At 43.5% G+C, this 64,763-nt stretch overlaps 3 protein-coding genes across 3 annotated transcripts; 2 read left to right on the top strand and 1 right to left on the bottom strand.

The window, feature by feature from the left end:
• Positions 1–35,759: 35,759 nt before the first annotated feature.
• On the top strand, positions 35,760–46,592 carry LOC124708143 (ABC transporter D family member 1-like). Its single transcript, XM_047239832.1, has 25 exons — positions 35,760–35,836; positions 35,968–36,253; positions 36,865–37,089; positions 37,819–38,016; positions 38,173–38,627; positions 39,329–39,467; positions 39,543–39,621; positions 40,653–40,891; positions 40,983–41,287; positions 41,370–41,475; positions 41,558–41,719; positions 41,940–42,039; positions 42,117–42,225; positions 42,449–42,539; positions 42,751–42,875; positions 42,975–43,124; positions 43,231–43,303; positions 43,928–44,108; positions 44,201–44,359; positions 44,849–44,995; positions 45,089–45,295; positions 45,424–45,578; positions 45,670–45,722; positions 45,811–45,889; positions 46,033–46,592. The coding sequence occupies exons 1-25, from the start codon at positions 35,775–35,777 to the stop codon at positions 46,117–46,119; spliced, it is 3,972 nt and encodes a 1,323-aa protein (XP_047095788.1). The 5' UTR covers positions 35,760–35,774; the 3' UTR covers positions 46,120–46,592.
• A 578-nt stretch (positions 46,593–47,170) lies between these two features.
• LOC124708142 (chlorophyll a-b binding protein of LHCII type 1-like) lies at positions 47,171–48,172 on the top strand. The gene has a single exon (XM_047239831.1). The coding sequence runs from the start codon at positions 47,240–47,242 to the stop codon at positions 48,041–48,043; it is 804 nt and encodes a 267-aa protein (XP_047095787.1). The 5' UTR covers positions 47,171–47,239; the 3' UTR covers positions 48,044–48,172.
• Positions 48,173–60,456: 12,284 nt separating this feature from the next.
• On the bottom strand, positions 60,457–64,286 carry LOC124647010 (probable L-type lectin-domain containing receptor kinase S.7). Its single transcript, XM_047187020.1, has 3 exons — positions 63,386–64,286; positions 61,391–61,916; positions 60,457–61,072 (listed from the first exon to the last, which is right to left on the bottom strand). Exons 1-3 carry the CDS (start codon positions 64,284–64,286, stop codon positions 60,457–60,459), a joined length of 2,043 nt encoding a protein of 680 aa, XP_047042976.1.
• Positions 64,287–64,763: the final 477 nt, after the last annotated feature.

The raw sequence follows: 64,763 nt of genomic DNA, 5'->3' as shown, positions 1-64,763 counted from the left end.
CCTATCTCTTTCCACCTCAAGAAGCAAACACTTGTGTGAGCTGTGCATTGATTCCTACATACTTGCATATTGCACTTGTTATATTACTTTACATTGACAATATCCATGAGATATACATGTTATAAGTTGAAAGCAACCGCTGAAACTCAATCTTCCTTTGTGTTGCTTCAATACCTTTACTTTGATTTATTGCTTTATGAGTTAACTCTTATGCAAGACTTATTGATGCTTGTGTTGAAAGTACTATTCATGAAAAGTCTTTGCTTTGTGATTCATTTGTTTACTCATGTCATTACCATTGTTTTGATCGCTGCATTCATTACATATGCTTACAATAGTATGATCAAGGTTATGATGGCATGTCACTCCAGAAATTATCTTTGTTATCGTTTACCTGCTCGGGACGAGCAGGAACTAAGCTTGGGGATGCTGACACGTCTCCGATGTATCGATAATTTCTTATGTTCCATGCCACATTATTGATGATATCTACATGTTTTATGCATACTTTATGTCATATTTATGCATTTTCCGGCACTAACCTATTAACGAGATGCCGAAGAGCCGATTCTTTGTTTTCTGCTGTTTTTGGTTTCGAAATCCTAGTAAGGAAATATTCTCGGAATTGGACGAAATCAACGCCCAGGGGCCTATTTTTCCACGAAGCTTCCAGAAGACCGGAGGACTTACGAAGTGGGGCCACGAGGTGGCGCCACACTAGGGCGGCGCGGCCCAAGCCTTGGCCGCACCGGCCTGTTGTGTGGGGCCCTCGTGTGGCCCCCTGACCTGCCCTTCCGCCTACATATAGTCTTCGTCGCGAAACCCCCAGTACCAAGAGCCACGATACGGAAAACCTTACTGAGACGCCGCCGCCGCCAATCCCATCTCGGGGGATTCAGGAGATCGCCTCCGGCACCCTGCCGGAGAGGGGAATCATCTCCCGGAGGACTCTTCACCGCCATGATCGCCTCCCGGAGTGATGAGTGAGTAGTTCACCCCTGGACTATGGGTCCATAGCGGTAGCTAGATGGTCGTATTCTCCTTATGTGCTTCATTGTCGGATCTTGTGAGCTGCCTAACATGATCAAGATCATCTATCTGTAATGCTATATGTTGTGTTTGTCGGGATCCGATGGATAGAGAATACTATGTTATGTTGATTATCAATCTATTACCTATGTGTTGTTTATGATCTTGCATGCTATCCGTTATTAGTAGAGGCTCTGGCCAAGTTTTTACTCTTAACTCCAAGAGGGAGTATTTATGCTCGATAGTGGGTTCATGCCTCCATTAAATGCGGGACGGTGACGAGAAAGTTCTAAGGTTGTGGATGTCTTGTTGCCACTAGGGATAAAACATTGATGCTATGTCCGAGGATGTAGTTATTGATTACATTACGCACCATACTTAATGCAATTGTCCGTTGTTTGCAACTTAATGCTGGAAGGGGTTCGGATGATAACCTGAAGGTGGACTTTTTAGGCATAGATGCATGCTGGATAGCGGTCTATGTACTTTGTCGTAATGCCCAATTAAATCTCACTATACTCATCATATCATGTATGTGCATGGTCATGCCATCTCTATTTGTCAATTGCCCGTCTGTAATTTGTTCACCCAACATGCTATTTATCTTATGGGAGAGACACCTCTAGTGAACTGTGGACCCCGGTCCTATTCTTTTACATCTGAAATACAATCTACTGCAATACTTGTTCTTTACTGTTCTTCACAAACAATCATCTTCCACACAATACGGTTAATCCTTTGTTCACAGCAAGCCGGTGAGATTGACAACCTCATCTGTTACGTTGGGGCAAAGTACTTTGGTTGTGTTGTGCGGGTTCCACGTTGGCGCCGGAATCCCTGGTGTTGCGCCGCACTACATCCCGCCACCAACAACCTTCAACGTGCTTCTTGGCTCCTCCTGGTTCGATAAACCTTGGTTTCTTTCTGAGGGAAAACTTGCTACTGTCTGCATCACACCTTCCTCTTGGGGTTCCCAACGGACGTGTGTTAATTGCACGCATCACCTACCTACCACATGGTATTTCTCCGCCATTCCAAAGTACATTACTTGAGTGCTACCTTTAAAATTCTATTCTTTACCTTTACAATATATAGCTCATGGGACAAAATAGCTTAAAAACTATCGTGGTGAAGAATATGTACTTATGTGTCTTATTTCTTAGTAAGTTGCTTGTTGAGCGGTAACCATGTTTTACGGGGACGCCATCAACTTTTACCTTTGTTGAATATCATGTGAGTTGCTATGCATGTTCGTCTTGTCTGAAGTAAGGGCGGTTTTCACAATCAAATGGGTTGAGTATGCATACTGTTAGAGAAGAACATTGGGCCGCTAACTAAAGCCATGATTCATGGTGGAAGTTTTAGTTTGGACATAAAACCTCAATCTCTTATGATAATATTAACTGTCGTTGAATGCTTAAGCATTAAAACAGGAGTCCATTATCTGTTGTCTATGTTGTCCCGGTATGGATGTCTAAGTTGAGAATAATCAAAAGCGAGAAATCCAATGCGAGCTTTCTCCTTAGACCTTTGTACAGGCGGCATAGAGGTACCCCTTTGTGACACTTGGTTGAAACATATTCTATGCAATGATAATCCGTATTAACCCAAGCTAATTAGGACAAGGTGCGAGCACTATTAGTATACTATGCATGAGGCTTGCAACTTATAAGATGTCTTATACATAACTCATATGCTTTCTTACTACCGTTGACAAAAAAATTTCTTGTTTTCAAAATGAAAAGCTCTAGCACAAAAATAGTAATCCATGCTTCCCTCTGCGAAGGGCCTATCTTTTACTTTATTTTTGAGTCAATTTACATATTCTTTCTATCTTAGAAGCAAACACTTGTATAAACTGTGTGCATTGATTCTTACATGTTTACCTATTGCACTTGTTATATTACTTTGTGTTCACAATTATCCATGAGATATGCATGTTAAAGTTGAAAGCAACCGCTGAAACTTATATCTTCCTTTGTGTTGTTTCAAAGCTTTCTACTAAGAATTTATTGCTTATGAGTTAACTCTTATGCAAGTCTTATTGATGCTTGTCTTGAAAGTATTATTCATGAAAAGTCTTTGCTATATGATTCATTTGTTTACTCATTATCTTCATCATTGCTTCGAATCGCTGCATTCATCTCATGTGCTTTACAATAGTATGATCAAGATTATGATAGCATGTCACTTCGAAATTATCTTTGTTATCGTTTACCTACTCGAGGGCGAGTAGGAACTAAGCTTGGGGATGCTTGATACGTCCCAAACGTATCTATAATTTCTTATGTTCCATGCTACTTTTATGATGATACTCACATGTTTTATACACATTATATGTCATTATTATGCATTTTCCGGCACTAACCTATTGACGAGATGCCGAAGAGCCGATTGCTGTTTTACTGCTATTTTTGGTTTCAGAAATCCTAGTAAGGAAATATTCTCGGAATTGGACGAAATCAACGCCCAGGGGCCTATTTTTGCACGAAGCTTCCAGAAGACCGAAGAGGATAAGAAGTGGGGCCACGAGGCGGCCACACGCTAGGGCGGCGCGGCCTGTTGTGTAGGGCCCTCGTGTGGCCCCCTAACCTGCCCTTCCGCCTACTTAAAGCCTCCGTCGCGAAACCCCCAGTACCGAGAGCCACGATACGGAAAACCTTCCAGAGACGCCGCCGCCGCCAATCCCATCTCGGGGGATTCAGGAGAATCATCTCCCGGAGGTCTCTTCATCGCCATGATCGCCTCCGGATCGATGTGTGAGTAGTTCACCCCTGGACTATGGGTCCATAGCAGTAGCTAGATGGTTGTCTTCTCCTCATTGTGCTATCATGTTCGATCTTGTGAGCTGCCTATCATGATGAAGATCGTTTATTTGTAATCCTACATGTTGTGTTTGTTGGGATCCGATGGATATTGAATACTATGTCAAGTTGATTATCAATCTATCATATATGTTATTTATGTTCTTGCATGCTCTCCGTTGCTAGTAGAGGCTCTGGCCAAGTTGATACTTGTGACTCCAAGAGGGAGTATTTATGCTCGATAGTGGGTTCATGCCTCCATTAAATGCTGGGCGGTGACGAGAAAGTTCTAAGGTTGTGGATGTGCTTGTTGCCTCTAGGGATAAAACATCGATGCTTTGTCTAAGGATATTTGTGTTGATTACATTACGCACCATACTTATTGCAATTGTCTGTTGCTTGCAACTTAATACCGGAAGGGGTTCGGATGATAACACGAAAGTGGACTTTTTAGGCATAGATGCATGCTTGGATGGCGGTCTATGTACTTTGTCGTAATGCCCTGATTAAATCTCATAGTACTCATCATGATATATGTATGTGCATTGTTATGCCTTCTTTATTTGTCAATTGCCCAAGCGTAATCTGTTCACAACATCGCTATCTTATGGGGGAGACACCACTAGTGAGCTGTGGACCCGATCCAACTAACGAACCAGGGGCACGAAAATAGAAATCCCTAGGTTTAAACTACATGATGCAAGAGAAACATGATCTACTTGAGAGCTCAAAACAATTGCCAAGTATCAAATTATCCAAGACAATATGAATCATTTTCTGTTTCCAACCAAATAACAATAAGTGCAGCGGTTTTCAACTCCGCCATGAACATTAAAATAAAGCAAAGAACACCAGTGTTCATATGAAAAAGAGGAGCGTGTCTCTCTCCCACACAAGGATTGCTAGGATCCGAATTTATTCAAACACAAACAAAAATAAAAGCACACAGACGCTCCAAGTAAAGCACATATGATGTGACCGAATAAAAATATAGTTTCAATAGAAGAAACCTGATAAGTTGATGAAGAAGGGGATGCCTTGGGCATCCCCAAGCTTAGACGCTTGAGTCTTCTTGAAATATGCAGGGATGAACCACGGGGGCATCCCCAAGCTTATACTTTTCACTCTTCTTGATCATATATCATCCTCCTCTCTTGACCCTTGAAAACTTCCTTCACACCAAACTTCTCATAAACTTTATTAGAGGGGTTAGTACTCAAAAACTTTAATCCACTTTAGTCCTGTAGTGACATATTGCAAGAACTCAATAAAACATTAGCTACAGCTCTCCACGTCTAGAAAGCCTCACTTAAAGTCCACAAGAGACAATGCAAAAAAACAGAGACAGAATCTGCCAAAACAGAACAGCCAGTAAACACGAATTTTTACGAGGTACTTCCGTTGCTCAAATCAGAAAACTTAAAACTAACGAAAGTTGCGTACATATCTGAGGATCGCGCACGTAAATTTGCAGATTTTTCTGAGTTTCCTACAGAGAAATCTGCCCAGATTCGTGACAGATAGAAATCTGTTTCTGCGCAGAAATCCAAATCTAGTATTAACCTTCTATTAGAGACTTCACTTGGCACAACATTGCAATAAAATAAAGGTAAGGAGAGGTTGCTACAGTAGTAACAACTTCCAAGACACAACAAAACAGTAGCAAAATAAACACATGGGTTATCTCCCAAGAAGTGCTTTCTTTATAACCATTAAGATGGGCTCAGCAATTTTAATGATGCTCACATAAGGGTGAGAATTGAAGCAAAAGAGAATATCAAAAAGCAAGTTCAAAACACATTTAAGTCTAACCCACTTCCTATGCTGTCAACACCCGGATTTTTAAGTCCGGATGCCTATTATGTCATACATCGCAATCCCAGGAATATTGTTGTTGCGAGGCATAATAGTTAAGTATCACAGTCATCATTCATTACAACTCATAAAGTCTTACAAATTGGAATCACATGATCCATATTACACAAATAGTGATCTAATGATCAACGAACTGATCAACGAACAAACACAAGTTCATAGCGGAAGCGTAAGATACAAGGACTCTATAGTCCACAGGCCAACACTTGACGTTAGCAGACTCCTAGTTGTTGTAGACGTCCTGCTGACCGTCCTCCTCGTACGGCTGCTCCTCTTCATAGTCTGGCCATTTGAATAGCCAGGGACACAGCCGTGAGTACTTTATGTACTCGCAAACTAATACTAGTGTAAGTGCTAGCATTTCTAGTAAAAGGGGGTGCTAAGCTCTAGTTTCTTTGCATAAAGCCAATTTTAGTTTGCAAGTATTTGCTAAAGACTTATTCATGTGCTAACTAACTCAGGTGGGAACATTAGTGTCATTCCCACAACTCTGTCGTTTTTTCAAGGTACCCAAGTCACCATTCACCATTCATATCATCAACATGTTCAAAGTCTAATACTGGAAACTGTATGGCCTTTCCAACCGTCCGTAACCGTGGACACGGCTATTCGAATAGGTTTACACTCTGCAGAGGTTGCACACTTGTGCCACAACATTTGATTTCATCCGTCGGGATTTCCCGAATCATCGTAACACAGTACGCGGATCATCAACCATAACCTTTCATTTACTAACCCTAGTATGAGCACCTCTCCCCATGAGCTTGGCCTCCCAGTGAAGACCAACTGTCAACCTGGGAACTGCACAGGGCTTGGCCGTACAATTCACTTTAACTCACATCATTTCTCAACAACGGAGGCAGCCTCGGCATAACCCCTATGATGTGTGTTCAGAGGGAACTCATACTAAGATACATAAACTTCTAGTTAAGCCCTTACCCATAATCAGGTATTGTGGGGGTACTCAATAATTGGAAAGGTATCGCATCCAAACCAATATTAGTTTTTGATTCAAAAATCACTATCTTCTCTTGGTCATATTCACCTTCAAAATTCATTTCATAATCTTTATCATCATCATTATTTCACCACACATGTTCCCATCTAAAGTAGTCATTTTTAATTCAGCACTAGCATCTAAGGATGAGGGGTGCTAAGTATTCTGCATTGCTTCTAGGCTAGTTTTGATACTCTTGTACTACTCCAATATTAACCAAGTGAATCATGAATCAAAAAGTACTTTGATAGAACAAAATGTAAATAAAGCTTTGGAAATAAAACTGGGAAGTAGGCTCATGAACATGAAGTAAATGGGTGATGCATTGCTCATGGGAGCTTTGCACTTTGCAAGAGTATTATCTTGCCTTGGTTGGGAAACTGGTCAAAGTGGTCTTCTTCTCCTTGACAGTATACCTCCTCCTCCTCTGGATACTCCTCGTACTAGCGTCTAAAATACGAATACGGGGTACACAATCATCATACCAAACAATTTACTAAACTAGGCACACTCATGATTTACACACTTTAAACTAGCATCCTACATTACCATTATGTTGGTGGATGTGTTTTTCTTATTAATTAGGAAAAATAATTTCCTCTCATACTAATCTTAAATGTTACTTTGAATTATTCAGAGAAATAATTTCCTCTCATTATCTTATTAAGATTTAATTTCTCTTATGCATAATAGGTGACCTAGGTTGACCCAAGTCAACCTCTTCACACTTATCATTTTGAGAAAATGATTTAAGTGAGGTGAGCACCTCATACCATTTAATTCTAGCATATCTAAGATTTAATATCACCAACAATTCCTATGAGACCTAAATGACCAGAGTCTCTACTTCATTTGGAATTGGTGGTGACAAGATTTAAATGAGAGAAACTCTCTCATAAGATTTCTTAATAGTTTTGGACAATACCTTTGACTAGAAATAGCCCTAAAGTCAATTTAAAGCAACTAAGCCATGATCATTCAAAGTAGGCATGGCATATTTTTGTAGAAACAATTAGTATAAGTGAAATGTGAATTATTGGAGGTGGAATTAACTGAAAAGCATTTAGGGTTGATTTTTAAGAATTATTATAAGGCAGAAAAGTCCCTGTCTTGTTTATTTTGTCATTTTAATTCTACAATAGATCTAGGGTTCTATCCAGTGGCATTGTGTAGATAATTTCCTAAGGTTTCCAAAAATATAAAGTTTGTAAAATTTGGCCCAGTAGAAATGTCCCTATTGAATTTCAAAGTTTGCATCAGATTAGGGTATATTTCTATTTTCAAATTTTGAATTCAAACCGTGGGCTGGCGCGGGAAAATAGCTGGGCTGCAGAGAAAAAGGGAAATTGGGCCGGCCCAGTACTGCGTCCAGCGCAGCGGGCCAGCTGACAAGGTGGGGGCCACCTGTCTGTGGGCTGTAACGCCCGAAGCGGTACGGGGAGAGGGGAGCCGTGCGATTAGAACGCGATCGCACGGTCGAGAAGCGTCGTCGTCGACGGCGAGCGAGGGACTCACTGGCGGTGGCGGTAGGGGGTCGGCGAGCTCGTCGGAGCTCCGGCAGTCATCGGAGATGTGCGCAGGTACGTTGTCGAGGGCGAGGATCTCCCTGGTAGCAGCGGCGCGTCCTGGGGTGGCCTCCTGCTCCGGCGAACTCCGTGTACCGGCGGCGGCTTCGAGCTTGCGATTGGAGGCCTCCGGCGACTAATTGGTGGAATTGAGGTGGCGAGGAGTGCGGTGAGGATGAGAGGAAGAGAATGGTGTGCTCAATTTGGTGGGAGGAGCCCTCCTTTTATAGCAGTGAAGGGTGGCCGTGGGGCGGAGCGGCGGTCGTCGATGGCGCCGGCGTTCCAAGGGCGCCAAGGGGCAAGTGATGGGCGCGGCGTGTTGCTGGTGCTCTGGCGAAGATGACGCGCGTGATGGCGGGGAAAATGAGGCACTACGGCCGGCGGTGCTCTTGACGGAAGCTCGCAGGGGCATGGCGGAAGGGCGTGGACGCGGTCGTCGTCTGCGGCGTTCCCGCGGGCTAGTGGGCGTGTCCAGGCGATCCAGTGACTTGTCTTGCGTCGACTGGCGCTGAGAGGAGGGGTCGAGGTGGCGCAGAGGCTCCGGGCAGCTGGCGCTCTGGCGCGTCCAGGGTTGGCGCCATGCGCGCTCTGGCGCGGCATGGACGCGTTCTGGGCGCCACCGGGCGCGCCGGTTCCCGCGTCTCCGAGGCATGGCTTCGTCGAGTCAAGGACCGGGCGGTGTCAGGTGAGTGTGAGGGAGAGGATTGACACGGTGAGGCAGGCCTGTGGTGACCAGAAACGACGATGGCATGAGAGAGGCATGCCATGCCACGGCATGGCAAGTTCTTGATGATTTGATCAAACAATGGTCAATGTAGATGGTGACACTGATGTTGTGAAGTGAGAGGAGGGTCCAGAGGTTGCTGTGGTGGCTCAGGGTGGACCAAGTCCTCTCCATTTTTCAGCATGGGCACATTTCTATACCCTGCCTATAAGGTGTTTGATGAAATGCCCGAAAGAAATTAATTTTCAAATTTTGAAATTATTTTTGGTGGGTTGTAATCATATATTAAATGGAGCATTTTGGTGGTGGTGGTGGTCAAAATAGAATTGAGATGCAAAATCACATTTTGCATATGATCTTGCATATGTGAGTTTGTTCCCACTTTGCTTGCTTCTCATTTGAATTTGGTAAAGAATTTGGGGTGATGGTTTTGGGCAAAGTTGGAGTGCTTGATGTTGTCTTGGATGAGGTGCAAAGAAATAGTCAAGTGTAGAAGTGAAAACTCAAAAGCCAGGGGCTCAAAGTGAGTACCAGATTAAAAATGTCACATATGACCATATCACATGTGAGCTCATATTTGTCTCCTTTTTTATTTGAATGATGTTTGAGGGTTTCCAAAGTTGTTAATATATGTTTAATATCCATTTACACTTAATGGTGCCAACCAAAAAGGTCTACAACAAAGATTTGTAAAAATGGCTTAATCCTTATGTGAGTGTGAGTTGGAGTTTTATATTTTCTTTTCTATTTGATTTTTATTTGACATTGGATGATCAAATGATCATTGCTAGGGTTTTAGAGTGAGAGAGAGCACATAAGCATGTATCATGGCAATTGCACACTCAAAATAAATAACAAGGTGCTCTACATGCATGATCCTATATGATAAGAAAAAGTTTTTGTTAACTCTGATTTTTGGATTCTTGAATTCCTCTCTTGTTCATTTTCTTGAAATTTGGGATGTTACAAACCCTTCCCCCTTACAAAAGATCTCGTCCCGAGATCGAGAGAAAACTAGGTACTAAAGAGATCGGGGTATTCTTTCTTCATGTCTTCTTCGCGTTCCCAAGTGGCTTCGTCTTCAGTGTGATTGCTCCACTGAATCTTCAGGAACTTGATACTCCTGGTGCGGGTGGTCCTGAATGCTTCTTCAAGGATGCGAATAGGCACTTCTCGGTAGGTCAAGTCTGTGTTGATATCCACCGAACGATGATCTATATTCTTGAATACTTCAGTCTTCTCCGGTACTTCAAGGCACTTCCGGAGCAGTGAGATGTGAAACACATTGTGTACGGCTGCCATTTCTTCAGGTAGTTCCAGTTGATAGGACACTTCGCCTCGGCGACTCAGAACTTTGAAGGGTCCGACATATCGGGGTGCGAGTTTTCCTTTCAGTTGGAACCTCTGCATTCCCTTGAGGGGTGACACCTTGAGGTAGACAAAATCTCCAATCTCGAAGGTCATCTCTCGGCGTCTTTTGTCAGCGTAGCTCTTCTGTCGGGATTGTGCAGTCTTGAGGTACTCGCGGATCTTGTGCACCTTTTCCTCGGCTTCTCGAAGAACATCTGGTCCAAAGACTTGGCTTTCTCCGACTTCGACCAGCTTCGTAGGGGTACGGCATTTCCTTCCGTACGGGGCTTCAAAGGGGGCCATCTCAGTAACCGGCTTGATAACCGTTGTTGTATGAGAATTCTCGCATATGGCAAGCGGTCTTCCCACTTGGATCCATATTCCAAGTACACAGTGCTCTCAACATATCTTCTAGTATCCGATTGACTCTCTCGGTCCGTCCGTCGGTCCGCGGGTGATAAGTCATGCTCGAAGTTCGGACGGGTTCCTAGTCCTTCATGCACTTTCTCGCTGTAATCTTGAGGTGAACCGTGATCCTCTATCTCGACACAATTGACTTCGGGGTTCCGTGCGGGCGACTATCCTTGAGATGTATAACTCAGCCTAACTTTGGGCCTTGGTATGTGGTCTTGACAGGGATGAAGTGTGCAACCTTGGTCAACCTATCAATGACAACCCAAATGGAGTCATTTCCTCTGCTAGATTTGGGCAATCCCGTGATAAAGTCCATACCGACAGAATCCCATTTCCACTCAGGAATCTGTAAAGGTTGCAACAAGTCCCGCGGGTCGTTGATGTTCCGCCTTGACTCGTTGACGATGATATCACACTTGGCGATGTAACTTCCTATCTCTCGCTTCATTCCGTGCCACCGAATTGTTCCTTCGAGTCTTGGTACATCTTGGTTCCTCCGGGATGAATGGAATACGTGGTGTCGTGAGCTTCCTTCAGTATGACTTGCTTCAATTCTGAATCTGACGGTACACATAGGCGACCGTTGTACCAAAGTACTCCTTCTTCATCTATGGTGAATCCTGGTGCCTTTCCTGCAGCTATCTGACTCTTGATTCCGTCAATGCTGGCATTTCTCTTCTGGGCTTCTTTGATCTGTCCAATCAAGGTAGGCTGCAGTTCTATGCTGGCTAGATATCCTTCACTAACTAGCTCCATTCTGAAATGCTCAAACTCTTGGTATAGGCTAGGCTGTTCCTTTGCTATCATGGAGTTTAACTGACAAGGCAGTCGACTCAGGGCATCTGCTACTACATTGGCCTTGCCGGGGTGATAGTGGATTTCCATATCATAATCCTTGATTAGCTCTAACCATCTGCGTTGCCTCATGTTCAGCTCCTTCTGGGTGAATATATACTTTAGGCTCTTGTGATCCGAATAGATCTCGCATCGATTACCCATGAGGTAATGACGCCAAACTTTCAGGGCTAACACTACGGCTGCGAGTTCGAGGTCATGGGTTGGGTAGTTCTGTTCATGCTGCTTCGGCTGTCGGGACAGGTATGATATCACTTTGCCTTCTTGCATCAACACACATCCAAGACCAATCTTGGACGCATCACGATAGACGTCAAATGGCTTGGTGATATCCGGCATGATCAATATTGGGGCTGTGGTCAATCTCGCTCTTGAGCTGTTGGAAACTTTCTTCACATTTGGCAGTCCATTCAAACTTCTTGTCCTTCTTCAGCAGTTGCGTCATGGGTCGGGCTATGCTGGAAAATCCTTCAACGAATCGGCGGTAATATCCTGCCAATCCAAGGAATGCGCGGACCTCGGTCTGAGTGGTTGGGGCTTTCCATTCTGTGACAGTCTTGATCTTGGCAGGATCTACAGCAATTCCTCCTGCGGACAAGATATGTCCCAGGAATCCTACCTCCTTCAACCAAAACTCACACTTACTGAACTTGGCATACAACTTGTGTTGCCTAAGGGTTTCTAGGATTATTTCCAGGTGTTGTTCATGTTCCTCTTCGGTTTTGGAGTAGATAAGAATGTCATCGATGAAAACAACGACAAACTTATCCAAAAAGTTCATGAAGACCTTGTTCATGAGGTTCATGAAATAGGCAGGGGCATTGGTTAATCCAAATGACATGACATTGTACTCATACAGTCCATATCTGGTGGTGAAAGCAGTCTTTGGGATATCTGTGGCACGAATCTTCAGTTGATGGTAACCTCGTCCTCGTGTCAATCTTGGAGAATACGGTGGCACCGGCCAGCTGGTCAAACAGGTCTTCTATTTTTGGCAAGGGGTATTTGTTTTTGATGGTGACATCGTTAAGTTTACGATAATCCGTACATAACCGATTGGCACCATCCTTCTTATCCACAAATAACACTGGTGATCTCCAAGGCGACGCACTTGGTCGAATCAGACCCTTGTGTAGCATATCATCCAGTTGCTTCTTCAGCTCTATTAATTCTGCCGGGTTCATGCTATAGGCTCTCTGGGCTATAGGCCCTGTTCCAGGAATTAACTCGATGATAAACTCGATATCCCGATCCGGGGGCATACCGGGTAGATCATCCGGAAACACATCAGCCGTATCGACGGACGACCCCGATCTGATCCAGAGTTGGTTTGGCTACTCCTTGGTTGCAAGTGAAATTTCGGGGAGTTTCTCGTACACATGTTCTATTGTTATTCCGGTGCTACTAGTCATGGTGATGGCCTTCTTGGCACAGTCTATCAATCCATGATGTTTCGCCATCCAATCCATACCTAGTACTACTTCCAAACCTTTTGTTCCCAGAACGATTAAGTTTGCAAAAAGCATTATTTCTTGAATTCTGATGGGTACTTCTTTGCAAAATTTTCTAGCTTTAGTTGTTGATCCAGGTATTTGAACTATCATGACATGTTTCAAGCTGATTGGTTGAATCTTACTAGTGCTCACAAAATCTTCGGTAACAAATGAATGTGATGCTCCGGAATCAAACAACACTCTTGCTGGTATTGAGTTAACAGAGAACATACCCAGCACCACATCTGGGGCTTCCTGAGCTTCTTCCGCACTCATGTGAAAGAGGCGGCCGCTACGGTTGTTCGGGTTGTTGGGGGCGAACTTCTTGCCGGTGGAGACACGGCGTTGCTGCTGAGCAGGTGCAGCGGTGTTGCCGGCGAGCTTGGCCAGCCTTTTGGGGCACTCATTGGAGAAGTGTCCCACCACTCCACATTCATAGCAGGTGATTGTGGACTTGTCCTTGGTTCCAACCGGAATGGCATTGCTTCCGGTCCTTGGTGCAGTGTTGGTGTTGTTGTTGTTGTTGTTGGGGGCTCGCGGCGGAGCGCGGTTGAAGTTGCTGTTGTGGTGCACATAGGAGTTGGGGTTGTTGCTGTTGTGGTGGGGGCCTCCTGGCCTTGGGTTTCCTCCGCTCCGGTTCTGAAAACCGGGGCGCGACACCTGGTTCTGGGGCTTGTTGTTTCTGGGGGCAAAACCACCGCTTGAGCTAGGGCGATATCTTGGGACATTGCTCGGGCCCACTCGGTTCATCATGCGGCGCTTGCGGTTTTCATTTGCTCGGTGCAACTTGCCTTCCATTTGAATGGAAGAATCCACTAGGGCTTCAAGGTCGCAAAGGGAATGTTGACCGCATCGTCTCGCATCTCGTCATGCGGGCCGTTCGAGAATCTCTCCTTTCTTTTCTCATTGGTGTCGGTTTCATCGGGGCGTACCTTGACAGGGTGAGGAACCCGTCGCGGTATTCTACCACCGACATCCGGCCTTGCTTCGGCTTCCGGAATTCATCCCTCATCTTCTTGATCAAACCCGGTGGTACATGGTACTTGCTAAACTTGAGCTTAAAGTCAGCCCAAGTCATCATCCGTCCGGCATTTAATGCACTGGCGCCGGTCCACCAAGCTCTTGTCGGTCCTGCTAGGTAGTGCGTAGCAAACAAAGACTTTCTCATTCTCATCCACTCCAGCTACTTCCAAGTTATTTTCCATTGTTTGCAGCCAATCATCTGCATCTAAGGGCTCTTCAGTCTTGCTGAAGACAGGTGGGTTGGTATTTTGGAAATTCTTGAGTTTGGACCCTGGATGGTCATGATGTCCATGGCCCTGCTGGTTGTTGGCTAGTTGTTGCAGTGCTGCGAGGCTGGCTTGACGTTCAGCTCGGTCAGTCTCCCTGTCTGCCATCAGGGTCTGCAGCAGTTGCATCATAGCATCCGAGTTCGCGTTGCGATGAGCCATCTGAACAGGTAGATAGATCATGAGATAAGAGGGAATTTTCTATGGCTTATTTTGGGTAAGTTTTAAACTTAAAGACTTTTGATGATGCACAGAACACACAAACATTCATTCATGGTAACAACACACATTACAAACTAACACACTTAAGGGTTTTAAGAACCCTTCTTCTCCAAGCTACGATACATGGGGCGAGATACAACTCACACCTACGATAGTGCATAAGTGAAAACTACTCTTCATTCTCTTCATCCACATCGATGGGAACGACCCCATCCTCTTCGGCCTCCAGAAACTCATAGTCCTCCTCCTCGGTGAACTCATCCTCCTCAAAGTCATCGTCATCACTCAGGAAGTGTTCGCCTCCCTGAATGTCTTCTCCTTCCTCTTCCATCTCATATAGCTGGTCCTCCTGGGTCTTGACAGTGGCCTCCAAGGATGCTATCCTGGCGCGAAGGCGCTCAATGGTAGCGTTCTTCTTGGCATTCTTACGGCGGAGTGTCTTGCGGTCCTTTGCCAACAGCTTGATAGCATTGGCGTGTTTCTTCAGTGCAAGGTGGGTCTGGTTGACGTAGGTGCGGGCGTTGTCCAGATCCTGCTGAGTATGGTAAAGCATGAAATCCAGATGCTCCACATGGTGCTTCAGCTCGGGGTGAGACTGCATGTCCATGGGTTCTCCAGCAAAGTTACGCCTCGCGAGGTGAGAAAAGCGAGGGTGCCTGAGTGCCTCCCCGCTCATCCCGCACAAGCGTGCGAGTCCCTCCTGAAGGGCGCGGGCGAGTCCGTCCAGCCAGTTGCTTTCCATGAAGGAGAAGTGGATCCCCTCAGATGTGGGAGGCTCCATCTTGCCCCTCAAGTCAGCGGTGATGATCCACTACATCTCTCCGCCTGGCTGGTCACAGATCTCGATTCCGCGGAACTCCGGGTGAGGGCGGCCAAGGTGATCTGATACGTCTCCAACGTATCGATAATTTCTTATGTTCCATGCTACTTTATTGATGATACCTACATGTTTTATGCACATTATATGTCATATTTATGCATTTTCTGGAACTAACCTATTAACAAGATGCCGAAGAGCCGCTTGTCGTTTTCTCGCTGTTTTTGGTTTCGAAATCCTAGTAAGGAAATATTCTCGGAATTGGACGAAACTTTCGCCCGGGTCCTATTTTTGCACGAAGCTTCCGGAAGACCGAAGAGATAACGAAGTGGGGCCACGAGGCAGCCGGGGACAGGGCGGCGCGGCCCAAGCCCCGGCCGCGCGGCCCTACCCCCGGGCACCTCGTGTGGCCCCCGCGTTGCCCTTCCGCCTACTTAAAGTCTCCGTCGCGAAACCCCCGCACCGAGAGCCACGATACGGAAAACCTTCCGCAGACGCGCCGCCGCGAATCCCATCTCGGGGGATTCAGGAGATCGCCTCCCGCACCCTCGCCGGAGAGGGGATTCATCTCCCGGAGGACTCTACACCGCCATGGTCGCCTCCGGAGTGATGAGTGAGTAGTTCACCCCTGGACCATGGGTCCATAGCAAGTAGCTAGATGGTCGTCTTCTCCTTGTTGTGCTTCATTGTTGGATCTTGTGAGCTGCCTAACATGATCAAGATCATCTATCCGTAATTCTATATGTTGTGTTTGTCGGGATCCGATGGATAGAGAGTACTATGATTATGGTGATTATCAATCTATTGTTTATGTGTTGTTTATGATCTTGCATGCTCTCCGTTATTAGTAGAGGCTCGGCCAAGTTTTTACTCTTAACTCCAAGAGGGAGTATTTATGCTCGATAGTGGGTTCATGCCTCCATTAAATCGGGACAAGTGACGTAAAGTTCTAAGGTTGTGGATGTGCTATTGCCACTAGGGATAAAACATTGATTCTATGTCTAAGGATGTAGTTGTCGATTACATTACGCACCATACTTAATGCAATTGTCTCGTTGCTTAGCAACTTAATACCGAATGGGGTTCGGATGATAACCTCGAAGGTGGACTTTTTAGGCATAGATGCGGTTGGATGGCGGTCTATGTACTTTGTCGTAATGCCCAATTAAATCTCACTATATTTATCATATCATGTATATGCATTGTTATGCCTTTCTCTATTTGTCAATTGCCCGACCGTAATTTGTTCACCCAACATGCTTTTATCTTATGGGAGAGACACCTCTAGTGAACCGTGGACCCCGGTCCTATTCTTTACATAGCATACAATCTACCGCAATTGTGTTTTACCGTTTTCTTGCAAACAAACATCTTCCACTCGATACGCTTAATCCTTTGTTACAGCAAGCCGGTGAGATTGACAACCTCACTGTTTCGTTGGGACAAAGTACTTGGGTTGTGTTGTGCAGGTTCCACGTTGGCACCGGAATCCTCGGTGTTGCGCCGCATCACATTTCGCGACCATCAACCTTCAACGTGCTTCTTGGCTCCTACTGGTTCGATTAAACCTTGGTTTCTTTCTGAGGGAAAACTTGCTACTGTGCGCATCATACCTTCCTCTTGGGGTTCCCAACGAACGTGTGAGTTACACGCCATCATGATCCGACAGGGCGTTGAGGTCCCTTTCGAAGATCAAACTTCCGCCGTTCCCCAGCTGGTAAAACTTGACGTTGGTTGGCTCCATCTGAAAGGGAATTGGATGAGTAAGTTAGAGAGTGAACAAGTGTGTCAAAATTTTATGTAGATTCATAAGGAAGAGCATGACTTCTTATTTTAACAAGATCTTGAGAGAAGAAAATGGCTAAGTTTTCCAAAAATAGTCACTTCGTTTGTTTTTGAACTTAAGTTTTTTTTTTCCAGATCGTCCATTCTAAACTAGGGTCTCCTAAGGTCAAACGATGGCTCTGATACCAACTTGTCAACACCCGGATTTTTAAGTCCGGATGCCTATTATGTCATACATCGCAATCCCAGGAATATTGTTGTTGCGAGGCATAATAGTTAAGTATCACAGTCATCATTCATTACAACTCATAAAGTCTTACAAATTGGAATCACATGATCCATATTACACAAATAGTGATCTAATGATCAACGAACCGATCAACGAACAAACACAAGTTCATAGCGGAAGCGTAAGATACAAGGACTCTATAGTCCACAGGCCAACACTTGACGTTAGCAGACTCCTAGTTGTTGTAGACGTCCTGCTGACCGTCCTCCTCGTATGGCTGCTCCTCTTCATAGTCTGGCCATTTGAATAGCCAGGGACACAGCCGTGAGTACTTTATGTACTCGCAAACTAATACTAGTGTAAGTGCTAGCATTTCTAGTAAAAGGGGGTGCTAAGCTCTAGTTTCTTTGCATAAAGCCAATTTTAGTTTGCAAGTATTTGCTAAAGACTTATTCATGTGCTAACTAACTCAGGTGGGAACATTAGTGTCATTCCCACAACTCTGTTGTTTTTTCAAGGTACCCAAGTCACCATTCACCATTCATATCATCAACATGTTCAAAGTCTAATACTCGGAAACTCGTATGGCCTTTCCAACCGTCCGTAACCGTGGACACGGCTATTCGAATAGGTTTACACTCGCAGAGGTTGCACACTTGTGCCACAACATTTGATTTCATCCGTCGGGATTTCCCCGAATCATCGTAACACGATACGCGGATCATCAACCATAACCTTTCATTTACTAACCCTAGTATGAGCACCTCTCCCCATGAGCTTGGCCTCCCAAGTGAAGACCAACTCGTCAACCCGGGAACCGCATGGGCTTGGCCGTACAATTCACTTTAACTCACATCATTTCTCAACAACGGAGGCAGCCTCGGCATAACCCCTATGATGTGTGTTCGGAGGGAACTCATACTAAGATACATAAACTTCTAGTTAAGCCCTTACCCATAATCAGTGTATTGTGGGGGTACTCAATAATTGGAAAGGTATCGCATCCAAACCAATATTAGTTTTTGATTCAAAAATCACTATCTTCTCTTGGTCATATTCACCTTCAAAATTCATTTCATAATCTTTATCATCATCATTATTTCACCACACATGTTCCCATCTAAAGTAGTCATTTTTAATTCAGCACTAGCATCTAAGGATGAGGGGTGCTAAGTATTCCGCATTGCTTCTAGGCTAGTTTTGATACTCTTGTACTACTCCAATATTAACCAAGTGAATCATGAATCAAAAAGTACTTTGATAGAACAAAATGTAAATAAAGCTTTGGAAATAAAACTGGGAAGTAGGCTCATGAACATGAAGTAAATGGGTGATGCATTGCTCATGGGAGCTTTGCACTTTGCAAGAGTATTATCTTGCCTTGGTTGGGAAACTGGTCAAAGTGGTCTTCTTCTCCTTGACAGTATACCTCCTCCTCCTCTGGATACTCCTCGGTACTAGCGTCTAAAATACGAATACGGGGTACACAATCATCATACCAAACAATTTACTAAACTAGGCACACTCATGATTTACACACTTTAAACTAGCATCCTACATTACCATTATGTTGGTGGATGTGTTTTTCTTATTAATTAGGAAAAATAATTTCCTCTCATACTAATCTTAAATGTTACTTTGAATTATTCGGAGAAATAATTTCCTCTCATTATCTTATTAAGATTTAATTTCTCTTATGCATAATAGGTGACCTAGGTTGACCCAAGTCAACCTCTTCACACTTATCATTTTGAGAAAATGATTTAAGTGAGGTGAGCACCTCATACCATTTAATTCTAGCATATCTAAGATTTAATATCACCAACAATTCCTATGAGACCTAAATGACCAGAGTCTCTACTTCATTTGGAATTGGTGGTGACAAGATTTAAATGAGAGAAACTCTCTCATAAGATTTCTTAATAGTTTTGGACAATACCTTTGACTAGAAATAGCCCTAAAGTCAATTTAAAGCAACTAAGCCATGATCATTCAAAGTAGGCATGGCATATTTTTGTAGAAACAATTAGTATAAGTGAAATGTGAATTATTGGAGGTGGAATTAACTGAAAAGCATTTAGGGTTGATTTTTAAGAATTATTATTATTATAAGGCAGAAAAGTCCCTGTCTTGTTTATTTTGTCATTTTAATTCTACAATAGATCTAGGGTTCTATCCAGTGGCATTGTGTAGATAATTTCCTAAGGTTTCCAAAAATATAAAGTTTGTAAAATTTGGCCCAAGTAGAAATGTCCCTATTGAATTTCAAAGTTTGCATCAGATTAGGGTATATTTCTATTTTCAAATTTTGAATTCAAACCGTGGTCGGCGCGGGAAAATAGCTGGGCTGCAGAGAAAAGGGAAATTGGGCAGGCCCAAGTCATTGCGTCCGGTGCAGCGGGCCAGCTGACAAGGTGGGGGCCACCTGTCGGTGGGCTGTAACGCCCGAAGCGGTACGGGGAGAGGGGAGCCGTGCGATTAGAACGCGATCGCACGGTCGAGAAGCGTCGTCGTCGACGGCGAGCGAGGGACTCACTGGCGGCGGCGGTAGGGGGTCGGCGAGCTCGTCGGAGCTCCGGCGGTCGTCGGAGATGTGCGCAGGTACGTTGTCGAGGGCGAGGATCTCCCTGGTAGCAGCGGCGCGTCCTGGGGTGGCCTCCTGCTCCGGCGAACTCCGTGTACCGGCGGCGGCTTCGAGCTTGCGATTGGAGGCCTCCGGCGACTAATTGGTGGAATTGAGGTGGCGAGGAGTGCGGTGAGGATGAGAGGAAGAGAATGGTGTGCTCAATTTGGTGGGAGGAGCCCTCCTTTTATAGCAGTGAAGGGTGGCCGAGGGGCGGAGCGGCGGTCGTCGATGGCGCCGGCGTTCCAAGGGCGCCAAGGGGCAAGTGATGGGCGCGGCGTGTTGCTGGTGCTCTGGCGAAGATGACGCGCGTGATGGCGGGGAAAATGAGGCACTACAGCGGCGGTGCTCTTGACGGAAGCTCGCAGGGCATGGCGGAAGGGCGTGGACGCGGTCGTCGTCTGCGGCGTTCCCGCGGGCTAGTGGGCGTGTCCAGGCGATCCAGTGACTTGTCTTGCGTCGACTGGCGCTGAGAGGAGGGGTCGAGGTGGCGCAGAGGCTCCGGGCAGCTGGCGCTCTGGCGTGTCCAGGGTTGGCGCCATGCGCGCTCTGGCGCGGCATGGACGCGTTCTGGGCGCCACTGGGCGCGCTGGTTCTGGCGTCTCCGAGGCATGGCTTCGTCGAGTCAAGGACTGGGCAGTGTCAGGTGAGTGTGAGGGAGAGGATTGACACGGTGAGGCAGGCCTGTGGTGACCAGAAACGACGATGGCATGAGAGAGGCATGCCATGCCACGGCATGGCAAGTTCTTGATGATATGATCAAACAATGGTCAATGTAGATGGTGACACTGATGTTGTGAAGTGAGAGGAGGGTCCAGAGGTTGCTGTGGTGGCTCAGGGTGGACCAAGTCCTCTCCATTTTTCAGCATGGGCACATTTCTATACCCCTGCCTATAAGGTGTTTGATGAAATGCCCGAAAGAAATTAATTTTCAAATTTTGAAATTATTTTTGGTGGGTTGTAATCATATATTAAATGGAGCATTTTGGTGGTGGTGGTGGTCAAAATAGAATTGAGATGCAAAATCACATTTTGCATATGATCTTGCATATGTGAGTTTGTTCCCACTTTGCTTGCTTCTCATTTGAATTTGGTAAAGAATTTGGGGTGATGGTTTTGGGCAAAGTTGGAGTGCTTGATGTTGTCTTGGATGAGGTGCAAAGAAATAGTCAAGTGTAGAAGTGAAAACTCAAAAGCCAGGGGCTCAAAGTGAGTACCAGATAAAAAATGTCACATATGACCATATCACATGTGAGCTCATATTTGTCTCCTTTTTGATTTGAATGATGTTTGAGGGTTTCCAAAGTTGTTAATATATGTTTAATATCCATTTACACTTAATGGTGCCAACCAAAAAGGTCTACAACAAAGATTTGTATAAATGGCTTAATCCTTATGTGAGTGTGAGTTGGAGTTTTATATTTTCTTTTCTATTTGATTTTTATTTGACATTGGATGATCAAATGATCATTGCTAGGGTTTTAGAGTGAGAGAGAGCACATAAGCATGTATCATGGCAATTGCACACTCAAAATAAATAACAAGGTGCTCTACATGCATGATCCTATATGATAAGAAAAAGTTTTTGTTAACTCTGATTTTTGGATTCTTGAATTCCTCTCTTGTTCATTTTCTTGAAATTTGGGATGTTACATATGCATAGGAATCTTGTACACAAATAAATTCATGGAGAACAAAGTGACAAGCATAAGAAGATAAAACAAGAGTAGCTTCAGAAGTTTCAGCATATAGAGAGGTGTTTTAGTACCATGCAAATTTCTACAACCATATTTTCCTCTCTCATAATAATTTTCAGTAGCTTCATGGATAAACTCAACAATATAACTATCACATAAATCATGCTTTTCATAATTCACAAACACATAATTTTTATCAAGCTCAGAAATAATAGGATTAAAACTTTCAAACCCACTTTTATCAATAATATAACAAGATGATTGATCAATCTCAAAAGGTATGGGACTCATAGATAAAGTCAAGAACTCTCCAATCCCATTTTCATTAGTAGTACAATTAATATTATCAAGTAACATAGGACCATCATCTAGAGATTTATCATAAACATTTGCCAAGCAAAACTCTTTAGTACCATGCATTTCGACATCAGGCACAAACAAAGCATTATTATAAAATTTATCAAAGTAGCATGGATTATCATAGACAACAGTAGCATAATTATCCTCACAAGTTTTACTCATAGGGAATATTTCAAGAGAATCCACAGGAACATAACATTCATCCTCTTTCGGTAAGCATGGAGGACAATCAAATAGTGTAAGAGATAAAGAGTTACTCTCATTAGAAGGTTGGCATGGGTAGCTAATCCATTCTTCCTCCTTTTGTTCATCACTCTCCTCTTCTTTTTCATCCAATGAGCTTTCAGGTTCATCAATTTCCTCCTCTTTTTCATCCAATGAGCTTTCGGGTTCATCAATTTCTTCTTCCACGAGTTCCAGCAAATTGTGAGTGCATTCTTGTGCATTAATGTGTCTCTCTTTATAATCAATGATATAAGGATTATCACTGTAGCTTTCTATGCAAAAATTAAGGATAGAAGAGACATAATCTTTAAGGTCCTTACAAACAAGACAAGTTTCATAATTTTTAGACATGAATGATTCTATCTCGTAGGCTCCCATAAATAAGACAAATTGTTCTACCTCTTCGAACCCAAAATGAATATAGCTATTCCAATTATAGTTCTTAATTAAAATTTCCTCACTAAAGCCACATTGAAATTTAAGATGTTTAGTATCCTGTTTAGAGCAACAGTTTATATCATGGCGTTTAAGCAAGATTTTAGCAATTGTATTTAATTTTTCTATCAATGCACTCATAACTTTACCCTTTCTCGATTCTCTATAATTATTATATAATTCAATAAGCTCCAAATAGGTTGTAGGTTCTCCCATAGCAACAGTTTTTAATTTTTAGGTTTTTCAAATTTTTATGGATTTTTGGGTATATGAGAAAATAAAACAAGACAAAAATAAACTAGACAAAAGTAAACTAGGCAGAATAATACTAGACAGAAATAAACTAAGCACAAATAAACTAGACAGAAATAAACTAGCAAGACAAAATAAAATAAAAGCAGGGAGAGAGGTAGAGTGTACTCCCCAGGTGAACTTATGAGTAGAGTTATGCCTCCCCGGCAACGGCGCCAGAAAATAGTCTTGATGACCCACAAGTATAGGGGATCGCAACAGTCTTCGAGGGAAGTAAAACCCAAATTTATTGATTCGACACAAGGGGAGGTAAAGAATACTTATAAGCCTTAACAACTGAGTTGTCAATTCAGCTGCACCTGGAAAAGCACTAGTAGCAGGGGTGATGTGAAAGCAACAGTAATATGAGAGCAGTAGTAACAGTAACACATCAGCAGTAGCAGTAATATGAGAGCAATGGCACCAGAAAATAGTTGATACTACTTCCAATGACATGTAGAACGAGTACAGGATGATGCGAGATGGACCGGGGTTCCCAGCTATCTACATTAGTGGTAACTCTCCAATAACAAGTGTTGGGTGAACAAATTACAGTTGGGCAATTGATAGGATTTAAATAGCATTAAGACAGAACATCAAGATTATTAATCATGTAGGCATGTTTTCCATATATAGTCATACGTGCTCGCAATGAGAAACTTGTACAACATCTTTTGTCCTACCAGCCGGTGGCAGCCGGGCCTCAAGGGAAACTACAGGTAATTAAGGTACTCCTTTTAATAGAGCACCGGAGCAAAGCATTAACACTTGGTGAAAACATGTGATCCTCACACCTACGCCTTCCCCTCTGGTTGTCCCAATTTCTGTCACTTTGGGGCCTCGGGTTCCGGACATAGACATGTGCAAACAACTTGTAGATACAATCTAAGCAATAAGTATAGAGCTTAAATCTAAGATCATACCACTCGGGCCCTAGTGACAAGCATTAAACACAACAAGATTGCAGCAACAATAACTTCACAAACTTATATAGATAGACTAATCATAATGTAACAATCCATCGGATCCCAACAAACACAACACCGATTACATCAGATGAATCTCAATCATGTAAGGCAGCTCATGAGATCATTGTATTGAAGTACATGGGGGAGAGGATACCAACTAGCTACAGCTAGAACCCGTAGTCCATGGGGGGACTACTCACGGAGCATGATGGAGGCGGTGGCGTTGATGGAGATGACTTCCGGTGGCACTTCCCCGTCCCGGCGGCGTGCCGAAACAGAGATTCTGTCCCCCGAATTGGAGTTTCGCGATGGCGACGGCGCCCCTGGAGTCAATCGGTCCCGCGTTTTTAGGTCGAAAGGGGTCTTATAGACGAAGAGGCGACGCAGGAGGGCACCTGGGGCCTCCTCACCATAGGCTGGCGCGGCCAGGCCTGGGGCCGTGCCGCCTTATGGTCTGGTGGCCCTCTGGCCCGCCTCCGACTCTCCTTCGGTGTTCTGGGGTCTTCCGGGAAAAATAAGATGTTGGGTCTTCGTTTCGTCGAATTCCGAGAATATTGCCCGAACAGCCTTTCTGGAACCAAAAACAACAGAAAACAGGAACTCGCACTGTGGCATCTTGTTAATAGGTTAGTTCCGGAAAACGCATAAAAACATTATAAAGTGTGAGCAAAACATGTAGGTATTGTCATAAAACAAGCATGGAACATCACAAATTATGGATACGTTGGAGACGTATCAATGTTTTACTTTCTAGATTCATGTTGTGAACTTACCTTTGAGGTTTCGTCACTTGATAGAAATTTCTTGTGCTCATGCCAATAATTGTTTGTTGAACTATCCGTAGCTTCTAGGGAGATATTAAATTTGCTGCCCATTTTTCTAATTAGTGAAAGTGAGGTAGATATTCATATCTCAGATCTAGGTCTACCGAAGCACGTGGAAGTGGGGTGGGATGGCGGGACTCGGGAGCCCATGCTAGCGATGAGGGGTGCCCATGGGAGCTTGGAGAAGCATCGTTGGCACATGCTAGACCATTTCTAAATCATCTTGCTCCAAAAACAACATAATTATATAAGAAATCCTAAAATTATACAAGATTTTACTGACAGTCTAAATTATACGGTGCGAGGATGATAAGTCAACTTACCTGGCTAGCTTTAATTTGCTCATTTTACCATGTTTGGCTAAAAAAAATTATGCTTCTTTTACCAGAGATTATGAATGCGTTCAGCAATCAGCATATATACTATATCATGGTGCACCAACCTTAATCAATCAGATCTTTGGTCAATTGAGCCATGAAGTGTTCGAAAATTGGTTAATGGGCATGCCAAGCAACAAGTGTCAAGCGTGCCATTAAGTGTACCACGTACGTAGGTAGCACGGCACAATGCATGCGTGTTTATGTTGCTACTGTCATGCGGTAAGCATTTTGCACTTGTTCACGCATTGATTTCCGGTTGGCAGTTCCGGGGCCACATCACCTATGTACGTCCATGGATATATGGATTGGTGACACGACACCTATGAGGTATGCGCATGGTTGCAAATTAAGCAACAATTTGTATTCGAAGAAATTAGTTCCAGATATATTGGCGTGCACGTTTTTCAGGATATATCGATTGGTGACCGGACATGCCTAATTGCCTATGCTCATCTCTACTACTTATAAAGGCACGAAGTGCCGTAGGAAAATCAAATCTCAGCCATCCATCCATGTTGATTTAACAGTCTAGATTGATTTCTTCTCCCCACCCGAAGTCTAATTTCCTCGCATACACGAACGACCCACCCCCACAGCTTTCAAATAGGAATCAAACAACCCACCGTGTTTAGATCCGAAAATCATGCAAATTACCTGCCCCGCACGTCCCCTTTCTCCCCCGATGGACACTCCCTTCTTCCTCGCGAAGCAGGTCTTGATGCAGATTTTGCTCCCTCCCGCACCGTCTCCATTGCGGGATCCGCCGACCAACTCTCACACCGACGAGATGAATTGGACGCTGCCGGCGCCTCCCAGTTGCTCGCGCTCCGGTATGCTACCTCTACACATCGACGAATACAGACGCATCGATGGATACGCAATCCAGATGGATCCCTTCGCCTCGTGCCTCCGCGCTCGCGAATGGAGGACGACGCTGAAACCGACCATCTTAGCCACGTCCCGATCGATAACCACCGCTGAGGCCTGCCATGTTGTCTCTCCCGCCGTACCTGCTACATCTTTGGTTCTTCAGCAAACACATGTACTCCATTCTCCTGGAAAGCACATCGTCGAGGTAAATTGTTTCTAGAACTATGTGTAATTCTTGCATGGTATAGTACTTGTACGGTGTAGCTATTAACATGTGTCATTGACATTGAGAATAAGTAGATACTCGATGGGATCTCAAATTGAGATTGAAACTAACTGATTGCAGGTTCATGTTCAAAATTTATTTGCATAATGGCTTAATGCATGCTGTAGATAAAAATGTGAGGATTTAATAATTTATTTCTACAATCATTGTAATGCAGCAGCAGCACCCCTCACCAAGATGACTTCAACACAGATTTTGCCCAACAGACATGGCTCCTCAAATATGACGTGCCGCCGGGTACCGTGACTGGCGCCATCTACTCCTCGATAACGCAGTGCCATCTGGGTATTTGTGCGCCTCCCTTGGTACTTCTCTTCAATCAGAACCCCGCCGATGGATGTTTGTCAAATTGATGTGCAGTAGTATTCTCACAGATTAACACATGCATAGAGAGTTTCAGTTAATTTCAGATTGATGTACAATATACTGAACATGGATATCCTGTGGCTGAATTCTTACAGGTAGTATTCGGTTGTTCACCAAGATGGGTAACTACAGGTAGTTGTAATAATCTGATCACATATACATGAACCTTCTCTGCATTGTTCATGCTTGCTGAAGCTCAATGTCTTTGTATGATATTAATATGTGCAACGGGCATCAAAATGATTGTGATACCGAAGTTTCTAGGGACACAGCTCTATTGTTGATGAGTTCAGTTCCCTGTTTTCTGCATGCATGGCATGGACTATATAGGGCTTCTCTGAATAGCCTTCTTTCATAATGGAGGAAAACAACAAGAATGAAAATAATTATCTAAAAGGTAATCCAGAATTTGTTGGCGATGCTGAAAGGTTTTTGTAACACATTAGGTATAAACTTCAAATTCAGATTCTAAACTATTTTCTAGCTGTGTTTGTCGTTCAGACTATATGTATTGATAAATTGAAAGATCAGTACATTAGCTAGATATTTTTCTATTGTATTGCTTATTCATTATCCTATTAAGGATGTATTCAGGTTAGATTGGACTGGCTAACGATGGTTGACTTGAGCACTTCAACTATTTCATGACCAGGGCGACGAGGACTCTACAGAGGTACGTCTATGAATTATGAACTTGAAGCTAATATGCTCTTCTACTGCCATGAGAGATGGGCTCACGTTATGTGCATATTTCAGAGAATTGTTGAACTATAAAGATAGCGATAAATTGTGCCAAACCACTCCCAATTTTTTGGTCAAGAGAAAAAAGACATAATGTCAGGACCATTATTGCGAAATTATACATATAAATACTAACAGAAGCAACAACAAAATGTGAAACTAACAAGAACCAATTGTCATTGCTTCGGTGGGATGACCTGGATCAAATAGCAGCCAACCTAGCTAACTTCACTATGTCATGTGCTCGTGATGGCCTTGGAAACATGATCTTTAATTCTAGAGAACATCTAGACTGTAAGGTAATGACAAGCTCACCATTTTATTTTGGTGCTCCCATGACATGTTTTCAGAGAATTGTTGACCTATAAAGATGGCGATAAATTGTTGTTTTGAGGTGCAGCATGATGCTTTCAGTGAAAGGATAGAGGAGAATTTGGAAATGGCAAAGGTGCGTGGAGGACATGAGGTACGAGGTAAATATTCTTGTGTATATTACCAGGTGTGATTATGTCAGATTGTATTGCTGAAACAAGAATATACATGCAGGTCTGACATTTCCTCAAGGCAAAATTTCTGCAGTCCAAATATGCCTTTTTTCACAATTTTGTGAATGATACTTCTCTTCGAATACTTATACTTATTTTCAATTTTATTATGTGCTGGTACTAATGATTATATATAGGCATTAAATTCAAATGGGTTGTATTTGTCGAAACAACGTGCATGGCACGTGCCCTGCTACTAGTGGTTGCAAAGCAACAATTGTATCCAAAGAGATTAGTTCGATGAATACCCCTCCATCCGGTAAATAAAACTTGCATGCTTTTTAGGATTTATCTTTGACCATTAGTACATAACGGGTTTCAAGGTCCTGCAGATATGTGTGCCACATAAGGCAAACGTTTCTCTAAAGTAAATCGTGTTCCAGGAACAATGTCTCGGCCCTGCAGATATGTGTTGAGTTACCAAGCACTGCTTGCGTTCAGAGCATGGGCCCCTGTCCTGCTGCTGCCCGGTGAAGGCACGCCCTCATTCTCCAGCCCTAGTGTGGAGTCGTCGGTGGAGGCACCGGACTCGGTGAATGAGCTTAAGAATGGTGACGCCGAAGAGAAAAAGTACATGCCCGTCAAGAGTGTCGGAGCCTCAGGCTCCAACGAATGCCCTCCTGATGAGGACTACTAGTTTAATTACTTATTTTGATTTCTATATCTAATATGGGTGGATTGATCATGAGCCCTCGAAATATTAAGTGTATCGTACTTTCGGATATCATGTCTATCTCAAATGTTTGATTAATTTATGAATGTTGCAAACACCATGAACTAGTATGTATATCCTAATGACAAACTGCTCCATTTTTTTCATCAATTTCGGGCTTATAACCATGAGCTAACAGACTAGCATTTTAATAAATTACAACATAACATTGAAAGTGGTACACTATTTTATCATTACAAGTGTACGTGATTTACACTATCACACATAATTTATTAGTACTAGCCGTGTGCGACATGTTTACGAGTCAAGGAATGTGAACCGTGTGCGATTATATCCGCAGGAACCGCTTCGTGCATCGAAACCATTTTACAGTTAAATTCGAGGAAACACGCCAATCAAATGGTCATTAATTTTGTTGTTGATTCACATTACATTACATTTTACGAGTTCACGGTGATCAATTTTTTATCGTGTTCACATCGACATGCTACTATAAAATCCTTCGGTTACGAGAAGATCACCACACACACAACCTCTCTCTCCTCTCGATCGATCGAGTTCCACAATTTTGTAGCAAAACCCGAGAACACCACAGGCTACAATTGCGATCGCACCACCCTCGTGCTTGTACTATTTTGAATAGTAGGGCATGAGCTTCAAGGTGATCTTCACCCTCGGTGTAGCAAAGACGGAAACATGGATCCGCCAAGTCAAGGAGCGGTTCCTCGATGCCTCAACGATCAAGTGCGTTAGGACATGAAGAGCAATGTGAGGCATGGTGAATCATGCTAGTTGAGTTGCGACACGAGTTGCAACAAAGATTTTTTCAGTTGCACACGAAGTTGTAACTGAGATTGTACTGCTTGCAACATAGTTTGCAACTGAGAAAAATAATTCGAACCATTGAATTGCTTTAAGATTCATGGTACTCATGAGCTGCAACTAATATTTAGTGAGATTTAAGTTAGTTTTCAGTCGAATGAGAATTAGTCGCACCCTATAACAATTTCATGTACTTACTCCATCCCATGAAAATTGTCTGACATTCGTCAAAATTTGGATGTATCTAAACACTAAGTCGCATGCAGATACATCTAATTTTTGACAAATCTCAGACAAGTTTCGTGAGACGGAGGGAGTACTATATAATCGAGATATTGTTGTTCAACTCTTTTGGTCAAATTTCATTTTGAAACGTAGGTAGTAGAATAGTAGACATGCATGTAGCCAGTTTCAATTGTATTTACTGAACTAATTCGGCAATGTACTCTTAGCGAATTAGAGTTCACACGCAGTACGTACATTTGTTTCCATAAGATACATGTATGCTCCGATTAAACAAGACGCGGAAGGTTGATGTCTCACGTTGCCGTGAACGATGATCCGCAGCTTGCCTTCACCGTTAAGCCACGTGCACATCCTTGTCAATCGATCTAAGCCCCGAGCTAGCTTAGACTGGTAGGTACCATGCACGTAGATAGGAAGAAACTACCGATATATGGGACCCCGAAGGGTCGATGCCAAACGGAGACGTCACGTAGCAACACACCAGCTGCCGCTGTCAGCACGCTGTGCGTATAGTGCCGGAGGCTCTTGTCCGGTTGAACATGTGACGGGATGGAGCCCTTCCAACAGCAACGTATGGCAGGCCCACGTACGCCAAAACCCTGTATACAAGCTTTTTTTTTTGTTCTCCAAAAAATATGGGTGGTCATCGGTATTACTGGTTAGTGGAAATACAGGTCCAAATACCATCCAAGAAGTTTCAAATAAAATTTAAATTTTATCTAGAATTTATTAAAATTCTTCCAGTTTAGGTAAGTTACATAAGAGTATGTAAATACCCGCCGTTATATCCTTATACCGGTGGATACCAAGAAAACCGGTTACCCGCGAGGAGATATCGGGCGAGAAAAAACTCTGAGTACGTATAGCTGTACACATGTCGGAGCCATTTTCTCTATGCTCGCTGGCCGCAACGAAGCTCCATGTCGTTTCTAGACCTCTAGATCAAGTTAGAACAAGGGAAACTTTGTCAACGCCAGGCAACCAGGAAGCCAAATGATCGATGAAACATAATAATGTTCCGTAGAAGAATGCGGTGAAAGATGTACAGATGAGCACCCTAGATTCGGCCAGAGATATCCAGGTAGAACTAAACTCACAAGCCGTGTGGCGAAACTGAAACTGATCGAACCTCAACGACCGAAGTAGAAGGCATCGGACCAAGACACGAATACAAGATGAATACCATGAACACCAAACGAGTTCCGCCACTTCAAAAGAGCACCGACCAAATAATTTCTCGTCATCCTCTACAATGTCGGCGATCCCAATCCCTCCCCCGGTGTAGCGGAGGAGGATGGGACCTAGCTTCACTGGCGACGATGGGTGGAAGTGAGTGGTCTTTCGATCTCGCGAGAAAAATCCTATTAAAGATTCTTATATGGGGTACATATGTATGTAGAAAAGGTTAATTGCCGGCTAAAGTCCTGCGTTGCAAACAAGGTGTAACAATTAATTACTTATGACTGTGATGTGAATTTTACAGCTACACCTATGTCTAGCTAGCTAGCTTCTAGAAGGGACATTGTCGTTTTTTGTTCACGACTAGGAGGAAGGAGACACGTAGGTACGTGGAAGATCATCAGGGAGGAGTGAAGTGAAGTTTCCAATACGACACACTCACACACATATTGCAATGACGTCCCATTCATCCTGGGTTCAGTTGTTGTTTGATTGAAGGGTACTAGCTTGCCGTTTAAGCTCGGCATTGGGATTGAGGGGTCGTGTGCTGTTAGGGCATCTCCAACCGGGCGACCCATCCCGCGGCCGCGCGTTCGGATGGGTCGAAACGGACAAAAACCCGGCCCAACGCGCGGACCCATCCCTAAAACGGACGGCGGGGGCGTCCGGATCGACGCAAACCCGGCCAAATCTTGGACGGGTTTGCGTGGCCGCGGACGCGAAAGGCTGGTCGCTCGCGTCCTCCCTTGTCCGCCCCTGGCCCGCCTGTCTGCCTCCCAAAACACAAGCCCGTCGCACACATCTCCCCACCGCTCCGCCGCCACCCACGGACCGGCGATTTGGGAGCGCGTCGACGCCGGCCATCGTCGTCGAGACGCCGGCAAGCGGGGCGGAAGCGAGGTCGAGGCCCCGCGCCGCTTTCGCCGCGTCGTAGCGCAGTCGGAGGACGCCGCCGCCGGCCGCCGTTGTCCTCTCACCGTCGCGACACCTCCCGCCGTTCGCAGCCTGCGCCGTTTCCGCCGGAGGTGAGCTCTCCCGCCCGTGTTTCCGCACGGCCGAGACGGCCATGCCTCGCAGGTCCCTACGGAAGCATTTCGATCGCCTCCGCCCGCGAGGTGTTCGTTGAAATGCTCGAACTCAAATGTGTCCCTTTTCGGATCATGGTGGACAGCGACGACGAATACTACTTCAAGAACTTCATCGACACGTCGTCGAAGAGGAGTCCGACGACGAATTTTTCACTGGATGCTCGCGCCGCTCATCCACGAGCACATTGTCTCGCAGATTCCCGTGCACCGGGGTCCTTGCCGGGCCGCGCGGCCGCCTTGGACCGCGAAAGAGAACGCGGCCACGACCAGCTCTTCGGAGACTACTTCCAACCGACACCAATTTTCGTGCCGCCATTGTTTCGCCGTCGTTTTCGGATGAGCGAGCCGCCGTTCCGCCGGATAATGGATGGCGTGAAGATCTACGACGACTACTTCCGTGCGAAAGTGGATGCACTTGGCAAGGTAGGCCTCTCTTCGTACTCGTAAATGCACGGCAGCGATTAGGATGCTCGCATATGGCGTTGCCGGTGATTTCGTAGATGAGTACACGCGCATGAGTGAGTCAACCGCCTCGGAATCGATGTACAGTGTTCTGCAGAGCAGGTGATCGGTTCGTTCGGAGAACAATACCTCCGGCAACCTAATGCGGAGGACACAGCTCGTCCGTTGTCGATCAACGCTGCCGGGGGTTTCCTGGGATGCTTGGCAGCATAGATCGCATGCACCGGGAGTGGAAGAACCGCCCCTTTGGTTGGCAGGGGCAATACAGCGGCCATTCCGAGGGGTGCACAGTCATTCTTGAAGCTGTTGCTTCCCATGACACATGGATTTGGCACTCATTCTTCGGAATGGCTGGCTCGCACAATGACATCAACATAGCCGCAGCGCTCTCCGGTGTTTGATAGGCTAGCGTACGGTCAATCCCCCGATGTGGATTTTGAGATCAATGGCCACCACTACACCAAGGGGTACTACCTTGCCGATGGTATCTATCCACCTTGGGCTACACTCGTGAAGACAATCCGAAACCCCACCTCGGAGCAGGAGGCAAGGTTTGCCAAAGAGCAGGAGGCAGCCCGGAAAGATGTGGAGCGGGCGTTTGGCATCCTCCAAGCTCGTTGGGCTATCGTCGACACCCCGCCGAGCCCGGGATGTGCAAACTCGTGGGAGGTGATGACCGCTTGTGTAATCATGCATAACATGATTGTTGAGGTAGAGCGGGATGATTCACTCTTTGATAATGAGTGGGATGGCCAGGGAGAATTGGTTACTCCTCAAGGTGGTCCGGCATCATTCCAGGACATTCTTCATGCGCACCATGAAATTAGAGATCTGGCTGTACACAACCAGACTTCAGGCTGATTTGGTCGAGCACATGTGGCAAGCATGTAGGCAGCAATGCCGCAAACAACAATGATGAAGGAAATCCTGAAGCCTAGAGCATTTGTATCGTTTTTTCATTTTATTTGAACAATACTTTATCCTTGATTACATGGACTATGTAATGTGTAATACATTTTGAGCATTTGAACTATTTTATATATTTTATATAATACGTTTTTGCGTTTTTATAGTGAATTTACAAGAAAAACATACCATAGGGCAACGCCGACCCAAATCCCGCGTTGGGCGCAGCGCGCGACCCAAACGGACGCGCGGACGCGGGGCGACGTCCGCGCGTCCGCTCGGCCACGCAAACGGCCCAAAACGGACGGCCCTGCGCGTCCGTTTGAGTCGCCCGGTTGGAGATGCCCTTACTGTGCTGGGAAGAAGAGAGATAGGGGAACCCCACCTCACCAATCGTTCATAAAAAATTGACAGTCCAACAAACGGTATGGCACGCTTCGCAATGGAGATTCTTCCCCTTAAGATAATAGAGAATCTTTCTTGACACCAACAAGTGGCCATTATTTCTTTTGAAGGGTATATGAGCGAAATGTGATGTTGCCTGTTAGGAATCTGAAATATTTCTTCAGCATCGATGCACCCGACATTTTCAAAATAAATAAATATTAATTACCAATTTAATACATAGCTTTAAAATAGAATTATATTTATATTTACAAGTTGTAAGATTTTTTTTGGATATAGTCAATGACATACCCAACTAGAATGTAAAAATCACAGCGATATTTTCCTGTTACGCGTACACAATATTGACTATATGTGGTAAATTTTAGATTTTTCAAAATATAGATTGTTCACTATACTAAGATCCATCCTCTTTTTTCATTTGTACGTAGCTTGGAATACAAAGTATTTTAAATAGAGTTTTTGCACGTTTGTGGGATATATCATTGATTATGTCCCGATCTCTTTATAAATTTTGAACACTAGAAGCAGTATTTTTAAAAGTAAAGGGGTCACTTAAGCTCGAGAGGCAAAAATCCCTACTCTCATAAGCGCCGAATTTTGTTGAAATGCTGTACTTTTTGGTAAAAACAGCCATAAAAAGGTAGTTGTAAATAAGAAAAAACTCGATGATGGTCTTAACATTTGTCTTTTTACCGATCTTGTATGAATAGAAATATTGACCAAATTATATACGTAAGTACTAGATATTTATTTGTACCTATAGATTTTTTGAATAATTGTTTCAATTGTAAAATACCTTGTCTTTCGAGCGCAACAAAAGAGACAAATATGAATTTTTTTGGTAATACGATGGCCCATGCAAAATTCCACGGTTCGCGCGTAGATCTGCAATTTTCTCTTTTTTGCTGAGGCTAGAATACAAGGTATATTCATATGATCTTTTGCACGGGCATAGTCTAAATTATTCTTATTATCTATATTCCGGTTTTTTTTGTCATTTTAGTCTTTAAATTTGAACTTTTCAAAAAATAAAAACAAAACAAACGGGATCCAGGTAGCCCGGGAGCCTAGGGCTCTCTCTTTTCTCCCTTTTTCTACGAAAGCTATTGATATTAGACCAAGATTTTTTCCATAAACAGATTAATTCATTCAAAAACACAAAACTTAAGAACACACACATATATGCATCGTTCTTATAGAAGTTTCTTGAACTCCAAATTGCATCCCTGTCCTTCGGATCACATCATCTGATATTCAGTCGAAGCATCAAAATCTTTGAGAGGTCCAATAAAAACATTTGTAAAGCGGAAATAATATGATACTAAAATGATATAGTACAAGAAACTATAAGAGAGAAAAAACATGAGGGAAAATGTAGTACAGTAGGATGTTTCTTGCAAATTGCAGCAATAGATGCTGTTGGGAGAGTAGCGTAGGTTCTCTCTTCTCTGGCCAGATTTCTCCTTCGTTCTCTCTCTTTCTCGCTGTCACTCTCCCTTTCTTCTCTGCTTAAATCTCATCAACTTCTCTCTCTCGTACTGCTACAAAACTTTTTTTTTAACTCTCCTATCCTGTTTCTCTACCCGCTTCCCTGCTTCGCGGCATCTACTACTGCCACCGCCGCCGGCGATCTCTCCCACCGCTCCCCCGGTCCGCCGAGATCGTTGAGTTAACCACCTCTTTCCCGGCGCAAGATCCCCCTTCCTTCGATTGTGCGGAAGAATCTGGGCCTCCCCTCTCTGCTCCGTTCCAGATACCGGCGAACGCGGGCAGGACCAGCGACGATGCGCGGCGGTGAAGGGAGCCGCGCTCCGGTCCCGCAGCGGCTCACGTGTCACGGCCGTAGATAGCAAGATCTTCCCACCGCTCCGGTACCCTCCGGTACCCTCCGGCCGGTGACTTCGCTGCTCCGTGCAGGCGGCGGCGGGGAGATGCCGTCTCTGCAGCTGCTGCAGCTGACCGAGCATGGGCGGGGGCTCCTGGCGTCCCGGAGGTGCGTGTTTAGCTCAGTTCGAAAGTTCTTGACTTTTTACCCTCTCTTCAATCTCCACAGTTCCTCTATGATAAAAAAAAATGAATCTTGAATTCTTGATGTTGATTCTTGCCAATTCTGGGTGGAAACAGGAGGACGCTGGCCGTCGTCTCTGGCGCGCTGGTCGCCGGCGGGGCTCTGGCGTACGCGCGGTCGGGCAGGAGACGCCGCTCAGAAGCTGCCGCCAATGGCGACGGTGGTGTCAATGCGTTGGGCAGGAATGGGGAGAGGTTGGGGCACGGTGGCACGGATGGCCGGGTGGCCGCCTCGAAGCGGAGGAAGAGCGCCCTGAAGTCCTTGCATTTCCTGGCCGCTATCCTGCTCAAGAAGATTGGGCCGAACGGCACGCGATACCTTCTCGGGTTGATGTTAACGGCTGTAAGTTTTGAGGCGAAAGCAGGAGGACGCTGGCATTTTGATTTCTGTATTGGATTCTCAGAATTAGTTACTAGTTTGACGTAATTCATGTCGATATGTTTACGAATTACAATAGCTGAAGAAGTTAACAGCTAACTTGTTTGAGCTCTGCACAAATAATTAGGCCTCCTTTTTGATATGTGGACAAAAAAACAAGGACTTTCGTGACCGCCGATCTGGCGTGCAATCATGCTGGTCCTGCTAGTAGCACCAATGGCAATGTAGAGCATACTGGCTGGATCTGTGGCAATTATTCAACTTAGGCGGGAAAATCGACAATTTAATGGTGGATATAGCAAGTTTGGAAAATACCCAATTTTGGTGTTTTTGCATTGCCACAGGGTTAGATGTTGCGCTTTTGATATGTCTTGTAATTGATGGTATTTGAAATGGTTAAGCTTTACTTGTGTGGTCCATCTAATAAAATTTGTACCTGCATTAATTTTGAACGCTCTCTCTATATAGGATTGACAAAACCGATACCCCTATGTTATGTTGGATATTAAAATGGCATTTGAAGATGTACTAAGTAATTAATGACTTGAAAACATCACCGTTGGTATTTTTTGCAGGTGCTACGTACTGCTGTCGGGCATAGATTAGCAAAAGTTCAAGGCTATTTGTTTAAAGCAGCATTTCTTCGGCGTGTTCCAACCTTTACACGCCTAATTGTAGAAAATCTCATCTTATGCTTTCTCCAATCGGCTGTGTACCAGACCTCAAAATACTTAACAGGGTCTTTGAATTTGCGCTTCAAGAAAATTTTGACAGATCTTGTCCATGCCGATTACTTTCAGGTACATCAGCTGATCAATTTCAATCACGTATGTGCAGTATATGTTTCTTTCTATCACACACATTTCACACTTAAATTGGTTCCCCAGACTCGGGAGGATCATGTCATAGATTATAATAACCATTGACTTGGAAGTATTGACAATGTTGCAAAGATAACAGCTGATGAAAGCGGAAGATTCATGTACTTTGTTGCTGCCTGTAGAATACAAATTAAAACACTAAACTAAAGAGTAGTTGCCGGTTTTGATGTGCAAATCCTTTTTTAACTTAATATGACCACTCACATATCTGTAACACGTTTGTTAGTTGCAATAGTAGCTGGTTGCTCATGGAGGAATCTGCATACGGTTTCTTTTAGTTGGCTTCAACATTCCTTTTGCCCGTAAAATATCATTTCCTTTTCATTTCATAGTGTAGCGAATTTTCTATGCTAGTTGAATGTGTTCCCTCTATTTAATTTACTGTTGGACATGGCAGCATTTGTGTTGCCATGCCAGGTTGTATTTGTTTCCTGATTTGCTGTTTAAGTAGTAGTCGTATCAGTTCATCTTCTTTTTGAAGAAGTCTTATTATAAAAATATAGCAGATTTAAATGGTGCATGCACATGCACTGATGTTCTTCAATAATTGAGGTTAACCAAGAGTTTAGTTATTAGCTTGAGGGTTTTAATTTTTGAAATACAGCTTTAATAAGATATTTTGTTGCTTTTCTTCTTCTGTATGTCCAGAATATGGTTTACTACAAGATGTCACACGTGGATCATCGAATATCAAACCCGGAGCAAAGGATTGCGAGTGATATTCCAAAGTTCTGTTCTGAACTTAGTGAACTTGTACAGGATGATTTGGCTGCACTTGCAGAAGGGTTGATATATACCTGGCGCCTCTGTTCTTATGCTAGTCCAAAATACATGTTATGGATTCTGGTAATTGTTCATATGGAATTTTAATTGCTGTCCTTCATCTAGTAGTTTCTGATCTAAATGATAATACCCCTACCACTGAGGAACCATGCTCATCTAGTAGTTTCTAATTGCTTTCATCGAGTTTCTTTAATATACTAATATCCAAAATCCTTCCAGGGATATATACTAGTCGCTGGAGGAGCAATTAGAAATTTCTCTCCTGCTTTTGGAAAGCTGAAATCCACGGAGCAGCACCTAGAAGGGGAGTATCGTCAACTTCATTCACGCTTAAGAACTCATGCAGAGAGTGTGGCATTTTATGGTGGCGAGAAGAGAGAAGAATCTCATATTATGCAACGGTTCCAGGCTCTTGTTGGACACTTGAAGCATGTACTCCATGAAAATTGGTGGTTTGGCATGATTCAAGATTTCTTTCTGAAGTACTTTGGTGCCACTGTAGCAGTTGTCCTGATTATCGAACCGTTCTTCTCTGGCGACCTTAGACCTGATTCATCTACCTTAGGAAGGGCTGATATGTTGAGTAATCTTAGATACCACACAAGTGTGATCATATCACTATTTCAGTCTCTAGGGACCCTCTCTATCAGCTCCAGACGTTTAAATATCCTGAGGTAAATTCATCTATTGTGAAATTTTTTGACAACTAGATTCATTTCATTCCTGTCATTGTAGGGTGCTTTGCTTGCAATTCTTAGAAGTTATTGGGTAGGCGATCCATGCCATCTAGTTACATCTGGGCTTGATTTTGGTACATGACTCTTCTTGTGATATCAGTTGTTCCAATTCCAACCCATATTGCGCACTAACCTTTTCCTCCATATTTGATGAAGTCATCTTACCATCACCATTTTTCATAAAGGAAGATCATCTTAGTTCTTCATGGTCTAATATCATACCAATTAAAAGTCTAAAACACAAAATTTGCAATTTAACTCCCACTTCTGATAATGTGGAATGTGGAGTTTATTCTCTTATTACCATCTATAAAATATTTTAACAGTCCTTCTAAAACCATGCTATTTATTCAATCTAACCTGATGCATATTGATAGGACTTAGGAATCTTTTGTATCTTGTAGTATATGAGAACTGGTGGACCCGTAGTATTTTGCAGCGGGCATGCCATATTTAGTATTTGTTTAAATGGGTGCACTTCTTCATAGCTTGTAGATCTAAAGAACTGTTGACTATATGCAAAACATACTATGGCTGTTGTGCTGTGCTCGTACTATATCTCTGATGCTATTGCTGTTGTCTTTGAGCTCTAATATTTTTGTGTTGACTGGCAATGAACTTTCGCTGTATTTTTACAGTGGCTATGCAGACCGGATTCGTGAGTTACTAGATGTTTCACGCGAGCTGTCTGGGGTCCGTGATAGATCGTTGAATCACAATTCTTCTGCTGGAAATTATATCAGTGAAGCAAACCATATAGAATTTTCAGGTGTTAAGGTAATATGATGCTTGGAGCGGACAGCCTTTTATGTGTTTACATATATCCATGCTTCTGATATCAAGTGATTGCAGGTGGTAACACCTGCTGGGAATGTTTTGGTTGAAGATTTAACTCTCCGAGTTGAAACAGGCTCTAATCTTTTGATCACCGGTAATCCTCTCCTACCAAATGATCGCCACCTAACTAGTCCAATTGTTTCACCCACACCAGCAAGCTAGAAATGATGAGACTATGTAGCCTTATGTGCATTTTTCCTTGACATGTTCTAAAACATCCCTAAATCATCTCCAGTTATTGAAATGTGGTATTGAACTATGAAACATGATATGTTGTGACATGGCAGTTGGTTCATGTCCGGTCTTCATATTTGGATCTCTTATAGCCTTTAAGTAATCTGTTAAAACAAAAAGTTAATGCACATGCAATTTACAAGGGAAAACCACTTTTTGTGTTTCATCTTGTAATAGCCTGATACTTCTCTAGTAACATATAACAATTGTAAATTGACCCTCTAATTATTTACAGTGGCATTTTCTGTTTCCTATTTTATTTCAGATTTTGTTTTGGATTTGATAGGCTACTACTTTTGCTACTATACACCATTAAGACCTAAATACACTTAGGATATGTTAGTTTCTATGGTAATAATCTAAAACATGCTGACTCAGTATCAATTATTTGAACCTTAGTTCCTGAAAGTAGATCAATTGGAAATACTGAATTTATGCCAAACAAGATAGCATTCGCAATTTCTCGGATCCGCTCTCTGGTTGGGCAGTAAGGGTCGGAGAAGGGAAATCACTCGTTCTTAAAACCAGCATTCTTAAAAAAAAAGTTTAAGATCAAAGAGTCGGGTGGAAAAAGGGGAGATCTCCCCATTCCTGGTTCTACTGTAGCTGGATTCCCCGGAATCACAAGAATCCTTAGAATGGGATTCCAACTCAGCACCTTTTGTTTTGAGATTTTGAGAAGAGTTGCTAATTAATTACAGTGTTGTTGTCTCAAAAAAGGCATATGGGTCATGTTTAAGCATACCTTCTTCAAGGACATGATTTAAACTTGATGCTCATGTTCTTGAATTATCTTATACATCTAGAACTCTCAGTGCCCATAGTCCGTATATATCTTTACATGAAATGCCAGTTATGTAGAATGTTAACACTGATTTACTCTTATTTCAGGCCCAAATGGCAGCGGTAAAAGCTCCCTGTTTCGGGTCCTTGGGGGCCTATGGCCACTGGTATCTGGTCATATTGTCAAACCTGGTGTTGGTTCAGATCTTAACAAAGAAATCTTTTATGTCCCACAAAGACCATACACAGCTGTTGGCACACTTCGTGAACAGCTAATCTATCCTCTTACAGCAGATCAGGAGATTGTACCACTTAGCTATGATGGCATGGTGGACCTCTTAAAGAATGTAATAGTCTTCATATTCATATGTTCTATTTATTTATATCCATGGCTTCTTGAGTTATAACTCTTAGTATACGAACTTACTCCTTTTGCAGGTTGACCTGGAATATTTGTTAGAACGTTATCCTCTTGACAAGGAAGTTAATTGGGGTAATGAATTGTCCCTTGGTGAGCAACAGAGATTAGGAATGGCTAGGCTGTTCTACCATAAGCCAAAGTTTGCCATTCTTGATGAGTGCACTAGTGCCGTGACAATTGATATGGAAGAACGGTTTTGCAAAAAGGTTCGAGCGATGGGAACATCATGCATAACAATATCTCATCGCCCAGCTTTGGTTGCATTTCATAATATTGTTTTGTCCTTGGACGGTGAAGGAGGGTGGGATGTTCAGCACAGAAGGTATATAAGTACTGAAATAATTCACTGAATGGTGTCAAAGATTAATTTACTGTTAGTTTAGATCTATCTCTTGATTTTGTAGGGATGACTCATCATTTTACACTGAAGAGTCTGACTTTACATCATTGGAAACTGATCGTAAATCAGATGCCCTAACTGTTCAGAGGGCTTTTATGAACAGGGCAAAGGTATAGAATTAATAGATATCTCTATTCCATCATTACCGACTTATCTTATTGGCATCACAGTTTTATGTGTTCTCCTTACTAGAGCAATGCTTCATTAAGGTCGGAACATTCTTACTCTACAAAGGTTATAGCAAGTTCCCAAAAGTTGGAAAGAGAACAGACAGTACGAACACCTCTAATCCCACAGTTACAATGCTCCCCAAGGCCCCTGCCTCTGAGAGCAGCTGCAATGCTTAAAATATTGGTACGTTGTTTCCAGTTGTCTTCAGTTTTTTCCTCAATAAATTAATTTTGATTTGAGATACTGTAGCTTGTTAATATTTGCTGATGCTGGAATTAAGATTTTATATCGCTAGTTGATAGAAATTTAAAATTCTACATGACATACAAAATTATCTTGAGAGAGCTTATCTCCAATGTTAATATGTTATCAAACTCTAATGATCTTGTCTTCTTGCTTCCAGGTTCCCAAGTTACTAGACAAACAAGGAGGGCAGTTGCTTGCTGTTGCTCTACTTATTTTCTCTCGCACTGTGATCTCGGACCGTATTGCTTCGTTGAATGGTTAGATTGTCTCAATATCATTTATTGTTTGAAGGGCTACACATAAAATTCTTTGCTGATTCATCTCATCTTGTCAGGGACTACTGTTAAGTTTGTCTTGGAGCAGGATAAAGCTGCATTTATACGTCTGGTTGGTATCAGTGTTCTGCAAAGCGCTGCAAATTCTTTTGTCGCACCATCTCTCAGGTAACCTATTTACCTGCACTTAATAGGTTCTTTTAACATCGGATCATGAATAATCACTGTACATTATTGTTCTAATGATGCTTTTTTTTTATGCTTGTCCAAACTCTTCGTCTGCTTACCAAAAAAAAAACTCTTCTGGACATGCAAATTTAAGCTTGGTGGATTGATTAATTTTTTCAGTGTATGTTTGAGTTCATGGTTTTGATCATTCATATCTTCACAGAACCCTTACTGCAAGACTTGCTCTTGGATGGCGAATTCGCATGACCAACCATTTGCTTCAGTTTTATTTGAGAAGAAATGCATTCTACAAGGTATATCCTCTAGCGTCTCGTGTATTCGTTAACACTGTGATATTGAGAGTGGATGGTCTCTAATTGGAAAAGTTGGCTGTTAAGCTATGTCTTTTCATGAGGTTTGGACATCGATTTTGTCAGTTGATGTCTCTTGGTGTGCAGGTGATTTGGGTTCAGAAATAAGATTCATGTTAAACAGATGTTAAGTTATTATGGTATATGTTTTCAGGTATTCAATATGTCAGGTAAAAGTATTGATGCAGACCAAAGACTGACACTTGATGTGGATAAGTTGACCACTGATCTTGCTGGACTGGTTACTGGAATGGTAAAACCACTAGTCGACATTCTTTGGTGAGTTATCCTTGATATCAGCCCTGATATCTACTCGGTTTAATCTTTGTTTAGCATTTCAAATTCAGCGTAATAATGTGAATGCAATTCACTCACTAGGTTTACTTGGAGGATGAAGCTTTTGTCCGGACGGAGAGGAGTTGGTATCTTGTATGCTTACATGTTACTAGGATTGGGCTTTCTGAGAGCTGTATCCCCTGACTTTGGTAATCTTGCAAGTGAAGAACAAGAACTTGAAGGAACTTTCAGGTTAATATTACATTACTTGCTGTGCCTTGGGTGCCTTGGCAGACCTGACTTTCTTATTGCTTTAAGAATTTTCTGGTGTTAATTAACCTGATGAACTATGTACAAGGTTCATGCACTCGAGGCTGCGGACACACGCTGAGTCAATTGCTTTCTTTGGTGGCGGTTCAAGAGAAAAAGCTGTGAGTTCCTTAACATGGCAAATGTTTATAATGTACCTATACACACTTGTTAGTAGTGTCTATCCGCTGTTTTTTGTGTCAACTGTTTTAATTTGAATCATGATGAATCGTGAAGTGAGATTTGTGAACTCTTATTGTTGGATACTATTGGCATAATTTTTAATTATTCTAAATATGAACTATGAGGTACCCCATAGATACTTGATGTATATCTCCAAATATTATGCAAGCACCACCTATTTAATCATCTGTATTCTTGATAACGGAAAAAAGTTGTTTAGGCATTCATAGTTATCAATGCCTCGCTTTTCTTGAAGCATCTATATCGAAAAGTTTCAGAAGTTGGGATTTGGTACAAGCTAAAATATAACTGATGCACCCTAAAAAAAGTCCATTCACATGTTCCCAGTTGGCTGTTTGTCCGTTGAACTTTTCTCTGTGTTACAAGCATTATTAATTGTCTTTGCTTATTTTGACTTGTAATAAAACATGTGCATATGGTTCCCCATTTACATTCTCGTACAAATCAGAGATGTTTTTGCTTTCAACAGCTTTTGCTGGCCTTATTTTGGTAGATGCAATTAATTATAGACTTCCTTCTTACAATGTGTTTTCTTGTAACAGATGGTTGAGGCTAAATTCATGAAATTGCAGAACCACTCAAAGGTTCTATTGAGAAAACAATGGCTTTATGGTATTGTTGATGATTTTGTGACAAAGCAACTCCCACACAATGTGACATGGGGTCTGAGTTTGTTGTATGCTCTGGAGCACAAGGGCGACAGAGCTTTGACTTCAACACAAGGTCAATAATCATCAAAAGTCTTGAGTTTTCAGGACTACATTATTTCAAACGTTAACTTTACAAACTCATTTTATTTCTCTTCTATGCAACAGGAGAGCTGGCTCATGCTCTGCGGTTCTTGGCATCGGTGGTGTCACAAAGCTTCGTAGCGTTTGGTGACATTCTTGAGTTACATAAAAAATTCCTTGAACTTTCTGGTGGGATTAACCGAATCTTTGAGCTAGAGGAGGTCCTACATGCAGCTCAAAGGGGTAAGTTTCTGGTTGGATTTAACTGGAAGTTTCTTTGTTTCTTCAGTACCATTGCTGTTGCACTAGTACCATTGCAGGATGTAACTAGCCTTATCATATGGCATGTTTCATGTTTAGTTTAAACTATGATATGACATTACTTTCCTATTGCATGTTATGGAACATCCTGTTTAGCATATAGTATGATTGAACTTTTGGCACATCAATGACAGTATTCTCGATCGAACACTGATTGCCTTTTCATTCTGCCAAACATAATAGAATGCTACATATAAGTGTGCAGACAATGTAAGAGTTGCAAGTTTGTGTTATTGATAACTTATTGGTGCTCTTTAAGCGTTGACTAGATCTGGACAATGTTGCGAACTTGTACCACTGGTTTGTGTGGTATTATAATAATATAGTGTTCTGAGTTAGCTAATGGCATTTTGTAAGTTCTACATCAATATCTTCTCCTAATTAAGAATCGCTTTTTAATTGTTTCGCTAGATACTCCTGTGCCTTCCAGTGCCATTAGTACAGCCTCAGAAGAAATTATTTCGTTTCATGAAGTGGATATTGTAACACCATCGCAGAAACTATTGGCTAGCAAGCTGTCATGCAACGTGGTACAAGGGAAAAGCCTTCTTCTGACGGGTATATCGTCTGTCTAAGCTCTGTAACCTTGGTTTACCTAAGGCAGTGAAATTATGCCTAACATGTTCCCTTTTTTACCTTTGTTTTCTGAAGGCCCCAATGGTACGGGGAAGAGCTCTGTTTTCAGGGTGCTCAGAGACTTATGGCCTGCCTTTTCCGGGAGAGTTACCAAGCCCTCTGAAGGGATGTTTCATGTTCCTCAGAGTCCATATACCAGCTTGGGTACTCTGAGGGATCAGGTCATATACCCTCTGTCAAGGGAGGAGGCAGAGATGAAGATTCTTTCGTTATATAAAGATGGTAGGTGCCACTCAGAATATGGGCCTATTAAATTACCATGATATTTGAACTGCGAGATTGCGTGTCAAAATGAAGTAGTAGGTTATTTGTTGCTTCTCCTGGTAACCAGAAATTCTGTGCTAATGTAGGCAACAGGGCTAGTGCTCCTGAGTTGCTAGATGATCACCTGAAGACGGTTCTTGTGAATGTTCGGTTGGTCTATCTTCTGGAAAGAGAAGGTTGGGACTCTACTCCGAACTGGGAAGACATTCTGTCGCTGGGAGAACAGCAGAGACTCGGGATGGTAAGTGTTAACTTCACTTCAAGTTGTGCAAACTGCCAAAAACCTCGTTTTTGCTCCCTTTACATCTTCTGATTGAACTGTTTTGCTCCAGGCTCGTTTGTTCTTCCACCATCCTAAATTCGGTATCCTTGACGAGTGCACAAAGTATGCGCAGCGCGACTGACTTTTTTTTGGCCATCTTTGTTCGCTGTTCAGTTACTGCCGGTCCTAAATTTATTGTAATTTATTGCAGTGCTACGAGTGTCGATGTTGAAGAGCATCTGTACAGGCTAGCGACTAACATGGGCATAACCGTGATTACTTCGTCTCAAGTAAGTATTTCCGAGGATCGCGTGAAAGTATCTGTTGCGATTGGCGTTTCAGTTGTTTGTTGAAGCCTCTGCATTCTAGACTATAAACCTGCTTGTCAATTTAGGGTATTGCTGAAACGTGTTATTTTTTTTGCTCTTTACAGAGGCCTGCTCTGATACCCTTCCATTCCGTTGAGTTAAAGCTCATCGATGGCGAGGGAAACTGGGAGCTGTGTGAGATCCAACATTGATTGACGCTACCAGTTAGAAATTTCTCAGTCTACAGTAAGCTGCGCGTTAGAGGATATGCCGCTTCCTACTTCTACTGCAGTAATCTGTTCATATCGGGTCATCCTCATGAGCCTCTGGAAGCTGAAGCAGCGTGTACAATAATCAGCTCGAAAGAACAAAGAAAGGAGTTCTTGTTGTGCATTCGACGCAGAACATGGCAATTGTAGTCTAGTTATACAGAGTTTGGTAAAGATTGAACGCGCCGGTGATGGCGGTGAACTGGTAAATTAGGATTCAGAGATGTGGAATGAAGTAGGAGAATAGAGTAGCAGTACATATCTCAAAGCAGCTGTTAATTCATCCAACCTATTATTATTGATTGGTTCCATACATGTGAAATAAATTTGGCTGTTGCTGCCATCATCATAATCATCGGCGTCAAGCTGAACCTTTCGGCGGGAGCGTCCGATTTAATGCATATCACATTTTTCTTATAAGTGTGAATATTTTGTTCAATGAATCACATTTTTGTTTATGTATAAGGGCATTTTTCACTCGTATACTTTTTATAGGATGTGTAACATTTTCTGTTTGGGTTTCTATCGAATTGAGAAATTGGACAAGTCACTGAACGAAATTCATACACGAGTACTACCGATGCAAGAAATTTCACTACTTGAAAAAGCTCCTGCACATGCAGCAGCTCCCTTTCACATCGCCACTGCCGCTGGTACAAGCTACACTGTTATTTCTACTGCAAGCCTTTGTTACATCGTACATAGTTCATTCGTTCCATCTTCAATGTTATTTCTATTCGGAAAGGAAAATTGAGCAAACTAACCGCTTGGCCTGGATCATCCAGATTAACAGTCTCTTCCAACAAATCTACACTCAAGGTGGTCCAGCCACGATCTCTAGTCCTAGCCACAAGTATATCTCATCTCCTCAAGGCTATAAGCTGCACCAATAGCATCCAAGCTACTGATTTTTCGTCCTACTTTTCTCTCCAGTCAGCATGCACCAATCAATCCTCCCTACTCCTTTGCGCCCTTAAATAGGTTGCTACATTCCTCCTCTCAAAGCATCTCCACTCCACACACTCCACCGATCAAAAACACACAGAGACCACCTAGCAGCACCATGGCGGCCACCACGATGTCCATCTCATCCTCATCAGCCTTTGCCGGCAAGGCGGTGAAGAACTTGCCATCGCCGGCTCTTTTCGGTGAGGCCCGTATCACCATGCGCAAGACCGCTGCCAAGGCCAAGCCTGCTTCCTCGGGAAGCCCGTGGTACGGCTCCGACCGTGTGTTGTACCTTGGCCCGCTCTCGGGGGAGCCCCCAAGCTACCTGACCGGCGAGTTTCCCGGTGACTACGGGTGGGACACCGCTGGGCTCTCGGCCGACCCTGAGACCTTTGCCAAGAACCGGGAGCTCGAGGTGATCCACTCTCGGTGGGCCATGCTTGGCGCACTCGGTTGCGTCTTCCCTGAGCTGCTCGCCCGCAACGGCGTCAAGTTCGGCGAGGCTGTGTGGTTTAAGGCCGGTTCCCAGATCTTCAGCGAAGGAGGCCTTGACTACCTCGGAAACCCGAGCCTCGTCCACGCCCAGAGCATCCTCGCCATATGGGCCGTCCAGGTTGTGCTTATGGGAGCTGTTGAGGGCTACCGCATTGCTGGTGGCCCGTTGGGAGAGATCGTCGACCCGCTGTACCCCGGCGGTAGCTTCGACCCGCTTGGCCTAGCCGACGACCCCGAGGCATTTGCGGAGCTTAAGGTAAAGGAGCTCAAGAACGGCCGTCTTGCAATGTTCTCCATGTTCGGATTCTTCGTTCAAGCCATTGTCACCGGTAAGGGCCCGCTCGAAAACCTCGCCGATCACCTCGCCGACCCTGTCAACAACAATGCTTGGGCATTTGCCACCAACTTTGTACCCGGAAAGTGATCTGCCGGCGTCAGCTGGAAGATGGTTGTGCCTAGGCGACTGCAGTGAGCTGCACCTGGGCGCAGTTTGAACTGTACCACCACATTGTAAATTATGACGATCCTATGAAAAAGGGTTGGTAATTTGGTATTAACAAACAAATAGTACTGGTGATGGAGCAACTCGTCCAGATAACTAACTCAATGCAACATGATATGAACTCTTGTATTCCTGACAGCAGCTAAATGTTCGTGTATCCACGTGATTTATTCATTATTTCAATTTGTATCCTTTCAATTTATACGCCTTTTTCGTGATGCTCTTTCTCCATGCAAGCTACCAATCACTGCAGTGCAATTCACGGGTCCCTAGCCGTCCGATTGAATCGTTGCCGACCATCGGATTAGATAGTACTAGACTCATTCCCACTTTTGCTGTCAGGTAGCGAAAAAAAATCCTGCTTTTACTTCAGTGTAGCAAAAAACGAAACGTCCACGAAAGAATAGAAAAAGACTAATCTCACCGGAAACCTCGCCAGAGACCACATAGCAAAATAGTTATGCTATTGTAGCGAAATAAAAATATCGTCGGAGACAACGACGAGACCTCACCGAAGACCTCGTTGGAAACCCCGTAGTAAACATATTGTGCAATTGTAGCAAAAATGCATAAAAGTTGTAGCAAAAAGTTATTCATGTGTTACAAATCACATAATAGAGACCTCGCCGGAGGCAAGAACCCGCCTCCAGCAGCGCCACCCAAGGTTTTGCGAGCTTGTGGCCATTCTTCTGTCCATCGCCAGCACAAGGGTGATGCTCAATGGCAAGACAGGCCCCCCATCTGGCACCTGAGGGGTCTCAGACAGGGGACCCCTTGTTGCCATCGTTGTTCGTGTTGGTCATGAACACGCTTAGTAGGGTGCTGGTGAAATCCATGGAGCTGGGAATGCTACGACGGCTAGCCCGCCAGGAGCTGACGACCTTTGTCGCGCTCTATGCGGATGATGTGGTGATCTTCTGCCACCCGGATGAGGCGGATCTGCACACGGTTCGTGCCATCCTAGAGGTCTTTGGCGAAGCCTCTGGATTGCGCACCAACTTTGCAAAATGCTTAGTATCCCCGATTGCCTGCTCGGAGGAAGTAGCCGTTGGTGCGGCGACTACTATGGAGTGCCAGTTGGCACCCTGCCCCGTCAAGTACTTGGGCATACCCCTTGATATTCCTTGACTATCGGCGGAAGCTTTCCAACCGGTGATCGATCGGATCGGGGATAAGCTGCCGACGTAGAAGGCATCCTTGATGCCTAAAGCTGGGCGACTTACCCTCATCCGCTCGGTTCTCGCTGCAATCCCTTTTCACGAACTTATGGTGCTTTCCGTAAACAAGAAATCCCTTAAGCATGTGCTTAATATTTTGCGTGGTTTCCTATGGGTGGGTAGGAAGGATGCCGAGGGTGAATACTGCCACGTAAACTGGGACAAGGTGAGCAGGCCGCTGTGATACGGTGGCTATGGTATACCAGACCTTGCATGCACAGCCATCCTTATGCCTTTCTTCTTGTTCGTATGCATGATCCTTTTCGTTGATCACAAGACCGCGACACATGAATCATGACATAGGGCTGTGTATACATGGTGATGGAATATTAATATCAGATGTTGAAACTTAACCTGACGATGTCAGTGACGATACATATACTGGGATGTTTGCCAAAGATCATATATTATTTCATGATGACAAGTTTTATTGGTCCCATATGGTGGAACAGTGATAAACTGTTTATTGTTCACTAATGTAAGCTAATTAAGCTACATCATCACAACCACCACTAGTTGTGATGGGAATGTTGCAGTACGATATACCACGAATGTTGCATATGTAGGGGTAGATTCTTAGCCCTCTCCATCACTACAGTAACCTCATGTTGTAGGTTAGGACCATATAATTCAATGTGTCTCAGAAACTCACCAACCTCGACTTGTACAACCTTACAGATGGCCTCACAGAGGGACTGTTGCGATATCTGCTCCAGTTGTTGGCAGCACAATCCCTGCATTTTTTTGGCAGCCCTTATGCCATCTCCAGTCTGATGTTCCTAGATGGCATTCTTGAGTGACGTAATCCTGGCAATCTTGCAAATTCTTTATCAGCCCCGCATGGTAATTCTCATAATCATCCCTGCCTTGGACATCATTGCATTGCACAAAGGTGGTGCTTGCTGCCAGAGAAAGGAAAGCAAGGAGGAAGAAGGTCTTCATGATGTAAATGTTGATATGTTGGTGAGATGCATATATGAGCACCAATCCCCTCTATTTATTAATGAGGTGATGCCATTAAAGCCCATGCGTGTTGTCTTAATAAAACAAAATTAGTTGAACACGGATCAAAAAAGTTACTTTGCAAACACACAAATTTTGCTAAGTTGGTGAGATAGACGATGTTTCGTGTACTGAATCTACTCCTTTATGAAGATACATAAAAATATTCTTTTGGTATTGAACTGCAGTAAGGAAATCTTGTGGTTCAAGCCATCCACAAATTTAGCGTAACGAACTTGTACGGTTGTGTAGTTTGTTGAAGATGGATCCATATGTTCCTAGATAGATTATACAAACTTTGCTAGATACCATGTCTTACAAGTAATCCATAAAGATACAGTCTAATATTTTTTTTGTCTTTTATTAGAATCATGATGCTCAGAAGTATGGTTTTTGTGTTGTTTTGTGAAACTAAATTTGTATTCTTATGCAAGTTGTTAGGATGGATGACAACAATGATGATGCCATAAAAGGTGGTCGTGCATTTGAGTCCAGTTCATATGTCTGTGGCTACTCTCAATTTTTTCGGCTATTTGTTAACCTAATGAAGTTAGCTGAAAGACAGAGTCCCAGTCATGCTATACTTCATAATCCCTTCATATAATTATGAACTATCTAATTATTATTTTGGATTTGAGACCTGAATGCGCTCTCCCACTTTATCCGCATCAACAGATGTGAAGAAAAATCCTGACGGACGCGTTAGGTACTCGATAAAATAAAGCTGAAATTCGATTATGGTAAGTCCTTAAGCGGCGCGTGTCGAATTACGCCAGTATCCCGGGTTCGAGTCCAGGGACTCGTTGAAGTAGGTTTATGCGGATTTTCCACAAAAGCAATTAACCGGTACCTGATCCGTCAGATGAACCAGCCTCATTTACCAACATCCCCATACAAAATAGACATTGAGCAAAAAAGTCGTTATGATAAACGCGTGCTTTGGTTTTTACGATGGAGATTTTACTCGACTATACGATTCAAGCAAAATCTCGGGGGCTACTGACATAGGTATGCCAAATAGGCATGCCGAATAAAGTATCCAGGTTGTATTAAGATGATGTGAAGCCCATGGACCCGAAGTTTTGGAGGCCCAGAAGCCCAGATTTCTCCGAATAAGAAAAGTAGAGTTATATTACGAATTTTGTATCAATATAGAAAATGCCCAATGCGTCTCGGGGTAGTTTGTAACTTGTACGACACGAAAAGCCTCGGCTCCACCTCCTATATAAAGGGGAGCCGAGGGAAAGACAAGGGATCGAATCTTTGGCCAACAACACTACCATAATCTTGAGCCGAGCACCTTTTCGGCTGAACCTTTGAGATCTACTTGCCCTCTACTTCTTACGAAATCCTAACTCTACAATATGTAGGCATTGAAAAGTTAATCCCTTGTCATCCACGGAGACGCAAACGTTCCGCATATTTCCGTCGCGTTTGCGTTTCCGTGGATGTCGCGGACGCGATGCGTCGCCCCGCTGGAGCAGGGTGCAGGCGCATTTCCGGTCCGCGCGGACGCAAATGGTCGCGCAACGTCCGTTTGCGTCGCCCCGTTGGAGATGCCCTAAGAGTCCCAAGTTTCCACCCCATCCCATAATGTGCGAAAAGCTCCTCCTTCAATAGCATGAGATACATATTAATATCGTTCCCATCGGTACTCAAACCCAATATGAGGTTCCTTGGATCGCCACCAAATTCTCCGAATTCAATGTGCAATGCCTTCCACGGGCTAGCATCTGCAGGATGTCCCAACCATGTTCATGTCCACTCTAGACGATCATCTTCATCATCTAGATTGTTCCTTTCTACATGCTACCACATGAGCTTTGCCTCCTTAGGGTCTGCAAAATACCGCTGCAGACGAGGAGTGAGCGGAAAGTACCATACACCTTTTTGAGGAGCTTTCCTTCCGGGCTTGTATCGAGGAGCCTTGCATACTTGACATATTGTTTTCTTCGCGTCCTCACCTTGATAAATCAGGCGATCATTGATGCGTGCATGGTATTTCACATACGGTAATCTAGAGGACACACAATTTTTTTATCCTCCTTGATGCTAGTAGGACACGTGTTGTTCTTAGGAAGAATTTTTTGGTGATGATACTTCAAATAAGCACTGAGGCCAATGTCGTTCCATTTGTATCTTGCCTTCATATGTAGTAAATTCAACGTGTAAGTCAAACAGGTCTCCGAGGGATCGCAACCAGGATACAATGGAGTTTCTGATTCTTTTTTCAGTTGCACCAACTTCGATTTCTCTCTAGAAGCAGCTCTAGTATTAGTCGTCTTCTTGTGAAGCAGGTCCTGAATATGAGGGTCATGCACGATTGAAGTCACCATTGGATGCGAGCGCTGATCTTCTCCATGTTCAAACTCTGCTTCATCTTCGTCATATCCTTCTCCATGTCTGGCATCTCCATGTTCATGCTCGTCATCCTGTTCATCTTCTTGGTTATCGTTTTCTTCCACTTCCATATTATCTGCCTCATCGATGGTAATGCCATCTATGAACCTATTACTAACTAGGTGCAACTTCACACTGCAAAAGGGGTTAAACAAGAACCTTTGCTGGCATTTTCGACACGAACATTTAATATTCGTGTGATTCTCTCTTTGCATCTCCACAACAGTGGTTGCCAAATATCTATCCACGATCCTTCCATCCATGATCGCATGCACGGTATAATTAATTAAGTAAGAATAATATAATTTATGCACGTCAAGTTCATAGTAAAATTTGGCATGACCTCTCCTAAAAATAGGACATACGAAATGCCCAGAATCAACGTTTCGGCAAAACATAGGAAACTCTACCTGCAAGAAAGGAGTCATGTGTGTAACACATAGAGAGTGCAATGTAATACATAGCCAAATTTCTGCATACATGTCTCTCCGGCCACCAAGCCAAATATTCACCGACACGCGACACGTCGCCCATGCATGTTCATGCATTGAGAGAGTGATGGCCAATGTAGGGACCACCACCAACTTATGAGAGATACAACTTAATGCATCATTTATGGAGGGAAGAGTGATAAAATACCTAGATCTGCTTGGATAGATTTGCTTCTTATAGCGAAGAGTGAGAGATTTGCTACATATATATTAATCTATTTATTTCACTAGATAGAATCAAGAGAAAATGAAGGACAACAGGTGGGAGAGCTCAAGAGGAGGTGGGAAGAGGAAGAAAAGCAATTGAAATCGAGAAGTAAGGAGGGTGTGGTAGGTGGCTGCCTTAAAAGTGGATCTTGGTATACCAGCAGCGTGCTAAACTAAGCACACTCCACAGTAAGTACTAGGCCGACAAGCCACGCTACTGGTATTTTTGGAGGCATCAGTTAGGTGGGCCCAAATATATTGGTAGTGTTCCATCCAACCCACATGCTACAGATATAAACTTATCTGTAGTGTGGCCTTAAATCCCCACGATGTAGATACTTTTGGCTGGACAAAACTCTGGGCCCCACTTACATGTAGTGTGTCGTTTAGGATCCCATGCTGCTGGTACTACTTAGCTGTAGCATGTCTTTTTCTTACATGCTACAACTAATACCAGTAGCGTGGGAAAAATTAGACACGCCAATAACATTGATGCACATATAGACATTTTTCTAGTAGTGCCTAGAGCTCTGATACCATGTTGTGAATGAGAACTAGTATTCACAGAGGGCCAAAGGACCAGGACATATACATGTGTGATAATCTACATGAAACTTCTCATACACTGGCGATATACAAGAAAAGGGGCTATACATCTTTAACACCAACTAGCACAACCATGTAGACACTACCTAGGACATTAACCCAATCTAATTACAACTTCGTTGACCGAAGGAAAATTATTTCTAATAAGCAGACTTTATTGAAATGAAATGATTGTGAAAAGGCCAGAAAGAGCCGCCGAGATAATGAAAGATGCAAACCATGCTTTTATGCGAATAGAACCCTCGCATTGAGAGAACATCAAACAATACAAATCACTGCAACAAAATGGAAATTACAACGATATTCTTGAGATGCCCTTCGTCTTCAACCTTCGGACAGTGTCGACTGCGCGTCGCCGTTGCTGCTCCTCCCTAAGTCGGCATGACATTGTTGGTTGTAGATGTGAAGTCGCCAAACGGATCAAGAAGATCACATCCGTCCCGGAGACAAAGAAGAAGGAATAACCGTTGATGAAGCTCCATGGAGATCTGGAGACTGTCAACACCCGGATTCTTAATTCCAGATGCCTATTATGCCATACATCGCAAGCCCAGGAAGATTGTTTTTGCGAGACATAATAGTCGATATCACAGAACATTATTCATTACAAACCATAATCGTCTTACAACAAGGGATCTCATGATCCAATCTTAAAACAACAGTTGATCTAAAGATCAGATACAAAACACATAGCGGAAGAAACGTACTAGCGGTCCATCTGTTCCACAGGAAACGCTTGATGTTGGGAGGTAGTCCTAGTTATCATAGACATCCCGCTATCCATCTTCCTGGTACTCGTGCTCCTCATCATAGTCTGGCCATTTGAATAGCCAGGGACAAAGCCATGAGTACTTTATAAAGTACTCACAAACTAGCACTAATAGAAGTACTAGTAGCTCTAATAAGGGTTCTAAGCTTCTAGGTTCATTTGCACAAAGCTAGTTTTATTTCATAAACACTTAATAGTCAAAGACTCTTTATTTGTCTAAAATTACTCAAGTGGGAACATCAGTGTCATTCCACAACTCTGTTGTGATCAAGTTAAATTCATCTTTCAAGTCACAAGTCTTTTTTTAGAAAAACATCTGACAACGGAACAGTATGGCCATCCAACCGTCCATGACCGCGGACGCGGCTATTCGAATAGTTTAACACTCTGCAGAGGTTGTACATTTGTGCCACAACTTTTGAGTGCATCCGTCAGGGATAGCCCTGAATAATCATACTCAGTTCACGGATCATCAACCATTAACCTTTTATTTACATACCCTAGTATAGGCACCTCCCCTATGAGCTTGACCTCCCAGCGATGGCGATCTGCCATCCTGGTAACTACACAGGGCTTGGGTAGAACATTCATCTCTATTTCACATCATTTCACTTTTCACGGAGGCAGCCTCGGCATAACCCCTATGATGCTTGTTCAGAGGGAACCCATACTAAAGTACATAAATTTCCAGTTAAACCCTACCCATTATCAGGTATTGTGGGGGTACGCTAAAGTTGGAATGGTATCGCATCCGAACTCAACCATCAGTTTTTGTCAAATTCACCTTGTCATTCAAAGATCATATTCACCTTCAAAACTTTCAGTAGAATGACTCATCATTCTAAGGTTTTCAAAGTCATTTGATTCACAAGTTCCCACCTAAAGTGGTCAGTTTTAGTTTTAGCACAAGCAACTAGTCATGAGGGGTGCTAACTACATTTTAGCTATCTAGGCTAAGTTTGATGCTTTTGTTGTACTCTATATTTAGACCAAAATTAACTATAAAAATAATCCTTGATAACCAAAGTAAAAGATTGCAAGATAAAAACTTGGGCTTGGACAAATCCTTAAACCAAAAAAAGTATTGCAAGGGTATCTTGCACTAGTATAGCTTAGTAGAGCTTGCTCATGGTAATATCTTGCATTGGTAATAGCTTGCCTTGGTTGGTACAATGATCAAAGTGTTCCTCCTCTCCTTCGTAGAAGACCACCTCCTCCCCATAGCCTTCGGTACTAGCGTCTATAAACGGATACGAGGTATACAATCACCAAATAAAACTTAAGTAAACTATTTAACCATAATGGCTCACACAATAGGATCTATTATCATCACAAGAATTAATACTAGGGTTTCCATTTATTTCCTTTGAAAAGTAATTTCCTCTCATTAGAAAATTACTAAGATTTAATATCCTCAAATAATAAAATATGGATCATGCTGACCAAAGTCACCACTTCATATTTATTCATTTGGGAAAATGATTTAAATGAGATACTACATCTCATACAATTTAAATTCTACTTTGGAAAATATTTAATATTCTCAAGTAATAAAATATGAGGTTCTGTAGACTAAGATCATTACCTCATATTATTTGACTTGAGAAAAGTGATTTAAATGAGATGCTACCTCTCATAATATTTAACTAATAAATTGGGGTAAGTTAAATGGACTAGAAATGGCCACATAGCCATCATTTTAAATCTAGCCCATGTCTACTATAACTAAAATCTTTTTTTTGCATATTCAGATAGAGCATCTGAAATGTGAATTTTGAGAGGTGGAATCACCTCAAAATATATTATGGTTGATTTGATATAAATGTTTGAAATCTGAAAACCTATTGTGTTGTTATTTTCATTGTATGTGTTCTACTAAGTTTATGGATTTGCAACTAAGTTATTTGATTAGATAAGGTCACAGGCTCTCCAGAGAAATTAGAATCATCAAATTTGGTCCAGTAGATAATTTTAAAATGAATTTTGAATTTCCAATCCTAACCGGATTCTAACTAAAAATGGAAAAGAATTATTTGAATTAAACGGGTCGAGCGGGAAACTAAATGGGCCGGCCCAGCAAAGCTCACGGTGCTCTACGGGCTGCCTGACAGTGGGTCCCACCCGTTAGCGGGTTTTTAAACGCCGAAGCGGTATGGCGAGGAGAGCCGTTGGATTAGAATCCAGATCGACGGCTGGGAGCTCGTCTCCAGCCTCGACGGCGAGCTAACCCTAGGTAGGGCAGAGAGGGTTGACGGCGGCTTACCGGAGGTCCAGCGAGGGTCGGCGAGGTGGGCAATTGGCGTGGAAGATAAAGGCGAGTCCAGCGAGGGTCGAGGGAGCGGCGGAGGTGGTCGGAATCGTCGCCTCGGTCTGGCTACTGCAGCGGCGAGCTCTGGTGAAATTCCGGCGAACTAGGCCGCTAAGGGGAAGGGCGAGTGTGCTTGTGCGATCGGTGAAGAGAGGGGAGTAAAATGGTGTGAAGAAATCGAGCGGGGGAGGTCTCCTTTTATAGGCCAGCGAGAGGGCTGAGGGGCACGGGCGGGTCGTCGGTGTCGACGGTGCTACAGCGGCGGAGGGACATGGGCGAGGAGCGAGGAGCGAGGACGGGGCGGCATGGCCTGGTGGTCCTCGTGGGCGTCATGGCGCAGCAGGAGGTGGCCGGGAGAGGTCAATGTCGCACGGCATCCTTGCAGTACCGTGGCGGGTGTCGTCACCGTCTACGGCGGCTACTGGGCGTCGGCTTCCACTTGGAGGTGTCTGGGAGCTTCCTAGTGGTGAGGCGATGCGTCGGGTAGAGGCTGATGGCAGGGCGCGGTCAGCAGCGACGGGGCGAGGCCGTGCTCTGGCGTGCGCCTGGGCGTGGCCGTGCACGCGCTGGCGTCCCAGGGTGACGTGGGCGCGTCCTGGCCCGGACGGTGCTGAGGCTCTCTTCGACCAAGGCGAGCACTGGCAGCTTCGGTATGCTGAGGCAAGACTATTTGACAAGGTGAGAGGGACTAGAGGAGTGTGGAGCAAGGGGGCATGGTTGAGGTGGCCATATGGGTGGCATGACCATCCCATGATCAAAATGAGCAAAGGCACAGGGTTTGCAGGGACAAGGCATGAGGTCAGAGGTGTAGAGGACATCGTGGAGAGGCAAAGGTGACATGGGTTAGGTTAGAATAGTGATGGAAATAATGTTTGTACTTGATTGATTTGGTGCACACAAGGTGTTTGTTGAAATGGCCGAAAGAAAATTTTAATTGAATTTTTCCAAAATCTTTCAGGGGTGTGACTCTAATATTATTTGACATTCCTTGGTGGCATTGGTTTGCAAAATGAGGTTGGTTTGATGAAATTCATATTTGGGGTAATCTTAAATCTGTTTCAGAATTGCCACTTTGCATGCTTATTATAAGGATTTGAAAATACTTCTGCAAGGTTGGTAAACTCCAAAGTGATCACCTTGATGTGTTCTTGGATGATGGGCAAAAAGATGGGGAGGTTTAGTTTAGAAAATGATTACCACAGAGGCTCAAAGTAGGCATCGTGATAACATTTCCAGATTTGACCATTATCACATGTGCCTTGATTTTTATTTTTATTTTTTTATTTGTTTTGCTTTTATTTGACCCAAATGTTATTGTTTTGGGTTCAGAGGTAATATGTTGAGTTGATTAATGTTTTCAAACCATCTCAACAAAGTAAACATGGCATATGCTAATATTTGCAAATTCTGGCCATTTGCTCATATATGCTTCTATTTTTATTATATTTTCTTTTGCTTTGTTTCTCTTGATCTAAAAAGTATTGTTTTGAGTTTAAAATGGTTTTCAAACAATCTAACAAAACAAACACGGCAATTGCAATCATTCACTCATTCACCTAATAGAAAAGATTTTGAAATATGCAAGTTTTTGTTGACTCTAAATTTTTGATAGATGGAAATTGATTTTTCTTTGTTTTGAAATTTTGGGGTGTTACAGAGACCCCCCCCCCAGCCCTAAGAAGTGCTCAAGAACCACACCACTCCCACAAGTTTCTTGACATTGTCATCGAGATGGGGCTGAATTCGGGGAGACTTTATTGGAGAAGACGACGCCACCACCACCTGAGCGCCTCCACACCAAACCTTGACCCTAAAACCAAAAAAACAGAGCCCCTCCCGCCGACGGGGATCGAGATCCACCCCGTCTCCATGACCCAAAGGACATAGAACTGAGGCAGGCTGGCAGCATCGGCGGGAGGCGAACGGAAAAAAGAATCGACTCCTTGATCGCCTCAAGAGAAGTACCGGTTCTGGAGACTGTTCCTTCTGCTAGAGGCAAACCATGCATGGCACAAGGTGACCACGAGTGATATGTTCCGGAGAACATGAGGAAGATGCTGAAGAGGAGAAAGCAAGAGCATGGGAAGACTAGAAGGACGACAATTATTCTTGTGCTGCAGGAAATAATAAGCTCACTCCCTGTGGCTAAATTGAGCTTATACTCTGTACTGAAATACCCCATGAAACTAATATTTATATAGACTGTTTTTGTGTTATAAATGTGACAAGCAAATAACAAAGAACGAAACAAGAACACACGCAGGGGACACAAGATTTAAACGTGGAAAACCCTCTCCAACAAAGAGAGGTAAAAACCACGGGCGTCAGCCGGTAAAACTTCACTCTATTGGGAGAGTGTTTGCAAACACTGTGGGTTATCTTATATTCTGATAAACCTTAGCCGACGGCTTACAAGAGGCATATATAGGCAGTGACATCGATCCGTACCAAGTCTAACGACGACGGGTCTCTCGCTTCGCTCGTCAGAAGTTAGCATCCCTTTAGAATTAATTTAGATCACAATACAACATTTTGCTCTCTCACGTTGCTTAGAGATCTCAAAGTACAACATACAAGTGTTTTGGAAAGGAGGTGCTCGTCACTAACTGAGTTACCGATGTGCAGACGGCATGCAGATTTTTTTGAGACAATGGCCACAAGAAGTAGGCCCAGCTAGTGAACGGAGGAGGGAGTGATTGTTTTTTCAAGAACATCCACTAAACTGGATGGAACTAAGATAGAGAAACATGACGGCACCACAACTCACCGTATACGCGCAACACAGCTTCTCGTATACGACTTCGCCAGAACTTCGACCACGACAGATTCGCCAGGACGCGATTTCCTTTATCCGTCGTGAGCTGACGCGACCAGGTAACACGCAAAGAACGCATCAACAAAATTGATCGCCAGAGGCAGAGGCACGTGTCGTGCCTCGTAAATTCTCTTTATTGCTTTTCGTTTTTCTGGTGGTTTACAACAGACTCGCTACCCCTGCTTATATAGCACATAAGGGTCTTACGATCTGCTCGACTACTACACGGGTACGTATTACCTAACTAGGAAATCTAAACTGACTCAACATAAACCTTCCTATTCTATCTTTCTACTAGTACTAGGACACGATTGATGTAACTAGTAGAAGCAGGACACGGACAAACTATGGCATGCAAGCCAACCACTTTGGAAACTATAAAAAACAAACCGACTAATACTTTGGATTAGCTAACAACTACATCCCTATACTTAACAAGCTAAATTTTAATCGACAATGCAACGTCATATGAAGATACATTCACCCTAGGCTGAAGCATGATAAAGCGTCGACCAAGGAATCAGCTGCGCAGCTGAGGTGATAAAAGTGCATACTCGTCAGAGCTAATGGTGCCCAGGAATCTTTCACCTTGCTGGCCCTCTATTTCGGTTGTATCAGGCAGCTCTATGCCGTCCTCCAGGAATTTCATTGCATCCTCCATGTAAGGACGTCGTTTCCCATCTGGGTGAGAGCACTTGAGGCCCAGGAGTATCACACGAGCCATCTGCGTCACGTCGAAGACACCATCTAAACTCCCGTCAGCGGCAGCCTTCACGACCTCAAGTTCTGTGGCGCTCCCCCTATAGATCTCCCAGACTTGCTCCCTGGACTTATCTGTGCATGCGATCTCTAGCAGAACGATTCCGAAGCTGTAGACATCGGACTTACGGCTAAACTGAACTTTCCCATGCTTCCTGCATTGTGGGTCCATGTACCCCTCTGTTCCTATAGCAATTGTCATCAATGTTGTATTGTTTTCACTGGTGGCCCTAGATAGCCCAAAGTCAGCGAGCTTGGCGTTGAAATGATAATCTAGTAGTATGTTGCTTGGCTTGATATCTCTGTGTAAGATGTGATCCTTGCATTGGTGGTGAAGATAACGAAGTCCAGACCCTATGCCCTTCACTATTTGATACCTGGGAAACATATAATTTAAGGAGTAAAGTGAAATTTCGAGGCACACACATATATATAATATTGCAAGGAAAAGAGGTATGGATAAATACTTCCTACTCCTAGGTGTAACTACACCCGCATCTAATATACTACCATAAGAAAATATATACTATACTTTATCAGTTTGAATATGTTCATACACTATATTTAAGATACTTCAAACCAAGTTATATTATATATATAATATAGCAAGGGATCTTTTGTTTTTACTCAGTGGAAATTCCATTTTTTGCTCCAAAATTCCACATCACTTTTATGTAGTACATACTTTACAATACCTCTTTTCCCACGGTAGAATATTCTCCATGCGGTGTAGGTGGTCATCCAGATTACCATTATGCACCAACTCATAGACAAGATAGAGTTTAACCCTTGGCTGCCTGCACCAACACAGAAAATCTGTCAAGCTGTATATGTTCCGGCTGCAGCACCACCCTTTCAGCTCGATTAGATTCATGTGCCTCGTTGCACTAATTGTCTTGAGTTCGGAGATGAAATCCCCGGCTTCGCATGTAGTCTTCTTTATTTTCTTAACCGCCACTTCTTGTTTTCCGTTCTCATCTGTGTAGCTTCCCTTATATACTGCACCAAAGGCACCCTCTCCAAGTACGTTCTGCTTGCAGAATCTTCCTGTCGCGCCAGCCAAATCACTGTACCTGAATCGCTTAAGGCCATTTGTTCCCGCTGAGAAGGAATCACGAATGCGCCTCCACCTCAACCAGGACAGAATAAACCAAACCAGGAAGGATACAACCAGGACTACCGCACACACAACAGCAACTCCAATAACCAGTTTCTGATTGTCTGCATACATATAATTGTTGGTCTCAGTTAGCATATGCTCCTTTATCGGGAATTTGTGTCGAATTGAGTAATGTATCATAAAACTTAGTGATTTGAAACATAGTGGACAAGGTAATCTTTATTTTAAAATTTTTGGAATATTTTACATTTTTTGTTTATACTGGCTAAGAAATTTGTGTATATGGTAAGCTTTATTTTAAAAAATAGGACGCTAATTATGTTCATAGTACTCTTAGGTTTTTTTTAGCATTGCACGTTTTGTTCCTAATTTATAATTTTTTATTGCTTGCATACGCATTGTCATCTTGCTAATATCCATATTAGTTCATGAAAGTTATGTTTACTGTTGTTATAATTCTTTTTGCAAGAATATAATTTTCCAACTTCTTATCGAGGGGAACAAAATGTTTCAAGCCAATAACAGAAACTAAAACGTGAGAAAACAATATATAGTATTCCCGTCACAAATAAAATACTGACTTGAATGAGAACAAGTGCTTTGAAGACAGTGAACAAATATTTTGAGCATCAAACTACTGAGTAGAAATACTCCTTCCGTTCGCTACTGCAAGTTCTTTTAGATATGGATCGAAGCTAGTAAACCTACTCACTCAAACACGTATAGATAATCGAAAAAATCTTTTAATAGTGAACAGAGAAAGTATTAAGATAAAAAGGAACAATATCACTATCGGGTCGTGCATTTGGAAGATGCAGATACCATTGAAAACTAAGATTTTTGTATGGTACCTTTGTTGTGTTGTTTTTCTTACTAAAGATAACCTTGTAAAACGCAACTCGCATGGTTATAAGAAATATATTTTCTGTCACAAAGAGGAGACAATAAAGCATCTTTTCTTTCGGTACCGGTTCGCTAGATCTATATGGTCAATCATTCAGATAGGCTCTACCTTCCACCCTCCGCAAAGCATTTCAAATGTTCTTGGCAACTGGTTAAATGGGGTAGAAGCTAGGTTTAAGATTCTTATCAGAATGAAAGCGATTGCCGTTATATGGTTGTTTTGGCTATGTAGAAATGACAAAGTTTTTAATAATAAAAAATCTTCTCCTATACAGGTCATCTATCAGTGTACGGCTTTGCTCCATTTATGATCGTCGCTTCAGCGCTTGGAGCACCGCGACCTCTTTACAAAGTTGTCTAGAGTCAAGGAGTTTATTACCCAATATGGGTGGCTGCATAGTCGGAGGATTGCAACTCCTTTGGCAAAGTGGATGTTTAGATACAACCGTTTCTTTTGTAATTTTTGGTGTGATTTGTACTCTTTGTGGACAGCTGTGCGCATCCTAACTACGCATAGGTCGGGTGTATTACTTAAACTTTCTGAGTAATAAAATGCCTTTTATCGGAAAAAACCGGCGGTGCATGCTGCTTGTACGGTGCCACCTCTAATCTCACAGTTAAATACGAGGAAATTCAACAAAACATAAAGGTGGTAGATAGGTAGTACCTTTGCGAGCATGTAGCGTTGAATTGAAGGACCAGGACAAAATCTGATGGAGCTCGACTTCTGCACCGGTGGCTGCAGAAAACCCCACCGCTACCTCTGACGGGAGCAAGTCCGTGACGGGATCGGTTAACTGTGCACTGACCTCATAGGGGCCACGAGAAGGATTGTCATCAAATTGCAGAGAGGCCACCAGCATGCGAGTGGTGCTGTCGAAAGTGATGAACGCCGTCATGGAGTCGTTCATGGAGCCGTTCAGGCTTGTTGTGTTGACGGAGGCCGTGACAGTGTTGATGTCGATGCCAATGTGACTGGAGCTAGTGGGGTCAAATAAGTTTTGGAATGTGTCGAACTCGACGGCGATTATCCGGTTGGTGCCCACGGCGTTCATACCGTCGCCATCATGGAGGGCGAGGGTTTCCCCACCAGATCCCGGCAACACGGACGGGTAACTGGAGAGGAAGAAAGCCATGCCGTCGCCGGCGCCACCGTTGGTATTGACGATCCTGATGGCGAAGTGGAACCGCGTGGAAAAGCTCGCCACCACGCCGGTGGTGTTGTCGTAGAACGGCACCGGGTGATTGTACGACATCCGTCCCTTGCAACCGCCGATGGAGTGCGCCAAGGAGTTACAGGTAAGGTCAACCAGCCCATCGTGGAGGCCAGCGTCGCCCTGGAACAGGAGGTCATCTGAGCTGTAGCTTGGTCCGTTGGAGAAGTCGAAGCTGAAGGAGAAGGGCGAGGCAGCGGCTCCTGCTACAGCATGGTAGGAGAGGAGCAAGCAGCAGCTGGCGTAAAGGTGGAAGAGGAGGAGCTTGGAACTTGTGGGCACGACCATCGACATATTTGCTGGAGCTCGGAGCTGGGAAGTGATAAGTATGAATGAGCTAACAACCAGCACCATATCTTGTGAGCTCAAACAACCGAGGAGCAATGTATATATAAACAATGAATGCTAGAGCTATACGGTTTGGGGCCTCTCAATCTGCGGCGTGCTCGGCTCAACGTAGTGCCGGCCGGCCCTGGTTTCGGTGCACTCTACTTAAGTTTCATTAAAATAAAAATTAATAGGTAAGGGTCCTCACCCAGAAAGTGTATTTTATGTGTACAATTACATAGAAGATCCCAAGGTATACAGAAAATGCAACATGGCCCTCGTTCTTTAGCAGAATCCCAAAAAGGAAAGTAAAATTGCAATCCAGTCCTTTAATCCGTTGTTCTGATGGGACCTCAAGGCACCACCACCCACCTCATCACCGTGGACGACGCAGATGAGGTAAGAGTGCGGAGCCAAGGTCGAAGACTTCCATGAGGTTGTTGGCCTAGGCCCGGTAGTATTCTCGCCGCTTTGATATCAAATGTTAGCATATCCCTAATATGT

The sequence above is a fragment of the Lolium rigidum genome, chromosome 4, assembly GCF_022539505.1.
Source record: "Lolium rigidum isolate FL_2022 chromosome 4, APGP_CSIRO_Lrig_0.1, whole genome shotgun sequence".
NCBI lineage: Eukaryota > Viridiplantae > Streptophyta > Magnoliopsida > Poales > Poaceae > Lolium > Lolium rigidum.
This window is presented reverse-complemented; position numbering and strand designations above follow the sequence as displayed.

Excerpts from the sequence above, each read along its gene's own strand:
- LOC124708142 (XM_047239831.1), top strand. The coding sequence starts at position 47,240 with ATGGCGGCCACCACGATGTCCATCTCATCCTCATCAGCCTTTGCCGGC.
- LOC124708143 (XM_047239832.1), top strand. The coding sequence starts at position 35,775 with ATGCCGTCTCTGCAGCTGCTGCAGCTGACCGAGCATGGGCGGGGGCTC. Across the intron at positions 39,622-40,652 it reads CTCTAATCTTTTGATCACCG|GCCCAAATGGCAGCGGTAAA; the intron begins GTAATCCTCTCC and ends CTCTTATTTCAG. Across the intron at positions 41,476-41,557 it reads CTTTTATGAACAGGGCAAAG|AGCAATGCTTCATTAAGGTC; the intron begins GTATAGAATTAA and ends TCTCCTTACTAG.
- LOC124647010 (XM_047187020.1), bottom strand. The coding sequence starts at position 64,286 with ATGGTGCTGGTTGTTAGCTCATTCATACTTATCACTTCCCAGCTCCGA. Across the intron at positions 61,917-63,385 it reads AACGCTACATGCTCGCAAAG|ACAATCAGAAACTGGTTATT; the intron begins GTACTACCTATC and ends ATATGTATGCAG. Across the intron at positions 61,073-61,390 it reads ATTCTACCGTGGGAAAAGAG|GTATCAAATAGTGAAGGGCA; the intron begins GTATTGTAAAGT and ends TATGTTTCCCAG.